The sequence below is a fragment of the Parus major genome, chromosome 1A, assembly GCF_001522545.3.
Source record: "Parus major isolate Abel chromosome 1A, Parus_major1.1, whole genome shotgun sequence".
Classification (NCBI taxonomy): domain Eukaryota; kingdom Metazoa; phylum Chordata; class Aves; order Passeriformes; family Paridae; genus Parus; species Parus major.
Window position 1 is genome coordinate 35,723,866 of NC_031773.1, and position 72,089 is coordinate 35,795,954.

Sequence of the window (72,089 nt, forward strand, 5' to 3'; positions counted from 1 at the left end):
TTCCCTTGTAACACTAATCTGCTATCAAGACAAGGAAAACATATAAAACAGATTTTACATTTAGGCAGGTAAGAGCTCCCCCAGCCTCTTGTTCTAGTGGGAAAGCCAGACATACTGGTGGGCCCAGGCAGATGCTCCAGGCTGGAGCACGTTTCCCTCTCGGTGCTGTGGGGTAGGGCTAGTGCCCAACAGCAGCTCTGCCACAGGATAGGGGCACATCCTGGCCTCCTGACCCACGAGGGGGTGAGCCTCCAGGGCAGCCAGGTTTCAGCATTCAGACATGTGAGGAGCAGCACAAAGAAGCCATTTATGCCTCTGCAATTGCAACATTAGATTTCAGTTTTATTCCCAAACATGAGCTGAGCTCTCAGTCATAGACGGGCTTTTAATCAGCCCTGGCAGAGATGAAAAGCCCAAGAAAGAGCAGCAGTGTCTGTGCAAGAACAGCTCATTTACATTAAATAATTATCCTGAAGAAGAGAAACAGCAAGGGAGTTAATTTTTTAAATTATAAAGAAATAACTGCAGTCTGGAGGAGCATATAGAGTCCCAGCTTTCCCTACAAGTTACCTATTTTCAGTAAAACCCAAACAATAGGTCCGAGAGATAAAAAATATCTGTTTGTTATTATTTTGAAAACAGGGTATTCTATAAGAAGAAAGACAGGGAAATACTTCTGCGTTCCCAAAAGGCTGCTGCTTTTATAATGTCTCCTCTGCACATTTGGATAGAAAATCGGTATCACAAACATAAATGCTAAAAATACAAGAGCTGACACAGAAACACATTCTGTAATCTGTTAGGAATGACTCTGTCAATGAATGTGTGTGTGTGATAGAGAGCAATACAGCGTTCCTGTACAGGGGTATCTCACTGCTGCACAAACTGCTTCTGCAACCTGTACGTGCTTCCTCTTCTTTGCTTATCTAGCAGCAAAGAGAAAGGATTCAACTCCAATATTTCCACATTAAAATTACTTTGGAGATGAGATTAATAATAATAATAATAATAATAATAATAATAATAATAATAGTACCAAGTCCCCGAATTAGGAACTTCTTTTTTAATTGCCAGGAATGTATGATAGAGGCTGCAATCTCTTCTGATCTTTTTGGATTACTTCCCTGGATGGAGCTGAAGTCCTGAGCCCCCTGGCACACAGCACAACAGCGCTGTTTTTTGGAACATGAGCATTCCACTGCAGGCTCTATTGCCTCCACCAAGGAAAGTGCCAAAATCTGTGAGATCCTGCCTGTTCCTCCTGCAGAATCAGGGCAGTGCTCAGCAATTCACTTCTGCTCCTCAGCACAGGGCAGTGAGCACACTTTACCTTTACACAGGGAGCTCATGGGCCAGCCTGGGAGACGACCAGCAGTACATCCAGTGACAACATGAAGGTGGCAGGAGAGAGGGAGCTCCTGTGCTCCCTGCTGACCTGAGCATCCCTGGCCATGCTGTGTCCCTCAGGGCCAGCAGTGGGGACCCACAGGCACCTTAACAATTAAAAACAGCAATCAGCAGCACCTCAGGGTGCCCTGCTCTCCCAAGCCTCTCTCCTCCCTGGGATGTAAAAGTTACAGATGTGCCATATTTCTGCTCTGAAGGGGTCTCCTCCTGCTTTTTATCCACTGCATCTTACTGTGCCTTCTCACCCTTGATCAAAGACCTGCTTGGTAAATGTATCTTTAGCAACGGTGACAGCTTAAAATTTGAAAAATATTATTTCACTTTGAAAAGTGAGAGAAGTGCAGTCATAGGGGAGGCCAGTAGAAGTGAGAGGCTGGACAGAACAGGCATGGCAATGGTCACTGGAGGGATAGGGCAAGGAAGGAGTCCCACAGCCAGGAAGACAGGCAAAGAAGCAAGGCTGGACTTCCCCAAGGGCACGTGAGAGCTGCTGCTTTGCACCTTAGCTCTGCCCTGTCACCAACACCAAGTGATGGCGTGGTTTATCAATTCACATAGCCTGACCTAATTTTTACAGTGGTAAAAAATCTGAAATATCAGTTTCTATCTGTAAGCAAAAGCAGGCTGTGAGCTGACAGTTAGATATCATCTTCCTGTGATGATCAAAATGATTGCCGCTGAGATCACAGCAAATGTAATTAATACACAGCTTTTGTGTTGCATACAATTGCAGAAATATATACAGAAAAATAACAATCTATACAATTATAGAATAAAATAAACTACATTAATTCCTTCATATGCCTATTCTAAAATTTTCTTGCTGTCTTAAATTCCCAGTAAATTTGTTTTTCAGGCCCTGAAATCTATGTCAGAAAACTTAAATGCTTACAATAACAGATATACAAATCAGACTGCAGTGTTCATCTATACAAATGTCACTGGAAAGTGACCATCAGGGACACTGATTTATGTTTACAGCTCTAGAAAACTGATTTGGAGTCATGAACTGTGTCAAGTACCCAAGACAGCATAGCAAAAGTTAATGTGCATAATACATTAAGCTAATGGGATTCAGTCAAGGGTGAATTTGGGCTAAGAAAGCATCAAGTCTGCTCACGTATTCTGAATGTTCTGTAGCCTGCTGAGTGCTTCTGCTATGGGCATGAATGTGAAACCAGAGCAGGAGAGGAAACGACGCAGGGTGTATCTGAGAGAACAGGGATGAAAAGATGGCAAGGAACACTAAAAAAGATGAATTCTCTTCAGGTGGGAAAAAAAATAAAAAAAATAAAGAAACAAACCCTAAAAGTTTCCTTCATATACCTATTTTGAACCTCAAAAGAATATGCTTAAAATGGCCTTGTGTAAGGTGAAGGGAATTAAAAACAGCAAACTTACTTTTGATAAACATGGGTGAAAAAACACTTCCTTCTACTCTTTAGACAGATAACTTCCTCCCACCTCTACCATGCCATGGAAGTTAATAGGGAAGTAAATTCAAAGAAAAGACTGAAAAATAAATCTGAAGAGTAAAGATAAATACCTTTGATTTAAAGGATTCTATTTTTACCTCTATTTGTACTATTTCCACAGATAAAGAGTAACACCACCACCACCACCACCTCCCCAACCCTTAGACAAGGCTCTTCCTTGGCTTTGTTCTCTTCCTAGAAGGAAGCAAGGAAGGAGGAATTTATGTATAGGCAGCAGGTGGGGCAGACACCTCTGGACACAGAGCAGTCCAGAGCACAGGTAAGAATTTCTCTTGCAAACTCTCTGCTTGCAAGGGCTGAATCGGCACTTGCCTTCAATCATCTACACATCAATTTTTAGGTCAGCACTAAAAACTAAAGCTTATCAGTTGTTCTATATGTTAATATAGAAATACATTTCCTCTATGGCTCGGCTCAAAACTTTTTTTTTATGGCAATGCATTTTATTTCAAGACTTCAGAATTGTCTATTATTCTCAAAGAAATCGAATTTGAAAAGCTGAGGAAATTCTTCTTCATAAGGTGTGAGATAAACCATGGGTAAAGCTCCCAGGAGAGAATATTAATTTAAGTATCAGTAGGCCCCTCTATATGTCTGTGTTTGTATGCAGGTGTCTAAGTTCTCTGTGCCTTCAGTTCCAGCTCCTTGCATTCAGGTTCTTCCTTCTGGGTATCTCCTGTTTGTCTTGTCCACGTCCCACCAGCCCACTCAGATGTGCCTCTGCTTTTCCCTCTTGGCTGCCAGTCTGCTCTCAGGCACTTGTCCCTCTCCTGTGCCATCCTGGAGATGGATGCTGCAGCCTTTCAGGAAAGGTTTTGTCACTCGGTGCCACCACAAAGACGTGTAGGGTACACAGGACAGGAGAGTACTCTCAGGCACGCCAGATTCATTTTTACATGAGACTCACAAACACTCAACACAATGAAAACTGTGCCATATTTTAGTGGGCAGTGTTTTCCTGAGTGCAAAAATGCCAGAATAAATTAAAATGTGATAATGACTCTAAGCTAAACACTAACTGGTCATTGGTCTGAAGTGTAGTTTTATATTTATATGCTTAAATATTGGTGTAAAATAGTTGTCAGAAAAGTGGTTTACTCTGGAAGATGTGACACACAATCAGTGACCTCTTCAAGAACTCAGGAAAAGCTTAAAAGATGATAGATCTAGCTTTGTGATCTAGCAGCCAAATTCTAGTCACATTTTAAGGGAAGATGGAGATATCAGAACTGAGACAAGCTATGAAATATTCAAAATACTTGGAGGATTTGAGCAGCAAAGGTCCCTTGTCAGCAGGAGATATTAAATCATAAAGGTCCAGATTATGCTGCACAGTCTTGCCCTGGAAGATAATCCACAGAAACAAATTAAAGGAAAGAAAAAGGACTATTCAAAGGCTTCTTTATTTTTCACCAGAAGTATGTCAAAATCAGGTTTTTAATAAAGCTGATTTCATCCCTTCCCCTTAATTCCTGAGATTATTTGAAAAACTATGATCAATCATAGAGGCCAGTATTTAATTAAAACCCCAGCACTGAGCTAATATGAATAATGGTCATGACCTGATTGGCATCAAAATCTGGAATAAGAGAAGAAATGAACTTTGGTGAATTAGACCATCCTCTAAACAAAACATGGGCAGAAATGTAACCCCCAGTGAAAGGAGTGCAGGAGAAAGCACCCAGGTGTGTTGGCAGGACAGGCTAAGTTCTTGCCACTGGACTTAGGTGAGCAGCTCTGCATTCAGAGGCAGGCTACCCATCAGCTTTGTTCAATCCCTGCCGAATCCCTGCATTAAATTCAATCCCTTTTACGGGTGGTCGTGCACAAATAAAACCCAGCTGAAAGACAGCAAGCAGCAGCAGATCTTCCCTGGAAGCAAACAACATCCTATTTTAGTGGACCATTGTTGAGACTGAAGCCCGATGCACAAGGAAACGAGCATGAGATAACATTTTCAAAATAGACCGTGACACTTTTGCCGCATGGGGTCCGTGGTATTCTGATGAGTAATGTCCGTCCTTATCGAGGAGGCGCCGTGTGATTCATGCCCAGGAGCCACGCAGGGCCCAAATGCCAGCCAGGGGAGCCTTGTCCTCCTCCAGAGGGCTGCATCCCCACAGCACTGCTACTGCTGGCACCAGCACAGAACCCTGGAGGGCTTTCTTGCGCTGATATAAACCCCTCTTCCTCTGGAGACACATCTTCCACATTGCCAGGATGGCCAAGCACGGAGTGTGAGTTGCTGCGGAGAGAAGTCACAGAGCAGAGGCCTGTGGAGAAGGGGAGCACAGCTGGAAGGGTGGAAGCCATATTCAGCAGGATTTTGTCATCCTCACACTGATAAACTGCCTGAAAGGTCTGGCACCAAACCCAGCTGGCCTCAGATGAAATGTGTCTTCATGGAAGGCAGAGTGATGCCAAAATACTTGTAGCAGCCCACATTCCGTGCCATGAGTGGAAAAAAAATAATTCAAGATACGAGAAAAATCATGCCATCTTCTGATTAGAAAGACATGATTCATGTTTACATGTTCTTATTGTCAAAATTTACAGTAGCAATAGCAAATTTTGGGGGGCAAAAAAATTAATAGCTTACATCAAAATCTCTCTGGATAGATAATACACACCAGGAAAAGATATCAACTTATTTTTTTGAAAAAAAAAATTTTTCTCACTCAATCCTAGCCTTTTCTTCTCCCATTTCCCTATCCTCACAATAAAAAAATAATGCAGAAAGTAAGGAAAATCAGATATTGTATCTAAATAGATGGAGAACTGCTCAGACCCTTTCACAGTCCAGTCAGGATTTTGGAGTAGGGTGGAGGGGGATGGAAGAAGCTCAGTCCAGGTTACTTGTGTCACATTGTTATTATTATTTATTATTTGAAAACAGTTACTAGGTAAGAGGAATTTCAGGGTATACCCAGAGCTTTTACAACCATATACTGTTCTTCGTGAATCATTTCCTCTGAAGTTAGGGGGATGAGGTACACAATCGTATCATTGCACACGCTTGTATAAAAGGTACAAAAGGCCTTTTCTTTTAAAGTTAATAGCAGGAGAATGAAATAATCTCTTCTTTTTTTACAAGAGAATAGTTTCATTGTTCTACCCACATACTTTATTTGTTGATCTGACATCTGTAATAGTGAAGTGGAAGAGGAAAGGGAAGCGGATGAGAGAAATAAGTGAATTAAAATATTTGGGATAAGCTTTTGGAGAACACTATACAACTATGCTTGAGTAAACTTGACGTGATCTAAGTAATAGGACAAATAATGAAACACTGAAGGAAAAAGTCCACTCTGATCTGGTTTCAAAAATTGACCTCTCTCATACCATCATCCGTCCTACAGTGTTATTCTAATTTGCTTCGAAGGCTGTTCCCTGAAGACCTCATTCTCCCTTGTGCGTAGACAAAATTTCCACTGCCTCCTCTGAGAGCTGTTTTTTACTACAATGTGTTTGTTTCTGACAGCAGCTCCTTGGGCTGAGTTAACTCTTTCAACTTAAATTTGGTTCCTCGGTTTTAGGTGCCCCATGGGGTTCACACCATACTGCTGTGAACAGTGTTGAAAATACCAACTCCTTGTCAGGGCTAGGGAATCTTGTCCTTACCTCCAACCCAGAGCCCAGGTGAGGGGCAGCTCCATGGCCTTGCAAGGTATGAACCAAAATGTGGGTGGATGGAGCCTTTACATCTCCCTTTTGCCAATGCTGCCATCTCCAAGCCACCACAGCCAGGGGTTGGGCACCCTCCTGCAGGGGAATAACTCACACAGAATGGGGCTGTCGGGAGGGCTAGCAGCCACATGACTTGGTGGCCCTACTCCTGTCACCAGGCAGTGGAATTTGTGCTGGAGAAGAGCAGGAGGAGGAGACTGAACTGCATGGAAAAGAAACATACCCCAAGATTTGCAAAGTTCTGCTGGTGAAGACAACAGTCCTTGCATTCCTTCCTTGTTCCAGGGACTTGCTGCCGAACCAACAACACTTTGGACCTTGAGCAGCAAGTTAGAAGAATTTGGCACCATGCAAGGAAGTCCCTCAAATTTTGCCAGTATTCCTCAGCAATGTCTCTGCTTGTTAAATATTTTCTGGGTGTGATGCAAGGGATAGGTTAATTACCACGTACATTTTTATGTGGACCAGCTGTCTGCTCTGTCTGCTGTCAGAAATGAAAAGTCCTCTGGGAATCCCTCTGAGAAAACACATTTTGTCTTCTAGGAATAGAATGGTTTTCTTTTAATATCCCCTTCAACTGTAACTCATTTAGCTTATAAATCTTGACAACAGATTCTGGCCACTGATGTACTGTTTTCTTACCCTAAGCCTTTTTTTTTCTCTCCTTCCTCGTTGGATACCTTATACTCTGTGTTTAATGTGAGACACAGCTGTCTCTGCCAGCAGGAGTTCATATTCTAAAAATCACCAAGCTTTATGCAACAGGTGTTCTACCAACCCACTGTGATAACATTTTCTTCATGCAATGAAACAATATACTGGGCTGGGATAAAAAATAAATCAAAATAAAAGAAGAAAAGATTTACTGGCTGGAAATAAGACTTGGCACAACTACAGCTTAAGAGCTGAGTTTTTCTTTTTTGTCTCACAGGAAACCTAAACAGCTTCTATATAAGTAGGTGGGTGAAAATAGGTAGGTATAATATAAGTAAAGGATTGACAACCATGGGAAAAGGCTTAGTAGCAGGGGGATAACTGGGAATAATCTTTTTTTAAATATATGCATCAGTTGCCCCAGTGCCACTTAATTGAATAGTCTGGGGACACTTACCAAGCAACAGAAACAAGGCCACAGACCAATGCATTTCAACCTCTTGCACTTTCAGTCCCGTAATATTTTTCCAGTCCATGATATGTAGAACCCTGAGAAGAAGCTTTTAAGTCTACTGCCTTTTTCTTTTTCTTGTAGTCCCATTTTTCAGATCCTTCAGTTACCCACAGAGTTTTAAATGATTGCTTGAGTCAAACAAGCCTTGTGGCTGATAGAAGCTCCTCACATCCCCAAAAAGCTGAAAACAGTTACTAATAGTTTTAAAAAATATGCTGCATGTGTACAATATATGTATATATAATGTAGAATGTCATTATATTTAGACTTTTGATACAAAATATTATATAAAAAATGCCCCTGCTGCCAGGTGGTTGCAGAGAGAGGGGAACTTTAATTGTTTTATTCAGTGCTGTAAAGAAGCATTCAGCATTTCATTCAGTGTGTATGTAAGAGACAGAATGACACTTGGTACTGAAGCTTTGGAATGGATCAGATTAAGTGTCCCTCAGGAGACAGAGTTCTGAGCTCAGGAAATGCTTCAGCACTTATCTGCGTGCTTTCTTTTGACAATGCATTGGGAGGCAGAAAGTGGGGACAGCAAGAAAATTCCACAGGGGAAATACACAGTACAGAAAATGGCACTCAAGACCAGGGAGTGGGATTCTGCTCTTCACACCTAAAAGAAAGACAGATTTGATAGCTCAAAACCCTTTGCAAAGAGGAGTTTCACTCTGGGCACCTCTACCCATCTCCTGCCTCTCTCTAAGGCCAGTTCCAAGTGATTGAATGGCCTTAATTCACACTCAGGAGTAAGACCACACACACCTGAGAGCTCTGTAGCCTTAAAGACAGGTAGAGCCTTCTCTAAATAGGTTTATAATGAGAAACTTCAAGCAAACAAAGAAGATAAGACAAAAAAGAAAGGTGAAAAAAGCCTCTATCATTGGCTTACACACATGGCTGATCCAAACAGTGATGATACAGAATAGATAAGACAATGCTGACCATATATGTGTTTCCTCAATGCTAGTAACATACCTGAAGTACAAAGTCTTGAATATTTTCTTTACATCAGAGGATTCAAGGTATGTAAAGAAAAATGTGCCAAACAGCTGTGACTAGGGCAAAAATGGAGGAAGGATTTTTGAAGTCCAGACACTTCACGTTACTTTCTTGTGGATACCCAATAAAAGACTGTAGTGCCAAGACACTGAGCACAGTCCAACCTGGAAAAATACTGTGCAACTTCAAAATTATCCCATATCCCTTCCTCAATTACAGCTGATCAGTCAGTAAGACAAACCTGCTGCCTTTCAGTAGGCACAAAGGAAGCAAAAACCTTCAAGGGTTACTGTGTACCTGAACAACAGTATCAATAAGCTCCTGAGGGAAATAAAAAGAGCCAGCCAAATGTTGACTGTGAGGATTTAAAACTGTGCTGAAACATGTGTTTCACATTCAGGCTTTTCCTGTGAATTAGCTAGCTGTTCTGAGAGTACTGAAGATACATGAGAAAGATTTCAAGTCCTAAACTGAATGGAGGGATTATATTTGTTAATACTCTTCCAGAGTGCCCTGAATCCCTGAGGATGAACAATACCTGCCTGCATATGTGACAATTACTGTTGCAATTTGGGATTGACAATGGACAATTACTGTGCCTCTTTGCTAATCATGGTGCAGCCATCAGCACCAAAAGCATTCAGCACTGCACGCTGCATTGTTAAGACAAACTTTATGTTCAGATGTGTGAAATGCTGAGACTTCATGCTGCCAGTGTCAGTCACAACCAGCATGGTGGCAGCAAGACCAGCTCAGCTACTCGAGCCACAGTGGCATGACTTGCAGGAGGCCACAGATGGGTACTTCATTCTGTGCTTTCTGTTCCTAAATACAGCCTCCTTTCCCACTGTGTGGTCAGACTCTCTGGAGGATGCCACAGGCAGGTTGCAGTGCTGACAGCCCATCACCTGGCCCAGACTAGAGACTGCCACGCTCCCCCTGTGGCCATGCTGTGTAGGTGGGCACTGTCCCTGCACAGGGATGTGCTGCAGATGTCCAGCCAAGCCCTGCTGCAGTGGGAAGGCCGTGATGCACAAGCACAAATGTTTCCTGGCAGCCTCCAGCATCACCAGCTGACAAAGCAGGTGGGATGCCCAAACAGGTTCAGCCCATGGCATCTCATCAGCAGCAGTGCAGACCCTCAGCTGCCAGAGTCCTCCCCCTGCCTGAGAGCCCTCAAGGTCACTGTAAGCAGAAGCCCTTTGCCAAAGGTAAGTTATTCCTGCAAGGAATGTATTCCTACGCAGTGCAAAGCCAGCCAGAGGTTTCCCTTACGCTCAGTGCAGCAAACACCATGCTTGGAAGCAGCTTGGCAGGAGGTCTGACCCTCCCAGCCCTTCCACACCTCAGACCAAGCTCTCCCTGGCCTGCCTTTTCTGCCTTTGGAGAGGGAGCACACCATGTGTTATCCCCTTGTAGCTCATCTCCCTTTTCATTGGATTTCCCATCTTCAGCTCACAGTTATTGCTGTAGGGCCACGGCCGTATGCAGTGCGAAAGGCAGAGCAGAAAGTCCCATGTGGCTCCAGGATGATGTGCAGAAGGATTCCCTGTCAGGGAAACAGCTGGGAATATTATTTGGAAGTGGCTCATCCAGGAACCACCACCAGCTGACATGCTCCCCTTCTACTCTTAGCCTCTCAAACCTCTGCCCTCTGGACCAGCTGGGAGATACTGACTCCAGCTTCTGCAGGAACACTCCCACCAGGGATGGACATGCTTCCCTCTCAGATGCCTGACAGCCAAGAGGGACAAGGCATCTGCAGAAGGGTCAGTTCTAGGACTGGCCAGGCTCTGTTCCACCAAATGCGTCTGGACCTTGATGAACACCAGAGAAAATTCAGCCCTGCTCTCTCCACCTGTCCTGGCACTGCCAGCCCCACCATGTGCCAAGACAAAAGGGCATGCTGGAAACCTCTAAAGGATCCAGGGAACAAGGAGCCTGACTCACCACTGCAGCTCCTTATAGTCCTAAATGGCAGCAATAGAGAGCATGGGGGAAACAGGGCAGCAAAAATAAATAGCTCTACTCTGGAGGAAGTTCTGAAATTTTAGAGTTTGCAGCTGTGCAGCTCTTCTGGAAAACATTTTAATACAGGGAACTAAATGTTTTCCCTGGAAGTCTGCACTAAAACTGGATCTCTTGAGTGAGAGGATGCATCCTTTGGGTTATAATTTGCTGATGCTGTTTAAAAAGTGTTGAGGTGGATCATGTACAACTTTTTTCAGCATCTCAGTCATTTAGTTTTTATGTTCTGCATTGTGGGGATGGGCTTGTTCCAAATTTTTGCAGCTCATAACACAGCAGTACTACACTGGCTTCCCAATGTTAATACAAAGACAATACCCTGCAGCAGAATCACTTCTGCACTAACATGGAAACTTCATTCCAAGGAGTAATCAATCCAGCCTAAACTACTCTATTTTATCAGGTCACTTCCCTTTGGGAAACCTCTCTTTCTCCATAACAAACAGGAATTTCAAACACAAGTCCATAACAGAGGAATGCATGATAGGCTTCGCTCTGTCTTTTTGACATGTAATAATTGATTAGCCATTGGGCAGTCACATATTTGAGTCCTTGCAATACTTCTGGAAGAAGCAAGATTTCTCACAGACATGGTAGATGATGCCTACATAGCCTACAGTTTTAGGTAACTAAAGATACTAGTGACTGGGGGTGTGAAATGATGATGGTAACTTGGCTGCAATGTTCAAGGGCCACTAAGGATCTGAAGGTCTTTTGCTCCAAGATCCTTGCCTCTCCAAGCTGCTCTTCCATGACTCACTCCGCAAACCAACCTCATTGCCACAGCCAGGAGGAAATGATTCATAAACACTGACCTTTCCCCTTGCCACCCCTGCAAAATGAGGTCTGTGTATAAGCACTCACAGAGCTGGAGCCATGGGAATTACGACTAGATAAACCATCCACTGACAGCAACATCACGCAACCACTTCCTTGCCTGTGCTAATGGTGGAGATGTTTGCTGTGAGCCAGGCACACTCATAGGAGAACATAACTAGGGCGAAACAGACAAATTAGGCAAGGAGAAGGTGACTCAGAATAGGGGAGGTTCAAAAGGAAGGGTCAGAGGTGGATGAAATCCCTTGGTCTCCTCCTTGCAGATATGTGCAGTCAATGTCTCATAGAAAAAATAGACATACTTAATAAAACTGGTATCCTCCATACCACACACAGTTTACAGGATTCAGTGTCAGGTCAGCAGTCATTAAAGAATAATATTACTTTGTTATTATTTGCAACTTCCTCAGGACACAGGATGCCCAGCCATGTGTTTGCAGCTTGTCGTCTACATGCTGCACAATCATGAGGTGATGAGGGGTCGGGACCCAAAGCACTCTAAGCCCGAGGTCCTGTCTCAGGAGTGGGTACAGCAGATGGGAGGCAAATGCAAGAGGGAAGGATAGATACCTCCTTGTCTCCTTTGTGAACAATCCTCATGACCTAGGAGGTCCTCCCCACTTCTAGGCAGACCGCTCATTGAAACTTCCCAGTTTAAGCATCCCAGAATTTATTTCAGCCCAAATACAAGGACAGCCAAAAGGACAGAGGATTTTAATTTCTTTATCACATCATTTTGGGCTTCAACTCTGTTCAGCAGAGCAGTATTCCCAGGTCTTGCAGCATGCCTCATACAGCTATCACCAGAAATGCCTAATTCAACTAGTAGGAATGTCACCAGGACCTGGCAAAAGAGACCTGCTCCTTAGTTTTCTGTCCATACTTGTGTGAGGAGTTGCCAGAGAGGAAGACAGGAATGGCAAACTTCACTCTCCTTCAGTGAGGGCTGCCTCTAATGATGTGGCATGTAGGTACAAGCTGCTTTTCATGTACCAGCTATAACAGCACCTCCACCTTTGGACACGGCGAGTGTGGACAGAGGGTATAACAGCCAGTGTGTACTCAGGAAAAGCTGCAGTCTTTAGAGGTGGGACTTTTCTTCAAGTTGAAGCATTAGGGTGGCCCCAGCTGCAGCACACAGCTGTGGCCAGCCTGCAGTGGGGTTGGCAGCCAGTCCCTGGTGTGGCAGGCTGCCATGGGCACTGCTGTGCCAGAGTTTGGGGCGGCAGCCCCAGCATTGCCCTGGCTTGCCCTAGGGCAGCCAGCTCCCTGAGCAGCCAGTCCTGCAGGTGACAGCATGAGGGCATGGATTTGCAGCCAGGGTAGGGCCTGTAGGACCACACAAAGGCAGATTAAGGACCTGCTCCTGCTCCCAGCAGCCTGTGATGAATTTGGACTTCCACGTTTTTCCCCCCAGCAGTGACAATGTTTTTGCAAAGGAGGCAGCAGCTGTGAATGCAGCCCACGTGTGGGGCGCACAAGGTGCTGGCTGCCCCCGGGAGCAGAGAGCTGCCTGGCAGAGCACCCTCAGGCAGCCATGCAGGTGGGATGGTGCCACCTCCTCCGTGGCAAGCACAGCTCTCCTCACAGGCTGTGTGGGACAGCGTGTCAGGGCTTGCAGGCACGCTCAGAGATAGCATAAATACAACTGTGGTTGTAAGGGCTGGCTCAGAAGCAGGGTGAGCAACAGAGGAGAAGACGGCTCAGTAATTATTTATGCTGCACAGAGAAAAGAATTATTAGGCAGCTGTTAGCAAGCAGGCAGAAGTACTGAGATAAGCCAGGCTTCATGGTTTAAGAGTTCTGGAGAACCAGTGACCCAGAGCAGCATTTCAGCCACTTGGTGCCATATAGACCCATCTCTGCCAGTATGACAGAGTTTACCTTCCCCTCTGATGTCCTCAAAGCACATTCTCAACTGCAGCATCCTGCAGAGAAATTTAAGTAAAGATAGTAAACTTTCATCATTACTGAACAATACCTCTTTTGTTGCCACTCATAAATTTTGAATTCCCAGAGACAACTGAGAAAGTGGAACTGTGTTGAAATGGCTGCTAAAGACTTGGACCCAGGCCAGTTGTCTCTTCAAGGATTCACAACTGACAACCCTGTGCTAATGAAGTTCTTTCTCCATTATCCAAACAAGCACTGGAGCTTCTTCTGGGACTAACAGGACTCATTTCTCAGAAACCATCCTATCAGAGTGTGAATAGCCAAATATCTGATACTTTTCCCTTTTTCATTTTTGTGCCTACATCTCCACCCAGAAACTGAGTTCCTAAAGCAAGCTATGACAAATGCAACTGGTTGGTTTTTTTAAGTCTTTTTCATATCAAATATAAATTGAATAGGATCCCAAGTTTCCCATTTTGATCACAGATTTCCTAAAGGGGCAAGTCCTTCAGTGAAGTCAGTGAAATTCTGTCACAGATTTCAGCAGTGCCATAATTACACCTCTAGAGCTTTATTCTTTAATTTCCTGAATGCCCCATTCACTTTAGCTGTTCTAAATTTTTGGAAAGGTTTAATCACCGCTGTTAGCATGACAAAGGTGGCTGCACTGGAAACATGTTCACCTGGGGTCGAAGGGATCTTGGTGCCTATTTGAGGAAAGGCAGGTCTGGTCTTCACTAAAGTTTCCACCAGCATGTTTTGAAGTCTCTTAGAAAGACCCCCTCAGAAATGAGCACTATCTGATTACAAGGCCAGGGAGGGGCAGGGAGAGGCCTTGGTGTCCCATATCCTCAAGACCTTTCACGGAGCTGCTGTGTTTGAAGTCACTGTTTCTTGAGCCATTTCACAAACCTGTCGCTCCCACCAGAGGACGGAGGCTCTCCCTGCTCCCCTGGGTAGTGCTTAGGCTGAAGGGCAAATGTTAAAGTATGGCGTGTCCTTCCCTCTGGGCCAGCCTGAGATCACATTGCCAAGCTGTAAGTGAGAGGAAGGGGGGTGAGTTATGCAGCTCTCCCCACCATCCACTTTCCATCAACATGCCAGCAACAAATCCATCCTCTGCAGAACGGCCCTGCAGGGATCCAGGGGACCAGAGAGGAGAAATCTCGATGTGTCTATCAGGGACTCACCTCCTTTGTGGCAGCTGGGCTCTGGCACCTGCCATGGAGCCCTCTGTGTCCCATCTCACCCATGAGGGACCCAGGGGTGCACACATTTCCACTCCTGTGCACGCCTCCATGCACACTGAAGTACAGGTGCTAATTTCTCCAGCAGACTAGACCCAAGAGCTTTGAAATCATCCAATATAAGAAATTCAAACACATCCTATGTCCTGAGCTGCAAGATGTAGATATATGACAGCTTGTCAAGGGTGACCAGTCACTGAACATCCCTGGCTGCTGAATAGATTCATTCTTCCTCATGCCCAGCACTGCACTTGCACGTGTTCTGTGAACATGAAGGAACTGAATACCCTGAGTAGGCTGTGTGCAAACCTGGGGGCTGAAGATCTCTCTGAAGCTGCTGACAAACTTAAGAGCAAGGTTTCTTGGAGAGGGGAGGTGAAGTGTACAGACTTAAGGTTTCTTGGAGAAGGGAGGTGAAGTATACAAAACTGAGCTTTCCTCTTCAAAAAGCTGGTAATGGATGTAAAGGGAGAAAAAGAGACAGAATTTATAAAAGCTGAGGATTTTAGGGGTTGAGAATGGGCAGCAATTAATATAGCTCACTGCAGTTCTGAGCTATTTAGCTCACTGACATTGTAACATCTATATCAATGCTGCTAAATAGACCAGCAATAGTAAATTTCAGATACAGCTTTCCAGTATCATGTAGTCAACATCTGGGAGCTGGAAACAGCTGTATGCTGGTATGCCTTTGTGCACAGGAATAGGGGTGGCCCTCATGAGTGGCCCTATATCTGGGCTAACCCTGCCAGCTCCAGAGAATGCTGTGCTATTAGGAGTTAGACACCTGCATAAGAATCATACTGAACAAGACCTGGCTCACATTGCATCACAAACAGGGAATTCTATGTTATAAAAGCATTTTTATTTTCCAAGTAGTACATACAAATCTTGCCACCCTGACCTCTCCCAGGCTACAGGTCAGGGAGACACTGGATTTTACAGCAGTTCTGTGAGGTCTAGGCTAAAGAAAGGCCACACACACAGTATTGGGAGACCTGTTAAGAGTATCACATAAATATCCTGTGCTTTTAGACCATTCCTGCCTTTCAATGCATCTTAACTCTTGGCTGCAGCAGAAGGGAAGCAGTGATGGTGGGGCAAAGGCAAACCAGCTTTCACCTTAATCAATCACATGTGGAAAGCAATGTTAGCAGCTGAGAGAGGGGGAGCAACATCCCATCTCCTTAATGTCTGTGAATGCCTTTCAGTGACTGCATCAAAGGTGTGGTAATAAAAGACCTTCCTGAAGGACACTGTGCAGCAGTGCTATTGTAGGGCTTTGCCTACCAAGTACCCCTGGGCCAGTTCAGTGCAGACTGTGACAGCTGAATTAAGAGCAAGCTCCAGCTAGGCTGGAATTTCATTCTGCAAGGGCAAATCTAATAGATTATGGCTGCATACAGACTGAGCAGAGGATGTGGCTGTGGCTGCTCCAGGGCCACCATACCTTTAGGAGACACACAGAGTGGGTGGGGGAGCAGCTGCTGTCATCGCAGGTCCCACTAAATGCTGCGTGCTCAACTCAGAGATGAGGAAAAGGAAAAAGGGGGCAGAAGAAAGACAAAGCAGAGCCAGAGCTCAGCAAAAGCAAATTACTTCTCCCAAATTCAGCTTGATTTAAGGTTTCAACTTTGAGTGAAAAAAATCCTTATTTTTTTCGAATATTCTGAAAATTAACCATTAAATCTGCTTCATTTATTCAGTTATATTAAAACACTAAGAAATCAAAGGCAGCAAAATGTTCTTTGTAGCCATGACAGATTTTCAAATATATATAATCTTTATTTTTATGCAAGCTTTGCATTATGTTAAATCTCTGCCACTGCCCAGGACAAAAATGAAATATTACATTAAGGTTACCTGCATGAGCATTCACTCTTTTGCACTGTGTTTCACCAGCAAAAGAGATTGCTGAGGATTTTCTACCATCAGGAAAATTGACCAAGTTATTTAGAATTACCCTTTGAGAAGAAAGTACCCTTTGGCAGATGGCTCTATGGCTGAGACCAGCAGAATTATAGAAAAAATAGGAAGACCTCAACTCTGCAAGTGGAGGTGCCACAAAGCATGGATGCTACAGTCCCAGCCCTGGGATGAATAGCCCCAGCCCCCTGGGCTAGGAGAGGTATGTCCTCAAGGTATGTTTACCTCACATCTTCAGCTCAGAGCACCAATTTCCCCCAGCCCAATTCAAGACACGCCACTGGAGCTGTTTCTGAGCTTATTATCAGCAGAACTGCAGGGTTAAAGGTGTTCTGTGAAGCTTTCAGACCTCATTCAGCTGCTCATTGCAGTGTTAGAGCTCACAGAACCCTGGTGAGGCATGGCAGCACTGGTGGAGCTGCCAGCAAGGCAGTGGCATGACATAGCCCAGGGGGGCTAGCAAGTGCCTTCAATGTCCTTTATGACAAAGCTTGTTTCTACTGCTTGGGGCAGAAGCCTTTGGAGTGAGTGTGGCCCAGGATGATTCCTCTGGCCAGATGTAGCTGGCAGAAGGACAGAGGTGAGCCCTGGGCCCAGGCACCTGGCTGCCCCGAGTCGCTCTGGGGGGCAGCTCCTGTCTGGGGAGCCTCTCCCCGATGACTAAGGGTGACGGTGAGGGTGGCAGGCAGCTGATTGCCCCATGGCTGCAATTTCACAACTCTAGCCAGCTGTGGGCCAGGACTGCAAGCTTCTTAAGCCCTCAGGAAAACACATAGGAACACTTTCCAAATCGCTTGGGAGTGATTGTAGCAGCTTCCCTGCGGCAGCAGAAGCAAAGTGCTCCTTTGCAGCTGCTCTCTCAACTTTCCGGGCTAAATCTTCAGCACGAGAACGGGCCCACCTGTCATCCTCTCGACTTACACAAGCTATGCTTTTCTCTTAATGAGGAGGGGAGGTGGAAGGGGGAAATGGCAAATTGTTCATAATTATCACTGTGTTATGATGTCTTAGTGCCATCTCAGCCATCAGATACCGCTCGCTCTCTCTTTGTGCCCAACAACTTGACTTGTACCTGCAGAATCGCGGTGTTTGCTTTGGGTTCTGCAGAGGTCCGACTCTCCCTCTGAGCAGAAAGAGGTCATCCAACCATCCCTCTCCATCTTCCTCCGTTCTGGAAGGACAGTCAGTTTATTTTAGAGGCCCAACCCCCACCCCCAAAACAGCAGCCTTTTCCCAGGCCAGCTGGGTGCCCTGGTGAGGAATGCTGACAATCTGCTGTCCTGGAGCAGAGCTGTCAGCGTTACTTCCCTACTGCTGAGCCTTCAGTCATCACTCACATAAAGGATAAGTATGCAGCCCACTGCCTTGTGACAAGAGCTGTGACTTTGTTTAGGAGCCAAGCACTAGGAAAGAGTACCAGGGAAATGTGGCTTAGTGGAACAGGAAATATTAACAATCTGTGATAAAAATGAAAAAAACAGCCAGTACACATTTAACTCAGCTGGAGGCACAGCTCTATGACTGGCTGCGAGTAGCAGCAGCCTCTGAAAAAAACAATAAAGAAAATTCTCCAGTTCAAAGCTGACTTTTAAATGAACAGTAATATTTCATGTGTTCATCTGTGTACAAGAAAAGCCCCTAAGCAAAGTCATCTGTATATGGCAGTAGGTGCTGGCACAGGAAAGGACGTGGAGTTTTCAGCTCCACAGATGTCTGAAGGAGCTGTTGTGAAAGCCCACAAAGATAGACACAGCCCCATCACGCTCCAGCAGCAAGTTAGGGTAAGTGGGTTGGCTACTACGGCTTTGTCCACCAGCCAGGTTTGGTTTTTTCTGCTAGAAAAACAAGATTGAGATAAGTCTCTCTGACTAAAAGGACTTCTCTGAAAGCTCCTTGTTTCAGAGTGAAATGGTTAAATGACAGCAGAATAGTAGAGAGCAGAAACTTATCATCCCCCCTTCCCTTTATTTTCCTTTGTGTGTTTTAGCCAAAGCAGGTATCAGGCTGGAAAAGCTGCGTTAACACTGGATTCATATCTACAGAGCCCTTTCAAGTTATTATGGGGCTGATAGCCTCTCTTTGTCCTTGTAATCCACAGTAAATAGAAGAGCTTAATCACTCAGGAAATAGGGAACAATTCACAGATCCCTTCATTCCTAGTATGCTGTTTGCACAATGCCTAGTGCTGGGAATAGCCAGAAGCTGATTTAATAATCTGAAGTCATCCAAGACACTGCTAAATCCCAAGTGAAGCCTAAGTGTTTCTGCCTTGCTCTTGTCTCCAAGAAGCAAGTAACTGCAACATGACAAATCTTGAAGGCTGGAACCTAAATGGCAAGGCAGTAACTCATTTTAGGTCTCCATCCAAGGAGCCCTGGCACTGGCAGGGGGATTGGACACTGCACGTGCAGGTGGCTGTAAGGAAGGTCTCCACCAGGCACAGAAAATGAATCAGGCTCTGCTGTAAGAGGCAGCACTTCTCCAACAGGGCCAGGGACCCTGGCTATGGATGGAACGCTGCTCTCTGGCTCCCAAGGCATGACCTTGGGCAGGCAGCATGGGCTCTCCGGTCCCGAGTTTCCTCTCCTCCAAAACAGAGATATGATATGCAAGTGGGCTGAGAGCCTTGCAGAGAGGTGCTATCGCTGGTACAGGGAATTATCATCCCAGGCCCAGGTCCAAAGCACACAGCAACATGGAGAGCATTTCCCTCAAAGGACCTTGGCTCTGGCATCCAACCCAAGAACAGGCTGCATGTGTTCTCTGAGCTGCAGGTTCACTGCTATGCTTTTACCTTTGTAAATGGCGGTAGGTGCAAAAGATCCTAAAGGCTGAGCCTCAAAACCCAACCAAAAATACCAAAAATGAACTAATCTCCTCCTAGATGGAATATGGCCCAGCTCTTGAGCCTCCTGCAAGTTACAATCGAAGCCATATGTACAGTCATAAATATCAGAAATATTTACAAAACACAGACAAGATCTTAAAAACAAAAGCAGTGATTTCTTCATCTCACTGGAAGTCTTACAAAACATGGGGAAAATTAAAATATTCTGCTGACCACAGAGGGCTGTATGCTTCATTGTAATGGTTAGTCATTCTATACATATTTACTGGTTCAGTTAATCTACTACGGCTGTTCACAACCATTGCAGGGCAAAGATTAGGAATCAGGGTCATTAGAAATTTTGTTTATGTGAAATCCACTGTGGTCATAACACAGTACAACACAAAAAGTAAATCAAAACCCCATTTGAACAATCATTTCCCCTGCACTGGTGGTTGGCATAGCCAGAGACATCTAGGAGAAGACAAGGAAAGGCTTTAAAAGTCGCTAATTTAAAGTTCTCAAGATGAGCCTGTACTGGGATACGTATCTCTGCGTTGATGTTTTTCTAAAAGCCCAAACAAAACCAAAAAAAACCCAAACACACAGAAACCTCACCTTTGGCTTTTTCTACAAGTCCCCTAAGGAAAACTTGTAGGTGCTGCAACCCAACCAGGCTGTTGAGGCAGAGCAGAAGCCTCATGCAGATGCCAGCTGGCAGTACAGCCTCTCTTCCCAGTGCTTCATGCAGGAGCTGATGTGTCCCTTTCCTCATAAATGCAGTGTGTACCATTAGGACAAGACTCCACAAGTAATTGAGCCCCATGCTGAGGTCCCAAGCAGCTCCCAGGTCCTTTGGGTACCAGGACACCTTGAGGGTGTTCAGCACTTAGCAGGCCCAAAGCTCTGCTCATCTTCAGCACAGAAGGCACAGAGCAACACTGTGTGAAAGTGTGTGCCAGGGTCCTTACCTTACACATCAAAAACCCCACGCTGGAAAGACAGAAAAAAACATAAGCACTCATGGTACTGTTTATAACTTTTTTTTTTTTTTCTTTAAAGCTTATTTTAAATTTATAAAAGAATTAAGTTGAAAGTCTTTACAATGGTTGATTTTATTAGAAAAAAAAAATACGGATAGGTGTGGAAAGTAATTTGGCACTTCCTAAAAAGGACTGAGATGTTCCTGCTAGAAACAAACAGTCAGAGGAGTAAAGACTTTAATTTAATTCTGCTTTGGGTTCAACCACAAAGAAGATAGTTCAGTTTCAGCTGTGTTGTGAATTCAGTGAAATTTCATTCTGGTCTAGATTTCATTTGTGGGAAGGGAGACACACACACACATTTAGAGTGGTCTTCTTTCGTTTTGCTCAAAAAGCAAATAGGAATTATTTCATCTTCCTCTCCCCGTCATTTAATTGGGAAATATGAAAGGCCAGAATGTCAGTGTTATCCTAATCACACACCATCAATACTGACACAGATCACAGGCAAAGGTCTTGCTTCAGGGGTTTCATTCCTGGGTTTTCTAAATCAAAAGAGAAGCAGCAACCTTTTGTGAAAAAGGTCAACATCTGTCCCACTCTGGAAAAATTCTGGTTGATCTCAATGAACTTTGATTTTCTCTCTGTACCCCACATCATACTTCAGATGAGAGAAAACTTAAGAGAAAACACTAGTAAGACAATATTCCCCATTAGGAAAATATGAAAATATTGGTCCTATTTCTAGAACCATTTCATATGTACCATAAATAATGTAAGCAGTCTTATTTCACATCCTCTTACTCAAAAGTTAAAGCAGAGAAGCATGAATTGATGCACTTTTGTAAAGGTATCACCATTGATGCTGGAGCAGAAACAACCACAAATTATAAAACTCCTGTTCTACTATATTTATGTCCTTACAGAGACACTTATGAATGTTATTAAAAGCTTACAAGGGGTACCTCTAACAGCTGTAAGCAACAGTGGGTCCTTGAATAGACAATAAATTTAGAGATGCATAACTGACTTTTCAAGGCTGCTGAGAGATAAGATCTTTAAGCAATAATTTGTATATCAATATTAATTTGAAATGCCTGTATTTGGGGTGTTTACTATTGAAAAGAGAACTTGTATTTGTTACAGCAAAAGCCTTCTTCTGGAAGAGATTACTGACACCTCCCCAGTGAAGGCAAACAGCACCAACATGTCTAGGTCAATGCACATCGTGTCACTGAAAGTAATACACCCTCAGGAGATGCTTGAAAATGAGGACCTGCTGCAATAAAAAATACGTATCAGGGGAGTTTGAGACATCTGAGCAGATGCAGCTCTATGGAGAGCCCAAAGCAGCACATTTTTCTTGTCATACCTCATTTCTTTATGAAGCTAGAAAAGAACAGGTCTGAGTTTATGCCAGTGTTATGGAAGTGGTTTTTCCTGGATTAATTTCAGGTTACTTGAAATTCAATCATAGTGTTCAAGATATATGAAAAAGAGAAACAAGGCATATGAAATTCTTCGGCTTAGATTCCTAATGTCTAATAACCCGCATAATTGTGCTATATATTTAAAGATTAATTGGAGCATCTGAGTGGGTCTGCAGAGAGTACGTAGCCAGGTTCAAAGTGTTTCTCTTAGGCACTTAGACTGAGCTTAAGACCTTGAAAAAGCTTAGACCAGGCTTTAATCATCACAAATAGCTCACCAAACAACCATTCTTCCAACATATTGAGAGCTCTTTCAATAGATACCTCTTTATTTGAAATGGAATGTATCTTGAAAAATATGAAAAATAAATCACATCTCTCAGAAATCATTTATGAGTCATATTTACACACAAATTTTTTTTGACGACACCGGTATTTCTGCTCACAAGAGGATATGCTAGAAAACATTTCATACATCACTGCAGCTATAATTAAGAAGCTGGCATTTGAATATCATGAACCTTAAAAAAGAGGAATTACTTCAGGATGTCACAGAAACAACATCCACTTGATCTTCCTTTTCCCCCCAGTTCTTAAATTGCCTTGGTCACCACAGCTTCGATTTTCTTGCTGAATCTTCCCCTTGATTACTTTTTTTTTTTTTTTTAAATTAAAACAAGTAATTTTGACCTGTTTATGGACAGACTGACCCCACTTTCTCTATCTATACCAAGCATTTGCCGTGTGTGTTTTTTGTTTAATGAGCTTATTTCAGCCATGTGCTGTAAGATTTCTTTTTCTTTTTTTTTTGGAAGAGGAAGGACAACTGGATTTATTTACTTGCAAAGCTCCAATAAGATGGAGCACAATGTGCTGAACCTATTTTCATAGCCATTGCTTACAAGGCAGTAACAGACAGTATTAAATCCAGACATTCAAACAAAGACTATGCAGTCATAGAGGGGCAAAATGAAAAAAAAACCCAGAAGTACCTTTTATAACATCGAATGATTTCTTGGTCCAAAATTACTATCAGTCAAGGGAAAAAAAAAACAACAAAAACCCAAACAAACCCAAAACTCGAAAAACACCACACGCTGTGGAATTCAGAGCGTGAGAAAGCTGTCAGACTGTCCCCATCAGACAATTTAGCTTTATTTATACTGACAGGGCATGAGCACCACAGTCCGACTGTCCCCAGGGGACCCCAGCCAATTTGTTCCCATTCATTTTCCAGGAGACAGTTCAGAGACACAAGGAGAAAGTTTGATCCTTACACTCATCCCACTCACTCAGGCTGGAGGTGTCAAGGTGTATTTTGTGATGTGATCACCTCTCACACAAGGAGGCTGGCTGACACCAAAATTTTTAAACAGGTAACACAGTAGGCAATGACAAGCAACAAAAGTTTGTTGAACTACATCAGTCCAAAAGATTTCCAGATCATCCTTCGGACCAACTTAAAGCAAGAAACATGAAAGTGGGGTATTGACCTTGAATCAGTGAAAAGAAACAGCAAATTTAAAAAGAAAGTAATTTCTTCATACCTTCAAGTCAATTTTCTCACTAAAATTATTATCTTTAGCTTTCAATGTAAAAGTACTTACAGAAGAACAGTAAAATTTCAGCTTTAGACTACATCCATAGACTTGTAGCTTTCAGAGGCTTGCATCCACTGAGGTCAAGAATAACTGCCTCTTTCAGGGAAATGTGTCTCTGATCAAATAGGAATTAATTCTCATCAGTCACATTTATCCTTGACTAGGCTAAAATGCGTTTTAGTAGGTGAGATCAGCAATACGTCTGTATACCTGAAAATGTGGATTAGTTTCTCAGTAAACTGTAATTAATCACTCCAAATAGTGGATCCAAATTACAAATTACAGTCTATTTTGTGAGTCTTTGACTAGCTCATTAGAGCATCCCCTTGCAGCTCTAACATCCAAGTGTTAGCAGAATGATAATGGCAGATGTACAGAGACATGGAAACTGAGTACTAAGATTGCCAAGCCAGCGAACCTAATCCTAGAAGATGCGGGGCACCTTGGATTTCAATTAATCGCAAAATAATGACTTTGTTAGGACAGCTGTAATCTACCACCCCAAATTCATCACACAGCCTTGTCAAGGGCCAGGTCGAGAAGCAGCGCTCAGGAGTAACTACACAGGATCGTCAGGGCTTTGATTCCACACCATGACATGGATTTTGCTCATCTAGGTATGTGACCCTGACACCTGGGGGAAGGAACAAAAGCCAAGGGCTAACACACACCTCAGCTTACTCCTTACAGGACTGAGCTTAATCTTGGAGTGCAGAGGAAGAGACCAACACCGTTCACAGTAGTGAATATTAAAATCTTCCTTTGAGTAACACACCAGCTTTTTGCTTTAAACACTTACAGAAATAAGCTTGCACCGAGAATGTAAGGCTCTTGATGTCACGCTACCTCATTTACACTGAAAGAAAAGCCTTGAATGTGTAGCTTTAAAAGATTTTGTCTATATTAATGTAAATTGCAAAGGGACCAAAAGCCATTTTCCTCACCACACTAGCTACAATAAATATCTCCATGGCTTTGACATTTTTAGCTTGGACCAGAGATTATGGGCCACATTGCTCTATCCCACTTGCAGCCTCCCCATTTCATTTAAACCAGAGAACCTGGGCAGTAGCAGCACCCATTGTCAGAAGGGCCCTGTCCTAGAAAGCTCACCGCCCACGCCCGACTCTGTCCTCTGCGCTGGGCGAGGAGCTCCGACCCGCTCCCGCCAGCATCGGCAGCCAAACTCCCACTGACTTTTAAGAGGCACAGAAACACACACCAGCTGTGCAATTAGCCCTTTGTTTTCCAACTTCATGGCTTCATCAACGTTTTTAGAGGCAAGATGGCACGCCTCTCTCAACATCTGACAGTGCTAAACACCAAAATTAATCTAGTTCATCTCAGCTAGAGAGCAACTTTCAGCTTATGAAAACTGTGACCAAAATAATCCATTTGCACACTAAGACATACATAAAATGGATTTTTAAACTACGAACTACTTTAATGCAAGACATTAAAAAATGCCATGAAAATGCAACACAAGTTGAGAGTTCAGATCACTTAAAAACTGAGCGTGCAGAGGGAGCCCTGATCCTGAACGCTAAGAAACATTCATGAACACTTCCCAGCTCTGGCCCACCAGCCTAGGAGCAAGCACACCACAAAGACAGCTGGAATCCAACTCAGATTCCTGTACCACAAAAGAAGTTGGTCAGATTCCTTCCGCTCATACACTAAACAGATTGGTTTTAATCTCAGAACGACAAGCGGCATTACCTTTTTGAATAGCCAAGCATGAATCACTTCTTATCATCCTCCACCACATTTAATATTATTAAAAAAAAAAAAAAAAAATAATTTAAGCCCCAGACTCTAATTGTTGCTCTCATTAGAGAAAATAGGTTTCATATGCAGTATGGGTTTCAGCCAAATTTTGAAACACACATCACATTTTCCATTCTGGTGGAATACAGTGTATTTTGGGTAAAAATGAAAAACTTTTTTGTCAAATTGCACACAGTCAAAATACCCAGAACTTTTCTGTACTTTTAGGGAGCTAACATGCATATTGTTTTTACCTTTACTTTTTTGATATGGCCTACATTCAGAAATGTCTTGCAAATAAGCCTTGAAAAAAATAAAGAGGAAAACAAAACCAAAAGAAAACAAACCTAATAAATAAAATAAAATACATTAAAATAAAGTTACAGTACATCATGTCTCCTAGAAGTCCCATCGCACCAAAGGATCCTTTCCAAGGTTCATAAATAATGGATTTGAAATGCTTCTCGGCACCGAGGGCGGCAAAGCAGCAGCAGCAGCTGGCTGAGGTTCAGGCTATTGAGCCGCTTCTCTCCGCTCTACCTGCACCTCCGGCGTTTGCCCAGTTTCTGAGCCCCAGGAGCAGGTCCGCCACGAACGCGCTCTGTCCCTCTTCTCCGAAGCGCTCCGTGAACGCAACCTGCAGTGAGACAGAGAGCACAGAGGGCAGGCAGCCCGTCAGGGGCAGCGGCGGCGGCCGGGGCCGGCAGCCCCGCGGGTGCCGGTGCTGCGGGCGCGGTGCCGGCTCCGTACCTGCGCTAGGCGGAGTTGGAGGCGCCGCGGAGGCGCGGCCCGTGGGGAGCCGCCAGGTGCTGCTGCTTCTGCCGGGTGGAGCGCACGGCCAGGATGGCCTGGCGGTTCTTGTACTGCACCATCTGCAGCGTGATCGCCGCGTTCCAGCCCTGCTCCTGGGCGCACCGAAAGTCGATCTCTTTCCCCTCGGCCATCACCACCGTGAAGTACACGTACTTGCCCTTCCGCTCCACGCAGTCCACCGTCTTCATGTTGGAGAAGTGAAGCTCCTTGATCTTGGCCGTCGGCTCGGCCGGCGGAGCCGGCTGCTGCTGCTGCTGCTGCTGCGGGGGGTGCTTGGGGGGGATGAGGAGCAGCCCCTCCTCGGTGAGGATACAGCGCTTCTTCTTCCAGAGCTGCAGCAGCCCGTCGCTCCTCTTCTCCAGCATGCCCTCCTTCACCGCCTTGCAGCCGCTCTCCAGCATCCTTCTGGCAGGGTTAGACGGCCTCCGCCCGCAGGGGCTGTGCTCGGGGCGCAGGCGGCACCAGCCGAGCACTCTCCGCCGGGCTCCGGCTCCGAGGCGGAGGGCCGGGAGCGCCCCGGCCCGCAGGAAGCGGAGCGGCTGCCGCCCGTACCGCGGCGTGGCGAGCGGCGGGCGCTGCCGGTGCGGGCGGCCCGGGTTGTCGGCGGGCTTTTCCCTCCCCTCCGCTTTTGAACGCGCCTCTCCCAGCCCAGAGTGACACCCAGCGGAAACAGCGGCTCCTCCCGCCCGCGGGCCGCGGGGAAGCCCAGCGCCGAGAGCAGCGGAGCCGGGAGGCGCGGCGGGGCCGGCAGCCGGGCGGGGCGGGGGCTGCGCTCCCCGGCGGCAGCGGGCCCGGCCCGGCTCCCCGCCCCTCGCCCAGGGCTGCGGAGGGAAGAGCTCCCCGCTGGAGTTACCCGGCGCTAGGCTGTTAACGGAGATATTACCAGGACACGGCAAATGCCCGACAGCGCTCCTTTGCCTTCCTCGGGGTGTTCCCCCACTATTTAGTCGAAATGTATTTCCTCAGCCTGCCTCCTTGGGCAAGAGCGGTAAGGGGCTGTCTTCTGCGTGTTTTTGATTCATGCCCAGTAAAACGGTGCCGGTTTTCAAAGGAAACCTGATATTTAAGAGATCATCGCTCCATTAAACAAAAGAAAGCTTGAAAGAACCTGTTACAAGAGCTTGATCCCTACGCTGGCCTGCGGAGAAGCAACTTCGACTGTATATATAAAATAAACCTTTACTTTCTGCAGCAGTTTGAGTAATGTCTAAAGAAAGACATCTGTACCACTCCCCTAAGGAAACAGTAGAACCTTAGTACATGGAAATTGCAAAAGCAGATTAGGGAAAAGAAAGAAAAAAAAAAAACAGAAAAAACCAAACAAAACCAAACTGGCAAGCAGCTAAGAGCGTTTTTATCATTCTGCTTTGCTGCCACACATTTGCTTATTGTTTGGATTCTCCCCCGAGGTTAGCTTTTGAATACATTTGAGTAGAGAAGTGACCTAAGCTAATATGAAACTATTTAATTCTTAATCCCCTGGTGTATTACATGTAAATCAAAATCCCACACAGCTGAATTTAGCCAACAAGGCCAATGTAAACTGAATGCTAGAAGTTTCATGCTACATCTGAGAGCACTGTTTTAAACATACGTTTATCATGGCCTCCTCACATCAATCTTGGCAGCTAGAACGCAGATCATGCTGCAGCATGTGCTGTGTTGTAACAGATTAGAGGAAAAAAAATCAACAGTAATGATAGCTTCAATGCAGTTTATCTGATAACATTTTAAAAAGGATTTCCTTTTATAATATTTTCCTTTTGAGGTTCAAAGTTAATTTTGATAAATTGTTGAGGGTTAAACTATTTAAGGCAATAAAAGCAATTAAAATTTAGCTGGTTTACCCTTCCTGAGGTAATTGGAAAACACCCAGTAAACAAAGGCAACTTGACTAGCTATAAATTAGATGAAAAAGAAAATCAATTCTTAAAACATCCATTTCTATAAAGAATAGTCCCTCTCCTTAGAGCTGAATAGATATGCTGTAAGATGCAGGTCATTCTCACAATGATCTTATGCCTATTTTAACAGAGGCACACACTAATTTTCAAAAGATCTGAACACCATTCACAAATTGCCTCCACCAGCAGTTCACTGCCACTTGAACCTAAATTTCCTCATAGAATTATCTTCATCTCCAGCTGATTGTGCAAATACAAGATGTCTCAAAACCAGCTTGAGCAATATAAGAGAATTCCATCCTTTTCACCTGTGTTTTGCACTTATTTCTTTGCTCCTGGTAAGGTCTCTGCTCATGTGACACAATTCTTTCCTACTAAAGCAAACTGGTTAAACCTATACGTGGCAGCTTAATAAAATACTGAGTTTATGTAGGGCATAGGACACTAGACTAAACCTACAGAAGACCAATTTCTAGCAATTCACCTGTTCAGTTTTGGTTGCTGCTCCACGACTGTAAGCAAAGAGCCATTTGATTCCAGGTAAATGCACTCAGTAGTGTGGAAACTCACATTAGGTTTGAGTGTGCCGTGTTGCACTTAACAGCATTCAAAAACTCTCACCTCACCCCACAACACAGCACTGTAACACTTAAGGACATTAACATAAAACTTGTATCTATATAATTTAATGAGAACTTCTTCTCTTGTTCTCAGTACTGACAGTAAACTGCAATTAATCAAATGAAAAAATGGAGACTAGTGTGGAAGGCCAAATATTTTCATCAAACATACAGGAGAGAGACTAAATTTATTCTACCTCACCCTTCCATGACAAAGCATTGAGTATCAGATTTTTAATCCAACTCCAAACACTGATGGACATACTCTGCTAATATACAGACTCACAGCACTCTTTATTCCTGGTGAAATTCACCTAAGCATGTGGTCAGAAGCAAACATGCAAAACATCCACTTAAATTGTAGTCTATAAGCCAACAAATATTAACAGCCATTTTAAAACATTGTTTGATCAAAAAACAGATCAGTCAAAAGCTACAAGACTAGTGCAAGATGAAATACTGACAGTTTCATAAATAAAAGAATAAGATAAAAGAACAAAATATTGTGCAGAATTTTCCAGTAAAGGATAACAAACTTTGTTTTCCCAGATGCAAGTCAAAACTGAACTTCTGTAAATGTTGCTTACATTACTATTTTGAAAAAACACATTCAACAGTTAGGCATCCTACAATATCCCACTGAGATTTTACTTTACTTTTCTTGAAATATATATTTAAACCATTTATATTAAATCCTTCACATCTGCTGCCGTTATTGAAGTTTCAGGAAGTACTTAGGCAGCTTCTGCAGCCTTTCCTCCAGAAATAAGCTGATGTGAAGATGCCTCCTACTGTCAAACCTGAAATACTACAGTCTGAAAATGTGACCTCGGGTCACATGGACCTTTCAGGAGCTCCATCTCACAGATACATGTATATATCCCTCAGTGAATGAAGCACAAATGAAACATTTACCGTAAATAACAACCACACTGCCCCAGGCCTCAGCACTCCCTAAAACCCGTGGCAGTACCAAATAAAGAAACTGTGGGCAATTAACCAGCTATTGTTCTAGCAGCTTCTCCAGCCTGGCTTTTTCCAAAAGGTAGTTTGCACTTCCAAGGCAGTAGTTTTCCAAAAGTATTCCAACTGAAGCACACATGTAGAGAAAAACTAGGCTGTAAAAGAGCTTTTAAGCTCCTCAGACTTGACACTGCAGTAAAACATGAGTTCAGAACAGTTTTTCCACTAGAGGGAAAATGTGGATCTGAGCAATTACTTGCCAACACTTGAGCATACAGAAGCAAAGCTCAGAACAGCAAGTTCAGGACTCAAGCCCCTCCTGCAGCTGCAGAGCCACTTGTGCTGTCGATTCAATTCAGCCTTTAGTCAGACACCTGTGAACACGAGAGCCCCTCTGCCACGGCCCCTCAAGCCTTGTGTGCCCATCCCTGGTATACACCAGGCACATACAAACATGGCATAGCTTATCAGTGCTTGGTGCACCCTGTCTTGTCTGCTTTACTCACTGATTTTCCTACAAAAGCTGAGACACAGGCCACACGTGGAAGACTACCAGGCCTGAGCAAAGGTCTGACAAGAGGATTTTAAGAACAAAGAGAAAAATGCCATGTGGAGAAATTTCTAGCTCCTCTTGCTAGTATAGAAGACTTTATTATTTTCAGTAGATAATCTATGCTCAATTTAGCCCAAGCATTAGCAATTAAACCTAAATTACTTCAACATCCTCTTGAAGTTTTGTGGGGAACTTCAAACAGGTTACTGAGTAGCTGTTGAGAAATTAAAAGTGGAGATGTGGTTGCAACAACTTATCTGACCTGTACAAGTCTTGGATTAGAGAAGACCACATCTGTACAGGAAAAAAAGGAGAAAGCACTGTAGAGGTGAGTCTACCTACTCCAACATCCATGTGGCTCTAGACCCAACCTAGCAGACCATCAAGGCTGTTCATGTTCTCATTATCAGGCTGTCCCTTTTGTACACAGTGGCGTAGCATTTTGCTTCCTTAAGCTGCTGAGAATGTCACAGCAAAATCCTCTCTGCCCAACAGAAGGCATTTGATAAACTGCTGCATAGACACCTTTGGAAATAGGAAACCTTTAGCAGCAAGTTTAATCATTCATCTGCACGTTAAGTTTCCTATCAATTTCCAAATCTGACTGACAAAAATAGGTGCTGAAACACAGGGAAAGTTTTGAGTACCAGCTTGAAGACAAAGATGAACACATTAATTTTCTGCATCTTTCTATATTCTGCTGCCAGACATGTCAGAATTACTGTATCTTCTATTAGTTTCAGAAATATCAATTTCAAGAACCCAGAACAGAATCTAAGCTTATGAAGCTAAGAGACGCTGGTAAGCAGTGTTGCTGTGTTTAGTGTTTAAATAATCCAAGGTAATACTTCTAACTGCCCCTGACATCACTCTTCTCCAAAAAGTAAAATTTTAGAATGCTAAGCTAAAATGTGGGCTCTCCTTCGTTCCAGGATGCTGTCATTTATATATATATATATATATATATATTATATATATATATTTTAACATGAACAAAGTTATATCAAACAGGCAAACCCTTCAGTGTTAAACTAATCTAGATTGCTAAAAGCAATTATGAAAGAATTGCAAAGAAGCCTCCCTCTCAATCAAGCATAAGCCCTGAACACCCTTCCCTGTCATCCAAAGTCTCATTTAATGCTTCTGTTTTCTCACCAACCTCCCACTTTTCCCCCCAAAATAATTCTCCCTTCAATACGGAAACAAAACTGGACAGAAGACACCTTTTACACAGGTGTTAAATAATAGTGCATTTCTGCAACTGCTGCCAAAGACAGCAAGTTTCAGTGACATTTTCCCAGCCTGCTAACAAGGTAGGTTACCCTCCTCAAATACTAAATGAGATTCTCTACACCTGGTATAAATGAAAAGTGAAAAGAATGAGTCACAACACTCCAATCAATGTTTAAAGTTTAATGTTCCTGCTACATACTGCCTTTCAAAACTGCTAAACAAGAGTGTCATTAATAACAAAACTACAGTAAGCACCAGAACAGTTTTAATTTAACCAATGCCATAAGAACTGGCACCTCGTTTATATTCTTCTTTTTGCTGCAGTCTGGAGAGCACAAGAACTGCTGATTTAGAACTAGCATATCAATCTGGAAAGAAGCTTACCAAAATCTGTCAATACTATGTATTCATGACCCTGGATCTTGCAGGCTGCAGGTGTGCTTTAACATCTAACAACTCCACTTTTCAAATATTGTATCTAATTTTATGTTGTGAAAGTGTTAAACAAGAAAGTAATCAAAGAGCAAGCCAAATTTGTTAAGTAGTGAGTTTCAAAACTTACAACTTTTTAACAGTTCATTTTCTTTTTAAAACACCATTACCAGATGCTGTTAGCAAAAATGGGCTAGATCTAAGTAAGGACTTCAGAGACTTCCCATGTCCAGAAGTATGAACCCCAAAGCCCCATCTTAATGACTTCTCAAGCTCAGAACATACCATCACAGTTTGGTCTCTGTACGTCCTCAAGTTTAAGCTTAATCCTGGGAGATGTTTAGAGAAGAGACCATGTGAGACTCAAAACACCTGACAGGGTCAGTGCCTCAAAGGATAAGCATATTTTGATACTACAAAAACACAACCACATCTACTTTAACACACAGCGCACATCTACTTTAAACTAGTTAACACTAGTGGTTGTCAACCTTTTGTGACTGCTTTTTCTATGCTATGATCTGTGTTACCTAAAAACCACACACAATCACAGCTTCAATGGTCCTGCTTTATATACAGCTATAGATAACGAGCTCAGTCTCCCAGATTCACAGGTACCTGGAGAGGAGATAGATGAAGCCTTACATGGATTCTGAAATGAAACAGTGTGGTATTTTTTAAGTCTTCAAGAAATTGAAAAGAAAAATCAATAACAAAACTAAAACAGGTTAGTCAGAGGACACTAGACCCACATCTTCTTGAGGGGGGCTGAGGATTTAAAAGGGCACTTGGGATAAGCTTCATTCTGTATTACTTACCCTCCAGGCAAGAGACATGCTACAGAAACTCTTCCACAGCCCTATCCTCATGTGGTCATTGCCTTCTGCTTGCCCTGCTCTTTTCTAACCTTTATGGCTAAGTGTGTAAGTGGCACAAAAAAAAAGTAGCTACTGCAGAAATAGATCCATGGTTAGCTGGACATTTTTTTCCAACACTACAAGGACCCTTTCATCCCTGAAAAAAGCTATCTACTTGCTTAGAAGATCAGAATGAATATATATATATATATATAGTTATGTGAAGGACAAGACAGCACAAAGTAAAGTAGCATGCTACTGACTGGAAAAACTCAGAATACATCAGTTCACAGCCTCTTTTCAGCTCAGTATGGATAAATCCACATCTCATCAAGCACCTCCACTGGTAGGCTAGAAGCAAGGTCAGAACAAGACGAGAAAGACCTTCTAAGCCCATGACTAGTTTTTCAACTGACAAAAATATCCAATATGGACAAAGTATGAACCAGAATGTGCAAACACAAGCACAGTGAACAGAACATTAGGTGAAGAAAGCAGAATTTCTTTGGGTTTGTTTCCTCGTAGATGCTTGATACAATGAGGACAAGCTAGAATAGAGCCATGTGTTTCCAGCATCCCCTTCAGCTGCAGGGCATGTTTTGTTCAGGACCACCTAGCTCCATCTACACAGACTGAAAATCCAAGGCACTTTGCTCCAGATTTCATACTAATAGGCAATGCCTTAGAGTCAGGCACAGCAATACCGAAGTCCTTTATCAGATCTAGCCCCACTTCTAAGAACTTGTCTTCTCTAAAATGGCAGTGTGGACCAATCACTGAAACATTGAGCTCAGATTCACAAGTATCACACTGCAAGTGCAAAGTATGGATCAAACTTTCCAAACTATTGTGTTTGTGTTTTTCAAATCCTATATAATTTACTTTTCAGTAATTATCAGTTTTTGTTTCTAGTAAAACATGAACTGCAGCATGTAAGATATGCATTACCAGTTTACACATGCAGATACACAAGTAATAAAACAAGACTAGCTTCTGAAAATACTAGGTTTTATTCACACCCCTGTGGTAAACAATAACCTTAATATGATGACTAGGTTTCTTTTGTAGATCACTATGTCACATAAAATACAAAACCCATAGCATAAACAAGCTGACAGTTATGAATGTTTAATGTGGTCTCGTTGGGAAATTAAACAAGTTATACTAGTCTTCTCAGGTAGTCAAATTCAAAATGCATCATCTCCTAGTTAGTACAAGTCACTGCCATTTCTATAACAAAGTAATGAAGGCACAGCTAGTGCAAGCAGACTTAAACCCGTTCAGACTACTGGGCTGAAAAAATACTTTGGTTGGTTCTTCAGGAGAGAGTTTTCTCAAAACAAATATTGGTCTCAGTTAACAGTTCTGATCATCTTCACAGCTGCAGTCTAATAGCTACATGACAAAGACTTCACAAGAACCAAACTATGTAGCAATGAATTAACATTCATGCTTTAGGGCATTTACTGCATTCTACATATTGGCAGAAAATTATACTGTTAAAATGCTAGGTAGATTGAACCTACATTTTAAACTGGTTCTTTAAGTGTTTGATTTCTTTTTTTAACAAATTGGTTACTTAATTCTACCAAGATACAAAACATAAGGCTGTAAGTAACTAATAGTTGTGTTTAGGCTATTACAGTGCAGGTAATCCTCAAGGCCACAGACACACTGCTTCACTGCTGCTTGCATTCTGCTGGGTTTTGATCCTTCTGTTGAGAAAAAAGGAAATACCGGTTTACAGAAATCAGTATTTTGAAAGAACTATCAATATTGCTAAGCATGCTTTCTCAAGCTGCAATATCCAAGTTCTTCTCCCTTGCAATAATTGTCTAGCGTTAGTAACACTACTGTCTTTGGACGCAGCAAAATCCACACTATGTTTACTTTGGCTTTGTTAGCACATCAGGATACAATCCAGAACAAAAACCTGTTCAGAACTATGTGTGGTGAAGTACTCTAAAAGACACTGTAACTGGAAAAAGGAGAATAGTGATGTGCAGTAGCAAACAGCTCAGAAGAAGCATGCAGACCTTCTTCACAGTTTGAGACAAAAGAAACTTACTACGAACAGTTACAAGAGCATGGCCTTAGGCCGGAAGACACTGCAGAGCAAAGCAATGAAATGCCAAATCACAGTTCCTAATGCTCTGGAAGCATCTTTTGCAATAAATTCCAGTTGTTAAAACATTTTAACATGGGAAATTTCTTCTGTTCTTGAAACAGAGAGCCAGTAGTATGTCACAGTAATATGGGAATTCAAGGAAGTTTTTGAGGGGGCAGAGTTCAGTTGCAGGCTTTACTCCACTGTCTTCCTTGGTCTGGACAGCTATTCTAGGACCACAGTGCTTTAATACACTCAGCTGACATACAGCCTGAGATCAGCTTCCAACACTATAGTACCACTATTATCACTAGCTTTTGAGCAGCTCTCTGAAACTGAGCAGAGTCTTGCCCCTTTGCAGTTCTGTTTCGCTGAGAAAAGCTATCTGAAATGGTGGAAGTAAGTCCAGCTTGCAGCTGTTTCATCTGGATTCCAAAACTTTCTTGGCTAGGAAGCAATTTGAATAAAATATAGCAGATCAAACATCACCAAGACTGTACATTTTGACTACAAGTTTGTAGCCAGCCTATGTACTATGCTAAGATTATGTAATTTTCTTAACAGTTATTTTGATAGTAGCTCAAACCATTCGTACTGAAAAACACTCATTTGAAATTACAAGCCCTTTTAACAGCAGGCATTTTGAAGCACTTCACAGACTTCATGACTGCAACTTTCACCTACCACATCAAATGCTTTCAGGTGGCCAGATGTACCTTTCCCTCAGCTATTAAAAAACTATTGAGTGGCTCACAATTGTTTTTCCAGCCTGATTAGTGATTTTCACTTCCCATGGAATAAGAAAGCTCCATGTTGCTCTTGGCTGTTCATATTTTAGGACTTGGCTGTAGATGCATTCCTGAACCTTGACTTCTGCTACCTCCAACAATGAAAGACTTGCCATTTACCTAGCATGAAAGAACCTGTTTTGTATTCTGCTGTGCCAGAGCCAGCTTGTAGCAGGTTCCCAAAAACTGAAGCTGGATGACACAGTTCTCTCCATGTCCTTACAACCATTCTGCAATTTTCATCATTAGGCAGCAATTTGGTGCAAGACAAGTTTATAGAAAACCAAACCTGACTAACCTCAGTGCTCAAAGCCAAGAGTTACTTCTACAAAATGAATCCTGGAGAAAGAATTTTGTTCAAGTTTCTCTACCAATTCTAGTCAGAATTAGGCCTGAAACAGCCTCAAAACAAAACATGCTCACCCATAGGAACTATTGGCTTAATACTTAAACTAAAATCAAGATTCAACATACATAAAACTTTAAATGTCTGTACACATACACAAACTTTAAACATTTATTTTAATTCCTTACTTTTGGGTCATAATCAGGATCATTTTCTTCATCTGCTTCTTCTTCTCCCTCCTGAAAGAAAACACTTAATATTTCTCTAGCTTATCCACATTCAGCTTCCTGAGCCATCTTCAGGAAAATTAAGATTAAATTGTACTCAGAAATACATTAATTACCACTTTATGTTATACATATTGTACTAGTTTATCCTCCATAAAGCATATCTTTTGACATCAATGGCAGCTTAATTTTTAAGATACCTTAAGGGTTGTCTTAGCTTGGTTTGGGTTTTTTGTTGTTGTCTTGCTGGTTGTTTGTTTTGTTAATTATTCACCTGAGATCCACAAAACAATGTTCAATCTTATTTCTGCAGTAATTCTTAAACTTAGTGTCCAGAGCACTCATAAACTGAAAGAACTCTTATTCCAGATAAACTACAATAGGGAAACTATTTGAATCACGGGCATCTGTCATCTTACCTCATCATCTGCCTCTTCACCTTCTTCATCATACTAGAAGAGAAAATAAATAAATAAATAAACAAACAAATCTAGCCATTTATAAGTTAAATAGATATCAGAGACTACACCGTATTGCCATCTTAAGAGAATCATAGTATGGGTTTGGGCTGGAATGGCCCTTGAGGGTCATCTAACTCCAACCACCCTGCCATGGGCAGGGAAACCTTCCACTAGACCAGGTTGCTCAGACTCTCCTACCTGGCCTTGATCATCTTCCGGGATGGGACATCCACAACCTGTGTCAGTGTCTAACAACCCTTACAGTAAGGAAATTCTTCCTAATACCTAATATAAACCTACTCTCTTTCAATTTGAACCCAGAAGCTCCTGTGTCTGTCAGATTTAAAGAGTTTTTGCATCAGCACAAGCAATGTTCAACTCCCCCTGGTGAGCTGTGGCAGAGTAGACGGTGCCTGTTCCACACAGCCCCCGTGGGACGAGCTGATTACACTGTGGTACCACTTGGGCACGGCAGGGGACAGTGGAGCCCAAGGCAACCTGTCCTGTCAGTACCTCCCTTCTCCACAGCCCCAGCCAAGCCTTTGCAACAAGGGCCAACAGTTTAGATTCTAAAAATCCTTTTTAAGACAGGATGTATCTAAGCCATCTTAACAGTCAAACAGTCCTTGTTTGAGTGGAGGCAGCAAAAGAAAAATGTTTTACACTTGTATAAAGTTCTGAGGCTTCATGGTTTGTCAATTTCAAGCTTAGCCATTTTAAAACACGTAAGCTTCTGCAGAACTTCCTTTAATTATTTTGGCATGCTTTGAATGTGCTTATCTAGCTTTTTTAGTAAGAGAGTACTCTTGAAAGCATGTAGCTTGAATCGCCTAAAACTTCACAGCCCAATATCACCCTAAGCACAAAGAACAGGCTAAGCAGATAGATAAACAGTCTTATTTGTTCTCTGGCAGTTCACTACAGTTCCACAAAGTATTGGGTATACTTCTCTAGGAATGCCTTATACACAAAATGCTACTATGGCATCCTCTAGATGATCAGCTTCTACCACTGCTTTTGCCACTAAACTCTGAAGTCACTACTTCAAGTAAGATTTTTATGTTGCTCTTTCCTGAACAATCTAGAAAGCTCTGTTGCAACTAATGTTGGTACATCCCATTCTAAAGATAACAATTTAAGAAATTACCCAAGGTCTTTAAACAGCATTATTTCAAGGCTTTTAGTGCTCCGAAAAAACATTTTACTTACGTCATCATCATCATCTTCAATAGCTTCTCCAGTGAAGTACAATACTGACCGGGGGACTATACGTTCACGCAAGAAATGACCTATTTCAAAGTCTGCAGCAAGGATTGCCTCAGAATCATCATCCTGCATAAAACAATATTATTTCCTAAACTGTAAGGTGGTAACTACTTTTGGCATATACACACAAGCTACATGGATTTTGATGTAGCCAGATTTACACTGATCCCATTATTGATTTTCTTTATTCCAGGAGCTGCTTTACAGAACTGAAACTGAGGGGCCAACTTTGACAATTTCAACAGCCCACCTACATTATACAGTGAGGAGCTGCTGCTTCAGTAAACCTAATTATATACAATTCTGGAATTTCTTCTGTTCCAAGTTTAAAGATTATTTAATATATCCCACAGACTTTCAGTTCATATGCACAATACTCTTAAAGAACTGAACAATAGCCAGGTAAGCCTATCACATGAAAGATTTTACAAACTACTTCTGATTACAGCATGCTTCCGGAAACTTTAGTTTCATAATTCTCACTCAAACTGCATAATATATTCCCTACTGTAAAGTATTTTTGGTAGTTTTTCTCCTTAGAAAAACATGGCTTATTATCAGTGACCCCACAAAGAAAAGCAGGCTCTTGTAGTTTTCTATTCTTGTTTCATTACAAGAGTTATGAAGAAGAGAGTTAGCTTGAGAAATTTTTAAGAGAATAAATCACAAACTGGATATACTCAGCCAGTAGATAAAAAAATTCCAAGAAAGGTAAAATCACTTCAAGAAAGAAAGATTCTCCTGAAGGGAGGGACTTAGACTAATAGTGTAGATCACTACATTTCTACAACTGTTAAGAATTCACAAGGTAGCTTTCAGGAAGCATAAACTGTTAAAACTGACTATACTAAATGCTACCATCCAACTCAAACACTCCTAAAAAAGAAAACTAATACACACTAGTCTTCATAAGTATTCTCAGTTAATGACAGGAGCAGTCAAAGCTGAGGCTATTTAAAAAACTAAAATTCCATAAAAACTCAATTTTTAAAATAAGCCAACTTACCAGGTCTCCACTTTCAGGAACTGTAGAAAAAAGAACAGAAGAAACAAGTGAGTGAGATATATTTTATATTGAAAATTAATACAATTAAACTAGTGCCCAGCTTACCTTCAGGAGGACTAAAGAAGTTGAAGAATGAGTCATTGGAAACAGTTTTCGTCACAGTCCTGACTGTTCCACGGCCCTTATGTTTTTGCTTCTTCTTAATGGTTTTCAAAGTAACATTCTTTCCTTTTTTCCAGTCTATTTGGCAACTAAAGAGTCAACAATAAACAAATAACACTAAAAAAACCTACAACCACCTGTACCTTAAAAACCATTCCCCTTGTTACAAGTATCTACTGAAACTATCACAACTGCAAGAGACACAGGGAAGAAAGACACTATTTATTCAGTGCTATCTTTTCATTAGTTTATCAGTTGAGAACAAGAGTAACAGGTTCATTTTCAGGTTATTTCCATCCAGAAGTTTTTCCTTCTCAACTCAATCTCTAAAATGCTAATTTTCATTAGCTACCAAGTACTGCCTAGTTTTCTACCAACAGCTAGTATTGCACCATTTTTTGAGCCACCCATCCATTATAAAGTAATGTCGTATTTGGGCATATTAATAATATGCCAAAGTTCACCACATCTATCATAACCAGTTAGTCCTTAAAACAATGCATCAAGCAAGGATATCATTTTTGGCTGATTTTGAGTTTGGAGGGTTTTGTCTTCTTGTGTTACATTTGTTTTTTTGGGTTTTTTTAACTCTATCCTGCTTACAGAGCAGGATCATGCCTACAGCTTCTCTAACAGTCAAATATTCTAGCGCCACATAAATGAACAAGTCCCATCAGCGAAACTAACTGCATTTGTACAAGTTTCTGATTAGATTCTATTACAGACTCAAAGAAATGGAATGAGTTGCTTTGGGACAAGAGGGGGCTGTCTTAGCTAGAAGAGAAAATAAGGATTAGGAGTTAAATCATTTTTACAGGAGCAGTGGCACCTCAACCAAACTTTGCCAAGATTCATGATTTTCAAATCAGTCCAAACTGGGGAAGACAAAACAGTTTAATCAAAGGTACCCAAGCACTTAAAACTAAATGTTCCAGGATTTTGCAAAATACACTAAGTGACTGGACAATAAGGAAAAAAACTGTTATATTGCCTTAAAGCTATCTATTATCACTTACCCTGTACAACCCATGATTTCTGGTCCATCAAAGGAAAAGGGATCAGAATCATCTGGCTCTGACCTCATTCTATACGTCTTTGTCAACACTTCATTTGTGAAGTAGTCATTTGGTTCGAAATGAAATTCTAATGTGAAACTCTTAAAAAGAATTGCAGAACAGTAATTTTAGTTATTCACAAACATCTTTCACTTATTAACACCTAAATCCCAACAATACACATGCAACAGAATACATCTTTCTCAAATACATCCATAACTTACTCTAGAATTTGCTACCCAGGTTGTACAATAAATCTTCAAATCTTTTCATTTACCTGATCTTGCACTTTCTAGTTATTATACTGCTTGCAACAATGACATATCTCCCAGCACACAGCTTTCCTGGTACTAATGTATAGGGAGAATTTCTACATTTAGAAATATGAGAACTTAGAAAACTGTCTGATTTCTGCCAGGGAAATATCTGAAATTACAGCAGTAACACAAAGGGTATCCAAAGATATCAAAATGCAATGGTGAGACTTAACTGATCAGATATTAAGGCAAATCTCATCAGAAATTGAAGGTTAAATTTAGTAAACATTCATTCACAGGGTGGTGCAAGACTAGCACTAGGCCTTGTACTGCTTTTTCAGAAGCAGCAGCTGTGTCTTTTCTCATGATTTCCACAAGAAAACTGGCTATCACAAACCACATTGCTAAAACTCAAATAATTCTTAAGATAACACAACAGTAATCTTATTAATAAATAAGTCAAACTAACCATAGGCTGTCCAACTTCTGAAAATGTCACTTTTATATCTTTTAAGTATTTCAGAATAGGTTCATCATGTTCCTGCAGAGAAAACACAATGTATTTAATTTTCATAACATTCAATTATACACAGATTTAAGGCCTCACAGAGATAAAAAGTCATGTTTAGAACAAGTTTTCCTTAGAGAAAAACCCTGTTACAACACTGAAATATTTCCATGAACATGACCAGCAGATGGCAACAATGGCTGTGTACAGAGCCCCCAATACAGTACACCAAAACCCACACGAACACCACATTCAGCTCTTAGTAATGTCTAATACACTTTCCACACACACTTTATAAGTGTGTCAAATTTACTAATATTGTAGAAGAGGTTCAGAAAATACAGCAGCCGGGAGGTATTTCAGTGCTCTCTACTCTCACTTGAAAAGTTACCAGACAACATCCAAGTAACAGTTCCATTATTGCTCCCCAACAGACATATCAAGCATTGTAGTGTTTCCACTGCTTTCTCAAAGACACTTGGATTAATTATCAATGCAACTTTAAACAAGGCTAGACCACCACCCACCTGAACCATATCACTGAGCAAGTCCACATTCTTGAATACTGTCAGCCAAAACTCAGGGATTCCTTTAGGGTCTTCTTTTTCTTCGTCTTTTTTTTCTTCCTCGAGCTTAGCTTTCTCTTTCATCTCCTCCTTGAGAAAATAAAAATATTTGGGTTCCTTAATTTTAAGAGTGCCCAGAAGGTTCATCAGTTCTTTGCTGATACCAGTATGATTAAGTGTCATGTAGATGCTTTAAGCAATCATTAATAATTAGCATCATTATTAACAGTAATTACAAACCTTTTTTTTTTTAAAACTTCAGCTTATTGAATCTTGTTTCATGCTAAACAAGCTTGTGATATTGAAGAGAACCAATTAAGATACTTACTGAAATTTCTTCATCAGCATCTGCTTTCCATTCACATTCTTCCTCTGTGGGTTCATAAATGGCATTGATGATTTCACTTCTCTGGAAGATTAAACCAAAAATATTTTCAAATTTCCTAGTCATTGCAATCAGCAATGCCCTAAACAATAAATTCCTAACCCTAAATTACACAACTAGTAATACATTAACTACTTATCAAAACCTTTTCTTCTGGCTCTAGAGCATAGATTCAGCAGTTCATTCAGAGGTTTTCAACACACTAAAATAAACACCAAAGTCCCAAAAAAGTTACAGTATCACCTGACATCTGCTCAATTAAAATGAGGTCTGATATACTGAAGGCATTTTGGTAACTACAGAACAGACTCAACTTTTCGCTGTCAATCTCAGTTGACATTCACTTGGATGGCAAAATTGTATCAATCGAATTGAAGGGGCACACATAAGACCAAAGTAATTCAGAGCATGAGTAAGTTTTCTGGATTTTATATTCCCTTGTATTTTAGATGAAGCTTTAAGGTACAAATCAGAGTAGCATTACCTTGTCAAATAAGGGCTGATAGAGAGCAGCATACTTTCTTTCCAGCTCATGCACTTCCTCATAGAACTTTGCTTCTATCTGTGCACACTGAACTTGAAGGTTCTTGAGAGCATTCACACGTCTTTTAACAACTTTAGGCAAGCTGAAAAATTCAGTGACAGAACTGTTACTAACACTGCATTTTAAACACATATTGATCTCTCCTTAAACAGACCCTTTGCAAGTTAACCAACTTGTACTGCAACACATTTTACACTCTATTTTAAGCTTCAGAAAGTTTAAATAAAAGCTGCAACCAACTTCACCAACAAGATTGAAATCCTTAGCACAATCTCTCAAACTGAGGCTCAACCACAGTTAGAACTAGAGTATTCCAAACACCTGGGTAAATCATGAGAGAAAGATGTGCAATAAATCTTCATCCTAAAAACAAGCTCTGCATTATCAATGAATAACAAAGTAAAATCACTGAATACAATTAAGAGCGATCTCACCATTAGTTTGCTTGGTTTTATGAAGAAGTTCAAGACAATTGAGTTATTCTTTGTTAAGAAGTTTAATCTTCAAAATTTGCTGCTTTGTTTCACTGAGCACAGCAGCTGGTAGCACTTTCAAACACACTGCCTGACCCCAAGTGAGCCAGAACTGGTTTGCTAAATGAGCCACTGTACTACAAATGTGTAAAAGGAAAGCGATTACCACATGCCTCATAAATGAAGATCAGCTAAGGAAAATTTTGGCAAGAATCTATAGCAAGTTTTGATACATGAAAAAACCACATGAAGTACTGCTGCAAACAGAATAAAGAGACTGTATTAGAGGCATCAGGCCTTCAAGTAGCTGGCTATAGTTTAAATAACTGATGTTTCATGACAAGGCAAAGCTACAAAAGAGACTCCAAGGAGCAGAAAAGTGTCCTACGAAGTGTGCCATACTGTAACTGCAGAGGAAAACATCAACCACTGTAAACATTGGTATTCTTTTCTTCATGAAACCTAAACAACATCTCTTCCTTTTTGAGAAGCACTACAGACAGACTATATTAGTTTTTCTGCTATCTGAGCAGCACAGTGGTTTATGACCACTAATACCATAGACAACACCATTCAGAAAGCAAAAGAACCATTTTAACACTGCTAAAGCTAAACAAATGCTGTACCTTTCTATATATCCTGCAGATGTTCCTACCAGACCATCAAGTCTTTCCTGAAGGGCTGCAAGGATCTGAGGATTCTGCATCATCTGCACAGTCAACTGCCGAGCTAAATTAATAAAGAAAGTTATGTAAGCATAAAGTGCATCTTTTGGACCAATCTTGTAAGAAAGAATTGTGCACAAAAGAATTAGATAAGCAAGAATGACAGATGAAGAAGAACTGTTTAAAACTGTGTCAAGTTTCCCTACTACCAAAATTTGTTTCTGAGGTATAAAATCCAATTTCCCTCCGGGATTCCTACAGTATAATTTCCCCTCTCATTCTCACCTATAATAGCTGGAAAATGACTGAAAATACAAATTATTCATCTCTATGTTCTTGTGGGACACTTAAATACATACCATTTAGTTACTGCATGCCATTTAATTACTTCAGCTAATGAATGTGCTCCCCAAAACTCTGCAATCCAGTTTTGAAAATACTTCTTCCAACAGATTAGCAAAGCATAACATCTTGAGCAAAATGTTCTATTTTACTGTAATTCTTCTGTTCAAGAAAACATGTAATGTAGCACTATTAGCAGTCCAAGTAATTTTATTGCAGAGATTATTAGTTATTTCTATTTTTGCTAATTGCTCTTTGGATTCCATCTGTGCCCCACACTTGAAATAAAAAGCGTGAGTAAGACCATTCAGCACTGACAAAACAAGTATTTTGATATGTACTTGTGTTTTTTGTGGAGGGGGGAATAAAAAAGGATTTATTAACTTCAAGAGTGGTAAGACTAAGCATGATTTGTTGTGTCAGTTGATCAGCAAATTACTAAACAACTAGTTAAGAAGAGATACACACACATGTATATGCACAATAATTTTTATACCCAAAGCTTTACATTTGTCAAGTTTTTAACTGTTTCCAGTTTTGAAATAGTCCAGTCATATATCCACAATAATCCTGTCTTTTCCAATTATACAAGTGATCAGCACTGCCTGAACCTGGCATTAACCATACCTAAAATGAGTAAGTACAGACAACTAATAAAAATTACACTATATGAAAAAAAAGTCCTTGCTTCAGAACTTAAATACAATTGTACATCTTAAATTGTTTTCTCATTTCCTATTATTTTTTGCAGTAAAATATTTTTAACACACTAAATAGAAAGTACATATGCTTAGAGGTTTAGAAACTCTTGGTTTCAACATTACCTTTGCTGTTGGCATCTTCACCAGTTTCTTCTTCTTCTACTTCTTCAACATCTTCCATATCCTGCTGATCAAGTTCAGACTGTTCTTTGCTATTAGAAATATTCAATAACAGCATAAATAGGTTAATTTTATAAGATACGAGCTTAGCTCAAGCTAGAGATTATGTTGCATCTTTTGATCTGTGACAAACAAGTCTTAAAAGCCAAACAAAGCCAAATTTGTCATCACAGAAGTTTCACTTTTGACAATCCCAGAACAGTTTAAAGAATTAGAAAACTCACAGAATTACAAAGTTTCCTTTTGTAAAAAGAATTTCTTTATCTCCTGTTCTTATCAACCAGTCAAAGCCTCCTTCTGCCCCACATATCTTCCTTAAGATGTGCAGGCCTTGAGAACTGTGGGAAGGATCACCTAAACTATACTTCAAATGCTGCAAAATAAGAGCACTCAAAGTATAGAAAAAACCCTACAGTGAAAACAATAGGAATGGGCAGTATCATCTGTTTTTCCCCTCCAGAATTCCAACTAACATAGGAAGTTGACTTGTGCCTTCTTCCACTTTTATATTTACTTATAATCAAGATCACAAACCCATTTATCATGAACAACATAAGTTTTTCTTCCACATGCTATAAACCTCAGGCCTTGCCACAGTGCTCAAGGTCAGTATTTAGACCCAGCCTATCCAGTAACTGAAGAGCCCAGCCATGTCAAGTACAGCACAGGACACACTTAAGAGCCTCATTAAGGTACAGATGTTACTTACTTGTCTATGTCTGCCATTCTGCTAGATTTCAAACACTAGAGGGAAAAAAAAAACAAACAAAACAACACATAAGAAATGCAGCACTAGATTTCAGTTAAATACTTTATGGTCACATGCCATAGTACTAAAAGAAACGCAAACCATGTCAACTTTATGAAACATGATAAATATATATTACAGTCTGAAGAGTGGCACATCTCCCTTGAACATTTTGAGCTCTCAGTCTAAAACATACAGAAATACTGAAAAACTTTGTTCTTGTTGAGAACCTCTAGATCTACTCACATAAATTAAAAGTACCAAGTACCAGCAAAATGCCATGTTGAGTTTCAGATTTTAGGACTGTACCAATATCACTGACTGAAAATTAGTCCTAAATATAAAATTGGAATATAACCTGAGAAAAACTGAAGCAAAAAGGGTGCTGGTAACTGCTTATTCATTTCCAGCATATGACTGCAGACAGAGCATACTTACAGCTAAATCAGTTTAAGAATGAAGAGGCCTTTTTGTGGCTTTACTTTCAATCCCAACTTTGCAAAACCAGTCCAAGTAGTTCCTCAGAATATCCACAGTATTACAACATTTTACAAAATCATTGGTTCCAGGCCATTTAACATGAATAATTCTCATGTCCTGAATGGTCATAAATTTCTTAAATCTCTCAGTATAATCATAAACATATTTTATACACAGTAACTAGAAACATTTAATATTGGGACTACTGCAAATCTTGCATACCATGGAGAATCTATGTTCTCAAACATATTATAAAATTAGTAATATTTTCTACCAGCAAAACAGTACTTGGGAGTCTAGTCTCAAAAAAGATGTTTTAGAAAACTTAGAGTCTAAGACAATACCATGCACAAGAAAACACTGTCCTGTTACTACCATCTGCCAGTAATTCAGCAAGCTCCAACTACCAGGAATAATCTGTTGGCCAAGTAAGCAAGGAAATCAATGCTTTAGAGTCTCCATTTTACCTGCTGTCCTGTAAGCTAAACAAATTCAAGTTTCTATCAGGAATTTCAACTCCTTACAATGCAATGCCTTCAACAGTAATTTTAGCAAAGTGTTGGATGAATGTCTTCCAGAAGAAGTGAAAATTGCATTTGATCTGTCCAAAGTGTAGCACAAAAACACAATCCTAGTAAGATCAGGATATTAACAGTCAATATGAAGAAACATATTAGAATCTAAACTTCAAAACTAAACACCTATATTTTATGTCAATATAATCAAAATATATTTTTTCTGGTATCATAACTACTTCCCAACAATTACATGGAAAGGAAGTATCTGATGTCCTCACTTAGGACCACAATTTTATGGTGCTAAATAAAGATCTAGAATATAATCAAAAAGATTCAATTCCCTAATACGTAGAAAAACCTGAGAACCAAGTACTTGTCCATCTGTTTCAGAAAAATAATACAGTATTTGCTAGTAACTGGAAGACAGCAGTGCTATAAAACCAAAGAACATTTAACAATTCAGTAAGAAGAATTGCAGCAATATCCTTAACTCATTCAGATTATATTTGCATGTCTCGTAATTTCAGTTTTACACGTGTAACAATTCCCTATAACAATTCCAAAGACTCTCCTTTGAATACCATTCTCAAAGATAGCATGGACTGAAGACCTACAGAAACTGAAAGCATGCTACAATTACAACTCTCAGAGGTCCCTGTTTTACTTGAGCAATGTAACAGCATTATTTTTGATGTACACAACACTGTATCCATGTAAAATAGGTAACTTTCCTTACACACTTCCTCTTAACTTTTTTTTAATGCAGGACCATTTCAAGGAGACTGATAGCATTGCTGTACAAAAGAACACAAGATGCACAGCTCACCTGCCTTTCATAATTTTTCTGCATATGCAGCACAGTGATGCTTCTTTTAGAGACCAGCATTTCCTTTCTCTGTTCTCCCTATCAAAAAAGCTTCAATTTCCATAAAACAAAAGGTAGTTCTTTCAACAAAGTGTGACCAGTGACAGCACAAACCCTGTGGTCTCTCCAAGTCAGTGGGCTAGATGAAACAGCAGCTGAAACACCTTAGAGGTTTTCTGAAAGAGACCAACCTCCACAGCTCATTTAAACACTTTTATCCTAAATTAAGATAAGATTGGCTATAAACAAATTATGCCTAAAAACTTTTAAGAAGCATCCAGCCCATCTCCAACATTTCCAATGCCTCGGAAAAAAAGCAATGATACAGTAAGAATTCCCTCAAACACTTCTGGCTTTCTATTACATTCAGAAAAAACACTGGTTCAGAAGTGCAGATATTTGACAATATCATAACAATTTTTTATTTCAGAAGCTAGTCCTCGTTTTCCCCAAAACCATGCAGGCAAGCCGACGGTATCACTCAAGCTTCTGAGATGCAATATTCAGCTCAGAGATCAGATCTAAGATTTTTCTACACGATGCAACTGTGTAGCAGAAGTTTCACAGCAGTCTTGTGCTACTGAATTCCTCACTGGGCCCTTGTTTTCACCTCTGAATAACTACTTGTCATCTTGAACTTTCATCCATTCTTTCGCTGTTCATCCTCTTTCCAAGATCACTTCTGACCATGCTAAAGGCATTCATCTTACTGCAGCACCCCGTGGGACTCCAGGGTCTGCCTCTCTCTCCTCACTGCAATGGGCAGTTATCTCCCTCTGTTTTCTGGCTCTTAAACAATCCATGCAAGCACTGTACGTTTTCAAATTATGGCCCAGTTTACTCAAAGACTTTGAATAACATTCTTCAAAGATTTTTTTCTGAAATTAAAATAGAATATATAAAGCAGCTGTCAAGTTCAGAGCATCCCTCTAGTGTATTTCTCTCCCTCATCCAATTTTTCCTATTCTCCTTGCAGCAGCCTTTTTCATGTCCCATCCTTTAATCTTCCCTCCACCTTTTTACACAACTCAGTATCAGAATATACACAGTTATAAGAGTTCTCCTGCAAACTGAGAAGATACTAGTGTCTGTCATGACAATTATCTGCCAGCTCTAGACAACTGTTCTTGAGTAAGAAGACTACAAGGCACTGCCAAGAAAACTACGCTGGCAGACATTTAAGCTAATCTGTGCAACCCACTAGCATGAAAAAGATGTAGTTGCATCACATTTTGTTTACTGTCATTTACTTAAATAACCATAAGCTTCTCTGCAAACACAGCTCTACTGGCAAAAAAAAAAAAAAAAAAACCCAAACAGAAACAAAAACACTGCAGAAAAGCACTGAGAAAATGCATTACTTAAGGGCAAACAACCTCCACTATCTCTGCTCAATGCCCAGCTCAAGGTCCTGGTCTAGTCTTCAGAGTTTCAAATACACTATATACTACAATCAATAAATACCATTAGAATACATCACTGCAGTATCTCCCCAACACTAAATATTCAAATATAGAACTCATATCACTCCACCTTCCATAAGACACAGCTGTCCTTCCCAGTTCTCACTCATAGGTGCATTTAGGTTCATCAACAGCAGCTGCATCTTGGCATGTGAGCAACAAAATCACTAGCGTCACTCCCTGAAGTAATGCCAGGGAGATACCAGTTCACCAGTTATCAATGCAGGATTATAACAAACGTGGATACATCTGGTGTATTACTTCAGGCCTCACTGTCTAGGTGATTGTTTTGGACTAACATACTGCTTGGAATCTGGACCTCCTGACTGCATGAAGAGGCTTATGAGAACAAATAAAGGGTAGTCAACATCCCTGTATAAAGCTAGCATGCAAAAAACCTTACTAGTAAAATATTTTTTTCCCTATTACTTGAACTGCTACAGCCACTAACTTTTTGAATGCAGTAGACTGCATTATGGTCAAATACAGGTGACCATAGCTGTAGGTGCCCACAGGCTTCACTTAAAATGTTTTGCTGCTCATTGTAAAAATATGCAGAAGAAAAGCAACAGTTATCTTTTCAAGGCTTGAAAGAGAATGTGTAGGAAGTTCCTGCTACAAAAAAAAGGAAAAATACAGAAAAGCAAGCTATACTGCAAGTTTCCTAAAGGTTCAAATTTAAAACCTCTTTCATACAGGTACCTTAAGCCTGCCTGCCATCACAAGAAAGCATGTTCTCTATCAAAATGGAAAGGTTAGAAGACTTAATCCAGCACCAGCTTACCCTCAGTTTTGAATCCTGCAGAATTACTAAAAATTAGCAAAAATCCACTAAAATTTAAAACTTATCAAAGCCGTGACATTTTGCTATTTTCATTAGGCTTAAAGGACACTTGGTCTTGTTAAACTGTCATGTTTCCCAAGAAATAGAGTTTGATACATGCAGAACACTCATGTGTTCATCCTCAAGTTAGTCATTAGTGAGCTTTCAGTTTTCAAGGGTTATCATTCCCTCACTAAGTGATTTTGCATAAGTGAAGATAGAAACACACTCTTAAATGTTCAGCACTTCCTGATCTTTCCTTTATCCACCCAGAAACTAATCTGAATTTGCACAGAGGAACCAGCCATGTTACAGTTAGGATGCAGGCTTTGGGGAGAAGCCTTTTCTTTTTCAGATCAGCTTTACATGTCCCAAGTAAGCACACCGCTATTAGATTACCCGGACATCCGCTCACCCTCAGGAAGACAGGTCACAGTGAGGTGAACTACAAGACAGCTGAGCCAGCAAAACATTCCTGAGACACAGTTCCTCCAGCAAAACAACAGCATTTCTGCACAAGCCCCAAGGCTGGCAAGCTGACAATACATCTCACATGTTCAGCATCTCCGAGCATACCATGCCACAAAGAGTACCCATACCCTCCCCTTCAGGAAACACCTCTTCTCTAGACAAATTGCTCACACAATTACCTCTACAAATTAAAAGAAAATTTTCAAGTTGTTTAGGAGTCACAAATGGTTTTTTTAAGTCTATCAGACCCAAACTACAGCCAAGCCTTATTATGTCGCATTTTTAAAAGAAACTATTCTTTTGTCCAAACTGATTTCCTCAGAAGTCAGTAATTGAGACCACTACAAATACAAGTCAACTTGTCCACAGAATAGCATATCAGCCTCTTCCTATCCCTGGCAAGCCTTGAGCAACTGAAAGCAATACATTAACAGAAAATACTTAAAACAAATGAGCCCTATGTGGGACTCAGAAGCTACAACATAAGGTAACAAACTAAGTGGTGGACTAAGTCAGATGTCAGTGAAGGAAAGACAGGTCTGCCTGGCAGACAGCTAGTTGTATTTAAAACATCATCAGGATTAAGTCTGGTAAACTATTTGCAATGTGTGCAGAAACCAAAGGTGTCAGACAAATGACATCATACAAGTTCAACTCTCACTAAAGACTGGGAAACTCAAGAGCGATACATTCACTGCAATGTTCTTGCCTAGAATTTAAGAACAACTTAAGTAAGATTTCTCCTTACATAATCATCATTAAATACAGAAAACAAAAATTAAAATAGTGTAGAGATCCATTAGAAAACACTCTTTGACTGCAGATGTTCCAAGTAATTGTCTGAGGTAGTTTGCTCAAAACCTCTTAACAGAAGTTTGTAACTTTAAAGAGCTCAGATGCTCTGCATAGTGATCTTAAAGGTCTTTTCCAACCTGAACAATTCTGTGAGAACTGAGTGAACTGTTTAAAAAGTGCATGGTACATGGTATATAGTTTCACACTTCAAATGCCTTGGTACTACAACCCAAAAAATGCATCACTCATTCCAAATGTGTTAGCAGAAGCTATGGTAGCAATCACTGGGTAGGAAAATTGTTATGAGAGAAAAGATCATACAGTTCTGTAGGAATTAGGAGAACATTTAGCTCTTCTTCAAAAAGAAGCAATTGAATAATGTATTGGTTAAAATATCATTTTAAAAGGGGAAAAAAGCAGAAGACAAAGTGTTTTCTTTTTACTTGTGAGACCAAATTCATGCATCCATTACCACTAGCATGAAAACTGGTCATCAAACAAGGGGATATTGTATCTGTTATCATCCTGAGGGGAGACCTCATCACTCCCTACCACAACCCAAAAAGAGACTTTAGTTGGGTGGGGAGTGGTCTCTTCTCCCAGGTTAACAAGCGTCACGATGAGAGGAAATGGCCTCAAGTTATGCCAGAGCATGTTCAGATTGGGTATCAGGAAAACTTTCTTCACTGAAAAGGTTTGCAAGCATTGAAACAAGTAGCCTAGGGAAGTGCTGCAATCACCACCCCTGGAAGAACTCAAAAGATGTGTTGATGTGGCACTTGGGGACCCCGTTAAGCAGCGAACACAGCAGTGCTGAGCTAACAGCTGGACTCAATCTTAGAGGAGGCCTTTTCAACCTAAACAATTCTATGTTTCCATGATTAACACAACAGATAAACATGTTAAACAGACTGTATCACTCATCTTAGGGGAAAAAAATAGGCCTTCTTAGCAAAGCTGAAGGTCCAAAAAACAAAACCTCCATCTCAATCAAATGAGCAGAGTCGTGCAGTACTAGAACATCAAGATACCACATCTATGTGATGAAAGACATTATCACCACTGAACTCTCCAGAGAAAATTCCTTTATTAGTGCCTCAAAGCTATTCTGTTAACAAAAGATTTCTAACTGTTAATGTAGGAACAAAAATTGACAACATTTATTTAAATTTTCAAATCTAGAATAATTAAAATTGTCTGCCCAAATACATGCACAGAAAACATGAGTATGATATAATAAAGAACACAATACTAATATAAAAGCTATTAAGTTATGCATAAAAAGATTAAGGAGCTAATGGTCAGTGGAAGCAAGGAATCCGGGTGTCTCAATACAGTAACAGAAAAGTGACACTGGACCCTTGCAGTAACTCAAATCCCTTCATTTTGACACAACTTACTTTGCTAGCACTAACTCATCCATCTCGGGCAAAAGACATGCACAGTTAACAGCAGAAATGCTAACTGGCATGGCAATATATGGGAATCTTTAGCAGAAGCTGAAGTAAGGTGAACTGACAAAGCAGAAAAGGACAAGAAATTCAGACAAGAAGCAGTGTTTCACAAAACACACTCAGAACTTCTAGCTACATACATGAGCTTATATATCTAAGATGGGAAGCATTCATATCACCACGTGAGATACATTCCTTTCATAAAGGGAACACCCAGTTTCTCTTCTGAATGATCTTCAAATCAGAAAAAGTAAACCCTGCTGGAAAAGCTTATTGTAGTTCTTCCTTAGCTATGCATAACCTCATACCCCTTTCCTTTCATCAACGTCTAAATGACAGCAAAGTTAAAAAATGTTCAAAGCATTTCTTTGTACAGTGTTAAATCTTCAGTTACAATAGTAGCAGCAGGGTCAAGAGACAGCCTGTCACAGGCTAGTACCTTTCAGAACAGCTCGGGAAAAGGGTAAAGCAAGTTTGAAGTTACTGTGAAACTGTACTGCTACATCTTGCTTACAGTAATACAGCAAAATTCAGAATCTGGCTGCAGAGAACAAAAGAACACTAAAACATGATAATGCTGAACACCAAGTAACACAATACAATTGAAACTGCTCTCTCCCCTTCAAGTGGTATTTTTTGCATTCCCTAATAACTCCTGAGGTAAAAGCATCAACTTCAGCCATTTGCCAATGCAACTATTTCACTTGCTTGCAGAGTGCTTGCAGACCTCTGAACAATACAAGTATACATGTTACAGCATGAAAACATTTTCCACATTTCAACTTAAAAGTGCTCTACATTTGTATGAGAATGCCAGTTGATGGGGAAAAGTCTAATTCTGCAAAACAAATCAGAGGGATAATATATATAAGTAATATTATTACTCAGCTATTAGTAACTGCAGTATTTGTTTTCATTCATGTGGAAACCCATTCTAAGCTTTCCTCGACTAATTTTTCAATCAGGAAATGAGTATTCAATCAACAAATATTGAACTCTTCTCTTTGTAGTATTTTTATTCCATTTTGGATAGTCTCTGTTTACTCTTTCAGCAGAAAAAAGCCTCCATACCAAGGAGATCAACTACAAAATCACAAATTAAAATCATGACAAAATTATATCTGCATGCTTGTCTATGCTACTGACCTGAGCTCCCTGATCATGTTCTAAAAATAGAGTAATTAGCACGCAATGTTGCTTTTGTTCTGAATGCCAAGATTCTGTATCAGAAAACCTAACAACTACTACACAGAACAATCTTTCATTATTAGAAAAGTAACAAGTTTAAATCCAAACCTAGAAAAAAATAACAAGGATTTTTTTTATTTTTTTTTTTTTAAACAAGTTGAGTATAGCTTTTTATGCTTTTACTTTCCATCATGGATAACGGGAAGAACAGCAGCCATCCTAGAGGGCTGAAATCTAAGTCTTTATGTATAAAGAAACTGAATTTAAATTTCCCAAAGACAGTCTTTCTCAATGCAGTTCATGTTGGTACAAGTACTGAGTTTGTTAAAAAGTGGCAAAGTAATAAAAAAATAATTGTGTTTTAACAAAGTTCTCCAGGTAGCAGGATACACTCGTAACAGCTTAAAAAAATCCAAAAAACAACTTGTGCATGCCACAACATCAAACAATGGGAAAGAGCAATAACTGGCTGCCAAGATCACCACATAATTAAACACAACCGTATTGGCAATTACATTGCTATCTGCAAAACTCACAGGCTGAAGCATTCAAGTTTTTATCCAATTTGACTTCAAAAACTTCTAAGCATCCTTACGTGAAAAGAAAGTTTAAAAACACTGAAAAATATGTACAGGTTTCAGAAGTGCGCTTTTTGCTAGAACATCTGGAATGCAATTTTAAATTCATTTACTAACCAAGAAGCCACTGAAATTCCTAAAATGTATTTAGCAACTTCTTTGTTAGCTTCTGATCAGTATTTTTTCCATGGAAACCAGGCCACTACTAAACTACCAACTTTAAAACACCCAGTTTTCAACTAAAAAGTTAGAGTGCGCTACAAAAACAGAATACAACCACAACTTTAACACATTTTGGAGGCTGTTGGGATGAGATGCTACAACTGCCACTAAAGACCCAACAGAAAAATGCCCATGGTTATGGTTTCAGCCAGTCACCTTCAAATGAATACAGGTGCCATTTAAAAAGCAATTGCAAACATGTAGTAGTGCTACAGAGAACTTGAACCATCGAACTTGAGCACTGTTTACAAAGTTGTCTTCAGAAATACTCTAGTGTAAATTTCACTCCTGGTTGCCTTTGGCACCAGTAGTGATATCGCCAAAACCCTGAAGATGGTGGTAAAAGAATTGAGAGGCTGTGTCATGAAGATCTCACCAGGTACAACATAGCAAGCATGTTTCAAAAAAGCCACCTTGCACACACAATAAACAGCATAAAGCACCATACCAGCTTACACTTAAACATTCAAAGATGAGTCATTTCCAAAATGGTAGTATCACAAATTAACAACTCCATAAAAGGCTGACTGACCCAAGTGAGGTAAAATAAATAGTATTTAATTCTAAAGTAACAAATAAAAAGATGCAATTCCAACTACTTTAGAATTCAAAGGGTCGAAAACCTGCTATGTAAAGACATATATAATGGCATGCAGCCCACTGAAGACTTCTACTCAACATGCACAAGTGGCAAGATCTAAAATGGTGGCTAAAACACACAATACAAAACATGATCATGTGCACTTCAGCAATGTATCCTTAATGAAAATACTGTATTCACTGCTCAACACTGAAAAGAGGAACTAGCTCAGCTAAGGACCCAGCAACATGAATACCTGAACAGAAGCAGTTCACATTTTATATTAATAATATTTGAGAGGAGAGCAACAAGAAATGACAAAAAATACATACATTAAAAGAACTGATTCAAACTTGGTTTCAATAGGAACTGTTTTTTTTTTTCATGTACCCTCCCTGTGTTCCTCAACTCGACTTTTCAAAATGTCAGGTTTTTAATTAGGGCCTGAACTAAACCAAAACTTTCCCTCATGGGCAAGTCATCCGACAATAAATCTGAAAGAACTGCTTCTGCTTACTTTGAAACACTGCACAATAAACAATACCTAAATAAACTAGTGGATTGAACCAACCATAGTGCAGATGGTCAGAAAAGATAACAAGCACTTATGTTTCAAACCTGGGTCTTAGAAGTCTAGGGGTTTGTTCATTCCAGATTTCAGGCACCTTCTTAGTTAAGTATCTTAACAAGAATCTCCAATACTTGTCTTATTCTAGTATCTCTCGTGTTTCGGGTAAAGGTTTCTTCATTGTTTGATATTTGGGTGGTGGTAGTGATAGTTTTTTTAAAGAATAAATGCAAAACTGTCATTACATTCAAAGCTACAGGTATATCCAAAACCACACAATTTTTGTATCTTAAATTTCCTTCCACCTTTTGAACATAAAAACCTACCAAGAAGAAACTGGTAGTACTTTGTTCTATAGTCCTCAAAGACCAGGTGAAACAGTTGATGACCAAACTGTCTATTCATTATGGTAAGTTAAGATTTAAATTGAGATATCACCATTGCAAATCACGTCTGTGCAGATGTACATTTAAGCACACAGCCCCCAGATGCATCTCTATATTCCTGTACTAAAATCTAAACAGCTTTCCATCTAGGAAAGATGTGCAGTTTAACCTTTGACAAGTAGTTCATTTAAAAGATTAATCTTTTATTAGAAAATACAAGTTCCTTCATATGTTACATTATTTATATCTTTAAGCAATTCCAGAGTATCAAAGGTAAATTAGCAAACTTTTTTTTTTTTTTTAATGCAACTTTAGTTTTAATCTGCAATATATGGTCCTGGCAAACTTAAGGTCAAAATTATGACTAAATACACAAGGCCACATCACTAATTAGGATTTTTCTGCCTGCATTTACTTTGCTGATTCAGAAAATAACAGAATCATTTAGTGTAGGAAGCCCTCAAAGCCCTCACACATTGCCTCTAAATAGCTTAATTTTTCAGAAGGTCATCAAATGAATCCCCAAGCAACTTCTGTGATGCCTTCTGGGCATGTCTGGTTTTCTAAACAAATACATTATGACACCAGACCTGCTCTCCAGATTAACAACGTTGAGTGATGAGAAAATGCACTAACCTCTCAGCTGAGTGAGAAACAGATTGAATTAGCTTTAATTATAATCACTTTTGAACACTACATTATTTACAAATGAAAACTGACCTATAAGCATTAAACCCATCATCACAACCCTTCCTTAGATTAAACACATACTTATGAAGTTCCACTCCATCATTTAGTACCCACTTCTCTAAGGAGAAGCTCGATGGAATGCAGTTTCCCAGACCAGTAGAGAAGGCCCTTCCTTCAACTGTACTAAAATAAAACCAGGATTAAAAGTCTTGTTTCTGTCTGCAAAGTTCTGTCTTCTGTGTAAATGGCTATTAGTACCCCACAAATACAAAAGCACTCCAGCTCATGGAAAATCACAGAGCTGAAGTTCCACTGAATGTATATACAGATGCAGAAAAATAAACAGACATTGAAAGAACACCTGCATCTCCATCCTCTGTAACCTATCCAATTCCTGCAGTTTCCTTTAGAGTCAGACCCTTAGTTAGAGATATGCCATGTTTGCAGGTGTTGCACAACAACCTGAAGATGAACTGCATTACAACTACATTCACAAAATGGTGAAGATACCAGAGACATGTTCATTATACCTGTTGTTCTACTGGAATAAACTGGCTTTCACCAAAGGATTGAACCAAAATTCAAAACAGAATATTCTTGATTTATTCCCCCCTAAGATTTTTCACTATTGAAATTAATATCCTCAAGCTATTTTACTCCCTGAAGAAGTACAATTTCTGCCATGATGAGTCAAGCTCTTTGTGTTACAAGAGCTTTAACTTTTAGGAGTCTAGTGAATAAACAGGTTTCTATCAAATGTACAGGGTAAGCCAAAGTTTCCACACAGATGTAGAGTTCTGTATTAGAGGTCATGGCCTCAGCCTGGAAGATCCAGGTCTCAGGGTTGTGAAAACTCTGTTAACAAAGGTTCATAACACCATACCCACAGCGCCTTGGTTTCAGTTTCGCTTGTGCACACATGCTCAAAGCTAAGCAAAAAACCACACCACCCCTTTCCAGATGTTCAGTAAGCATGTCACCATAACAAGTCCCCCACCTGCTTCCAGGACTAGTTTCTGAGTGAAGCAGGGGCTAGATGATGCACAATGATGGTGGGAGCATTACTGTGTATATGTAAACAGACAGCGCTGCACCAGACCTGGCACTTTCGGCACTTCTTGCAACACCGGGCTGGCAGCACAGATGCAGCACGGTACTTCTGCATGCTTCCAACACTCACCTCCTAGTCTTGTCAAAGTCAGAGAAAGACCAGGACTCTGAAAAACACCAATCTACCATCTGTGCACAGGACCAACACTCTACAATACTCTGTCCTCAGAAACCAAGAGTTCATTATATCCAAGATTTGTCACAAAGCACAGAAAAAGTGGAGGGCAGTAAGACTGCTAATATGTATCACTCTCACAGGACTAAGTGGGACACACACACACAAGCTCAGGTGTCAGTGGTCTGTTCTAAGCACTTAATCAATGTGTCAGGTACCCATAGCCTGAGAGGCCTCAACTTTTGTCTGGTACAGAAGCATGCAAGTCACTTAAATTTACATGTATGTATATTTTAAATGCTATCGTCCCCTTAGGGATTAATATAATTTCTGGAAACCACTCAGCCTGCTTCAAAGTATAGTGCCTCTCTCATTCTTTAAAGAGTACCATTGTAAAATGGGCACAGCAGGAAGGCTGCTAAAATGCTACTAACGTTTTTGTCAAAAACCACCTTCACCAGTTCACAGCCTTAGGCCTTAAGTATTCTCTCAAGTTTCATGTTATGACTGTAATTAAAATTATCAGGCACTATCTCCTGCCTGATTAATGTAGCATCTACCAGCAGATGTTAAAATCCCAAGAGGGGCTGAGCAGAGAAGAGTATTCGTCATATCTTGCAGACACCGTGCCCACTTCTCTTACCCTCCACAAATGAGTTACAAAATGAAATGTTAAGTGTATCTCAACAGGGCATCAAACACATACCTAACTGCAATGAGCTTGGAGATAAACTGTGGAAGGTGCTGCTGTAGCATTACTATACCAGTTGCTTGAAAAAAGGTTTGCGTTTTTTTCTGAAAGCAAATGAGGTAGGTTTTTTATTCAGTATTGAAAGCCTCACAAGTATTGGCAGTATAAGACCCCTAAACATTCAATACGGAACAGAGTATGCTTTACACGTACACAGATCTAGATAAATGCTGAACACAAGGTAATACTTCCACTTGTAGTTACAAAATCTTCCAGGTAGTTTCTCAGCCTTCCTTGGGGCCACTAATTTGGGTGATACCAGCTAACAGGCACCCAGAGAAGCGACATGTTGAACTCCCGGACACCACTTTAGCCTAAGGCAGGGCGCGGGAGCTGCCCGTCTCCTGCCCGAATCTCTGGGTCCCCCTGCCAGCAGCACAGCACAACACACCCGCGCCGCGGCTCCGCACGGGAGCGGGAACAAGGCGCGGGAGGCGGCACAAGGCCACGGCGCGCTGCCATCCGCCGCTCCCCATGTGCGCACACACCGCGCGGGCCCCCGCGCCGGACCGGCACCGAGCCCCTCCCGCGCCCGGCCGGACACTCACCCGCTCCTCCCCGCGCCGCTTTCCGGCCCCGCCGCCCTCCCGCTCCCCGTTCGCGCCGGGCGCGGCCCCGCTCGGGCGCCCACGTGTTGCGGGGCCCACCCGCCTCCCCCCAGCGCCGGCCACGCCACGGGCCCCGGCCTAGCGCGGCCCGGGCGCTCCGCGGGGCGCAGCGGAGGGACGCTCGGGAGGCGGCGAGCAGCGCTGCCCGCTGCGGGCCCGGGGGCGAGCAGCGGCGCCGCCGCCCCACGGGCCGCGCGGGGGTGGGGGTACTCGGTGTGGCACGGGCACCGCCGGCCCCCCGCGTCCCGCCAGCCGCGGGGCCCCGCTAGGCCGGGCCGGCATCCACCGCCTCCTCGCGAAGGAGCGGGGGCCCGGCGCCCCCCGCCCGCCCCCCGTGCCCCCCACACCCCCGGCCCGGGGCGGCGGCGGCTGCGGCCGCGCTCCGGCTGTACCTGCGCGGCCCGCGGGCGGCGGTGACTCAGGAGCAGCGAGGCGGAGGCGCCGCGCGGCCGGCGGTGAAAGGACCCGCGCTCCCGCCGCTCGCGCTCATATAGAATTAACGTCACCACGTAACCCCCCTCCCCCGCCGCCCGCGTCTCTTGGCAACGCGTGCGCGCGCCCTCGCGCCGCCCGCCCGCCCCGGGAGCGCGCGCCGGCCGTTGGCCGAGGGCGGTTGGGCCCGAGCGGAGGCGCGTGCGGGGCCGCCCCCGGTGCCGCCCCCGGGACTCGAGCCCGTGTCACCCCCCCGGGACTCATGCCCTTGTCACACCCCCGGGACGCCTGCCCGCTCCCGTACCCGCGCGCCCAGGGGAGCGTGCCCCTCGCCCCCTCAGCCCCAAGCCGCCGGGCGCTGCCCCGGCAGGAGGGCGCGAGGGCGGACCCGGCAGCCAGCCAGGGTGTGATGCTACCCCGACTGCTTCGGCGCTGCCTCAAGCCCGAACTCGGGGGTTTGTAAAGGCACCTGAGCGTTAACAGAAGTTACTCGGGCAGGTAAACTCCATTCACACGGGCCACAGGTACCACAAAACCACTGTCAGTACTAGCTTACCTTGAAAGACCAAGCTGAGCATCGTGGTGGTTCATCGCAGTTTCGACAATTTCTGCTTTGGCTGGGGTGAACAGCCAGAGGCAGCAACAGCTTCAACCCTCCTATTTTGGCTTGTATTTGCCTGCCAGAGACTTGGTTTCCTGCAAATGCCTGTCATGCCTGACTTAAAGCTTCAAACAAAGCCGTTCCTAAAACGGATTTCTTTCTAGGGTTTCTCTCCCATGCTCATGGTCTTGAGCAATAGCATGGAGCACGCTTGGAGAAGACATCTGTGATCTACACTAAACTTAAGGAAATTTAAATGTCTTCAAGACTTCTAGCTCCCCTTGGCTGGAATGAGCCAATGATCCCAAATATAATTAGGTGGGATGGTCAGACACATGGTGTGATGGCACAAGAGATGTTTGCTCAGGCTATATTGCCAAATACTTAATGTGTATTCTTTGGAATTTACCAAATTCTTCCATCTACTTGTCTAAGCAATCTGCAGCCTAAATGTATCTATTTAAATAATGGAAATGACAACAGAAAGCAAAAGAAGAAGAAAACGTGGTGGATCTGCCAAGTATCTGCAACACATTCTATATTAAGAACAAGGAAACTATAAAGGATTCTATTCTGTATGGTGCCACACCAGCTTTGTTCCAGTATGTCTTGATTTGAAAGGACAAGTGTCTGCTAAGGAAGACAGGAGCCTCCCTTGAAATGAAAAATGTAAACCCCCTCCCTCCAAATCATTATAATTTTGAAATTAAAGGGCTCTCAGGCAAAGATATGGGAGCAGGGATAGCAGTTCTTTACTAGTATGTGTAAATAAAAACCTACAACTTAATAAGAAAATTAAAATAAAGTGCAGTAGTACAAAAAAACAGTGACAGAGTCAGAATACAACCTGACACTCTGCTGGTCAGGGTGTTGGTATCATTCTGATTAAATGGTGGCTGAAACCCTCCTGGAGTGACAGACGTGGTTCTCTTGGAACAGTAGTCCTGTAGAAGGGTGTAATTTTCCTCTGAAGGTCCAGTAGTGATGTAGAATGGTTTGGTTTTCCTCTGGGAATCCAATGGAAAAAGGCTAGCTGCGGTGTTCCAAGTCTCAGATTCTATCCAGGTAGGAATACTTGGCTCCTCCCCAGAGTAGAGCATCTCCCAGTGAGATGATGTAATTTTATCAGTCATGCTGTGAGACTCAATGGCCCATGAACAGAAGAGATCCTCCTGGAGGGAGGATGGGCTGTGAAAGAGATAAAGAACACTGCCACACCTGGTTTTAACAGATGGTAATAGAATACATGTTTTTACATCTTGCATTGCAACCTAAGACACAATGTTTGGCAGTAAAACCTTGGCCCGTAAAAGCAATGTCTTTGTGGCAAATAAACCCCATCTGCAAGACAGAAGTTTATGGAGAGAACTTAAGGATTCCCTCCCATTATGCAGCACACTGAATTTTTGAAAGTGGGCTTCTTTATATCATGCCATTTTAAATAGTTTGAAACCACAAAGCTGTAAGGGGGAAAAAGAAGGATCCAGGACAAGGGTTGCACAGCATAGTCCAAGTGATAGGAATTAGGGAGAAACAGAGATGGAGATGCATGCCACATGATTCTAAAATTCAAATACCCGTACCCCTACTTGCAACCCTTTTAAAATTGTACTGGATACGAATGTCTTATTTATTTGAGGTGTCTGGTGCTTGGGAATATGAAGAGGGCAGAGAGGTACAGAAGGCATTTGGTAAAAATGAGCAGTCGATTGCTATTATTGCAACAACAATTACATGCCATTGCAGGCGTTCCCTTTATTCAATCAGCTAAAGTGGCAATCGACTGTAAACAAGTGATTCACAAGGCAGTGGCTCGCCTTGCTTGTCTTTCTGACATCTACCACCTTGTGACATGCCACCTCACCCTGAGGTGACACCCAGTGACCCCTGCGAAGGGGTAGAGAAGAAATGAGACAGTGCAGAGTAGAGAGCACAAGGTAGTCAACAGCCACAGTTAAAGACTGGGCACAGGTCTAAGCATGTCTAAGCTGGAATCGTACCTCCGGGTTGGAGGGAAATGCCTTTTCAACCAGAATTCAGAAATGTCTTTTGGGGGTTTGAATTAGTCAAATAAGTCAGGCCCTTCTCATAAAACAGAATAAAACCAAAATCCTTAACCAACAGCTTTTTAACAGTTTTTGAAGAACAGTTATGGAAACATTTTTCAATAAGGAGCAGTTTCTGTGAACAGCTAGAAAGGGACAAGTGACAGGATATAAAGACACAGCTCCCTCCTTCCACATGGCACCTGCCATCACAGATGTGTGGAAACAGGAAAAGACAAACTTCTTACCTGAATTGTATACACATGCAAACTTTATAGTTTGAGTTGTTTTGCTGTCAATTGGTTCAGCTTATCCTGACATTTGAACAGTCATGAAAATTATATAGAGAAACTTTAGTTAAACCTGAGTTTTAATGGCTGATCTATTTTTCCTTGCTTTTTGTGTGTTTCCCATGAGCATGGTCTGTAAATTGTAGTTTCATTCTGTCTGGATAGTTGAAGCACTGCCTTGGAATTGCACAGAATGTCAAACTAACACCATTTTTTGAATAATGGGAATGAAATCACCTGAGAATACCTTAGATATTGACATAGGTATATTTTCCTTGTAAACATGTTATTTTAATTTTTTTTTAATATTATATATTGAAGCTTTTTTTAAAAGACTCAGAACATGTGTAAGAAACACATGTTGGGGTGTGGACACTGAGTGCACAGGGACAAACCCATTTCTCCCACCTGGCACAAAGAACCTTGATAAGAGACACAAGGAGAACTTCCCTATGGCATAGAAGTTGGGATATGTCTTCTGGGGACAGTGACTTGAGGTTGAATTGCTGCTCCAAATCAGCAGAACAGTTTGAATCAGGTCCCTCACATGCTAGTTGAGCGTCTTACACATGGGGCTATGTAATACCAGGGAATCTGACCTCTCCCTCAGTGCCTAGCACTTATCAGGAATGCTCCCTTTTGCATCCTGCCCCCAGAGCTTGCATCACTGACTCACTTGTTGCCTGTGGAGGGGGGCTCAAGCAGAGGCTGTCTCCAGAAGCCTGGAGGGCACTGGTTGGAGCACAGTTCTGGGTTTGTATGTGGAGGACCCTGAAGAAGGTCAAGCGTTGGTGCTGTTGCAGGAGGCTAAACCAGTATTTCTGTAACAACCTGTTGCAACAGAGGAGTTTGGCACTGAGCTCCAGGCTCAGTCTTGCTACGCACAGCATCCAGCGCTCTTGTGCTGAATTCAGGATACAGCCAAGCTAAAGCAGCAGTGCATTACTATATGTTGGTCATGAAGCTTAGTATTCTTACTTTGGATCAGGAACTCCACTGTGGCAGGTGATTCATTGAACATTAAAGCTGCTTTAATTCTCTTTTGTGCTACTAGAGGAATGCAGAAGGTCCTTAGTATGAACCTGGATGTGATTACCTGAACACCTAGACACCCCTTCTGACTACTAGGCACAGGTTTGGCACCTAAGGAAGGCTCAGTTTCACAGGATTTGTGTTTTGCTCAGCACTGCAAACCTGCAATGTATGAACAGCTCTGATTACACATTCTCTTCTGATCATGGCTGATTTCAGAACAGCTTGCCCTGATTGTTTTCCAAAGGACCAACTGCCCAAGGTTGCCCTCTCCTGAAATCTGTTGGCAGATGTGAACACTGAGTTACAGCAATGGGTGATATGAGCACTCCTTGTCTACTTGTGTCTCTGGTAGCTGGCTGAGCTACAATCACCATGGAAGTTATCATCAGTCACTAGAAATAAGAACACTCACTGAACTATTTACAGAGCAAAAACTCCAAGTGTCACAAAGAGATGCCTTTTCCTCAGTACAATTTCAAACAACATTGAAACTCTGTGCAGGACTATGAGGCTTATCAGTACACAGTGAAAACAGAGAATACAGCATATTCTTTTAAAAAGACTAGATTGCTTACTTGTGGCTAAAAGCAATTCTTTCAACTCATACGGGATGATTATTCCAAATTACATAGCTAGACAATGAATGACACAGCACAGGTTAGTTTTTCCATGTATTATTTACTTTTTGAGGAGCTACTTATTTTATAAAGGAAAACACATCATCCCAGTAAGCAAGTCATAGTCTAGAAAAATGCCACAGGCAGCATAGAAAGTTCTGCTGAACTAACACATGGCAAATCATGCAAATCCCCCTGCAGAGCTGAGTGAACAGCTCTCATAGGTTTCTGGTTTGCACTTCTGCTCTTGTGAAATGAGTGCAAATTTTCCCTCGGGGGAACATAGGAGTAGCAGCAAATTTAAAAAATACAGCGTGTGTAACCTTTGACATACTGTAATAAAAGACAAAGAAAAATTCATTTGAAAAAAAGTGAAATGCTGAAATAAGACCATATACTTTTTTGATATTTACTCATACTCTTTGTATTTGATGCAGCAAACTTTAAATATCTTTAATTTTTCAATATATTTTATTGGCCAGGGACTAAATCATGACTCTTCCTTACATTAGAGGGATTGCTCATAGATACAGAAGGTATAAATGAAAACTAACAGAAAAAAAAAAAAAGAAAAAAACCCAAGACCTAGAGGAGAGATAGAGAAAACAGAGATATAGTGTGTAGTTATGAGCTGGGGCAAAAAAAGTAAATTAATCAGGTGTATTGAAAACAATGAAAAAAATCTATGTACCATTACTTCAGAGGTAGTACAGAAGTTAAAATCTCATTTATGGCACACCTGGCATTTTTAGGGTCATTGCTAGGGGCTAGCACTCACTGCAGGTTTGTTTATTTTTAAATACTGTACTTACTGTGAATAATTTTATTGGAAAAAGAAAATCAACAGACATAACTGAAACATCAGTATAGAACAGACTTTTTAAAGAAGCTGTATGTGTAAACTGATGAATTATTATATCATTACATTAGAAAAAAACTTTTTGTAATGTATGTAAATTAGTTAAGCAATAAGAGGGAAAGAAGCTGCATCTCTTGTAGTGCTAGTGTATCTGACACTAAGACAGTATCTAATACTACTGTATCTAACACTAACAGTAAAACTATGTCTGGAGGGGTTCTTGTTTCTAGTATTATTGGTCACTTCACCTGATAAAATGAATTCCATGAAAATGGATAGTTATACTCAAGGGGTTTGCTTTGGTCTCATAAAGATGGAAGTAATATATTGCTTAAAGGGTGTCCAATACCTCACATATAAAAGGAGGAAGCCCACTCTCTTAAACTGCTCTGGTTCTTTGACCTTCCCAGGTTTAACAGTTTGAAGCTGGGTTTGATTGGTTTGGTTTTTTCATGGCAAGAGAGTATACTAGCCATGCCAGAACTCTCTGTTGTTGTTAAAGTGCCCACAGTAGCACCCCTGGATATGTACTCGGCCCCACAGTGAGGCAAGAAATGGTTTGGAGCCACATGAAAAAAAAATATAGTATCCCAAATCAAGGGGAAAAAAACAATAACATGTTCTTGTGGGCAGAATTCTCTCCCTGCTTTATTCCCTCTAAAAAATTCACAGATGGAGCAATTAGAAATATTCCATTCAGATCAGCTTCAATTGGTTAGCTTTATTATTACTATTTCACTATCTCTTTATTAGCCTTAAGTCCAACGCTTGCAATTAAAAATCATAATAAAGCCAAATCTTACACTTTATAATTTAAAAACAGCAAAATAAAACTTTGACAATTTTAGCATTTTTGTCCCGTACACACCTCAAGTTGAAATATTTCTTTGGATAAGCAAATTATTTTCAATGAATTGACACTTACAAATTTAATCTATGACCTTGACCTTTAAAATAAAAATTCTCAGCAGCTCTAGTCAGAGTATGACCTGGCACAGGAAAGCTACTTCCTTCCCCTCTTGCAGCTGATTTCTCAGAAGATGATGAATCTTCAATGCATACAGACACTGCTTGCTTTTCTCAGTGCATTTTTCTAAATCGTTGTTTTCTTCAGCAACATGAACAAACCTTTATTTTTTTTTCATTATTTTTCTGCAGGCAGGTGCCTTAGCACCCCTTGCAGTACAGAATACAAGTGGAAAGAACTGCACCTACTCTAGTCAACAAAAAAAAATTAAGGGATGCCTCAAAATTACAGTTCAGAACACAGCAGATGCCATTCAAAGGCTGATCCGCTGCATGACAAAGCTGCCTGAAGCATGTCAACGTAGGGATATGAACAAGCTTTATTGAGTAAATTTGTAAGAAATGGTGCATATTTAAAACTTCTGTGTAAGGCTCGTTTTCTCTCTTTGCTCCTGTGCTGCGTCCTCTGTAGCTTTGACATGGGGCTAGGGCTGAGAGGAGTCAAAATGAAAGGTGAGGATATTCCACCCAAGATCTTTGGGTCAATGGCTGCAGTATCTGGTATACAGATTCTCAGGACAATCTGTCGGGGGTTGACAGCAGTTCTGTCCCAGAGGGTGTCTGGAAGGGTTTGTACCAATTGGGTTCTCAGATGCTTAAATCCTCTTTACTGCAATAGCCAAAGCACACTTTTGATTGGAAGATAGTGCTGGATATTGATATTGCTCAAGGCCCCCATTTACCCACCTGAACAGGTTTGTTGGGAGGTTTGCTGCTGGCTAGGGGCTTAATCTGGGATGGTGTACAGACACTAATGTGCCTTCCCTTGCCCTCAGAATATTGACCCCAGCTGCACTTCCAGGTGGACACCAAAGCTGCTACCAGGGAAGACATGAAGTGTATGGAGCGTGTCTGCATGACTATGGGTGAGAGCAGAGGCCAAATGGGTTTGTTCTTGATCCTGCTGGTGAGGGGGAAAGGCTTGACATGGAGTGAATGAATCCTTTGGATCAACAAGTGGTTGTGCAGCTCGTGTCAATGACAGGGATTTTTTTTTAATGAGTCTGGGTCCTCTGTGAGGATCATCATTGGGGAAGAGATGGGATCCCCCCATAGCCAGACCAAAACCATTTTTGCCAACAGGCTGGCCAACATGGTAAAAACATTTTAAAAATGTTTTTTTAATTTAATTTTTTTAATTTAAGATGGGAGAGGGAAAGGACAACCATAATCAAGTGAGGAAGGGAGGGGCTTGGCTGGCAAGTAAAAGATGCAGGGTAAACAAGAGAGACCTTGAAACCAGCAGTGCAGAACAGAAGGGGACCTCGAGCATATACACCCAAATAAGAAAGTGCTAAGATAACAACATTATGAGGGAAGCTCTCACACCTTGTGTGCCAAAAGGCCTGCTCAGTGACCTACTTAGATGAATCCCATAGGACATAGGTCTGCAGAGAAGAGATTTCCAGGTGAGGTTACTAATTTTTCAATGACCCCCTTCTCGAAGCTTGAGAGCAGTCCACCCTGATTTGCAGAAAGACAAACAAAGGTGGCAGGAAGTCTTCATGGACAATGAGCTCCTGAAAAAACACTGTCATATAAAGGAAGCATCACATGAGGTGGGAGCAGGGATAGGTTACCTGTGAGGAATATAGAGATGCTGTCTGAACATGCAAGACTAGCATTAGAAAAGCCTACCAGGACTTGAATCAATTAAGAGACATGAAAGGCCACCAGAAGGGCTTCTACAAGTGTCTCAGCAGGAAGGACCCTGCATTGAACAGGACAAACAAATGTCACAAAAATGGCCAAGATGCAAATGCCACCTTTGCCTCAACTTGCACAGATAAGATTTGCCTTCAGATCTTCCAGGTCCCTGAAGACAGGGTGAAAGTTTGGAACCAATATCCTCCTGGGTTTCATCAGGTCTAGGAGGGTGTTCCTTCCCCTCTGGCCTGCCCTGGTGAGATGTATCTGTAGTGCTGAGTCCCGCCCTGGGCTCTTCAGTAAGACATACATCTAGATACTTGCTCTGGAAAAGAGCTGTCCTGATTAGGAGACTGGGCCAGCTCTCCTCTGAGAAAAGGCTGAGAGAGCTGAGGCAGTTTAGTCTTGAGAAGGGAAGGCTAAGGGCAATTTTATCAATATTTATGAATAGTTGCCTGGGGGTAATAAAGAAGACAGAGCCAGACTCTTTTCAGTGGTGTGCAGTGAAAAGACAATGTGCAATGGACACAAATTGAAATATGGTAAATTTCATTTAAACATATGAGAAAATGTATTCACTCTGTACAGGACACCAGTTTGAATCCTTGGAGATACTCAAACCCCAGCTGAGTACAGCCCTCAGAAACCTGCTCTAGCTGTTCCTGCTTTGAGCAGCAGTTTAGACTAGATGACTATTCTGTGATTCTATGATATTTACATAAAAACCTTGTTGACATTTGACACAATGTTCAAGGATGTGAGATGGAAAAGCTGCAGAAAATCTCTCAGCTAGTTTACATTATGAAAAATGCAATGTAATACCATTAGTTTAAAACCACCAGAACGGTAGCACAGCATGCCTAACATACACAGTGCTCACATGTCATCTGATTAATTCCAAAATGTCCATGAAGAAGACAAATCAAAATTGTTCACTATGGCTTGCATGACAGATTTGCATGGGGAAAGAGAGCATTCATACTTGGGGAAGTGGAAGTTGGCTATATTATCTGTTATTTATTGGGTTTCTTTCTAGAAAGCCACACTGAGTCCCAGTTATAAATAGCATTTTAGTGTTCTGCAGGAGAGCAGACTGCTTCTGCATCATTTGGCCTTATAATCTCTATGCATTTCCAATCATAGCCTAATTTAGGCTGTTTTCTTATAAAATATATCAGTATTTAAAAGCTGATGGTACTTCTAAAACTGCTCTGACTTTTTTGCTTGTCATTCTGTTTGGTTGCTTTATTTTGATGCTTTTGCTTTTCATCTTTCTCTGTCTTCCACTGCAATAAGCAGACTTTGGGTTCTTAAGAACTCTGTGGTACTGCTACATCAGCTGAAAAAGGATGCAGGGCAGAAACTAGGCAGAAAAATAAAGGGTAGTTGCAAAATATGAGAGAAGAGCAAAGGAGGGGAATTTGGTGAGTGAAGTAACCAAAGCCTTTAAAAATAAGGTGGATTTAATTCCAGCTGACTTCAGGTGTTCTCAGCTTCAATATCCCCACTTTCCTGTGTTACATTAATAATGGAGAAAGATAAGCTTTTGTACAGTATAATTCACCTGGGCTGCTTTAATTGTTGAAAGGTAGGAGGATTTATGCTTTAGAAATGCCTCTTTCTATCTGTTGACAAAACAGGGTCTAGAGGATGATCTCAAATATAAGTGTGTGCATTTAATGGATACACATAAATTCTCTAGCACTATTTTCAACACCTAAAGTGAGGAACAGAAAGCTGAACATTAGAAGTAGTCTGGGAAGCTTGTACTGCCAAAGCTGAGTGCCCTAGAATGCCTGGAGCACAAATTTCCCAGGATATTTATTTTACAAGATAAGTATTGTTTTTCCCTTCTGTTTTCCACAGTGGTGTCTGGGTCTGAAATGCAGAGAGCGTACATACAGTCAGTAGGTTGTCTGGCTTGTGTTTGCATCTGTAAGCATAACATTTCTGCCCTGTTTCACCTGGCTCCCTGAGTGCCTTTTTCTCAGGTGCTCCAGAATTAGTCTACTTTATGATGGTTGCAAAATTCCAGGTGTGGCCAGATGTGCAAACATTATTTGATGTGTTTCTCCTTTGCATTAGCACAGCTTTATTGTTTTGTGGCAGATGTGGTGTTTGTCCTCAAGATACCTTTTCTAATTAATTTGCTGCTCCAGGAACCAACATATCTTAGTATTATTGCTGATGCCAGAAGGAGAAGAAAGGTGGTCAAGATTCCTGAAAGGTCTAGATGATAGCCTAGAACTGCTATGTGTATGTGTCCCTTGGGTGAGCAAATCTGCATTGAACTAGAAATTCCTGATTATGAAGCAGCATTTAAGCCTAGAGAATTCATCCAAACAAGATACCATACAGGTAAAGAGGCAATCTGATGTAACAGTGAAGCTATTCAGAGAGAAAAGACAGAAAGCAGACTTGTTAATCCAAAAGTGCATCTGTTACATAAACAACTTCTTTAAAAAACGTCACTGTGGAATAGTTGTTGGGGTTTTTTTTCAGCTCAAAAGGAATAATAAATAGTAGATAAAATAACAAGGAACTCAAAAACGTGGTGAAAAGAGTCTTTCTGCAAAATCCTTTAAGGCATTCTGAAAAAAAATGTTTCCCCATATGTCAAAGGCCAGATACAGTCATTAATTCACTGCTAATGCACAATGAAAAATAATATGATTCCAACCTAAATAATTTATAAGCATCAGCCATCACTGGATATAGACATAGTTAAAAAATATTCCCACTTTTTATTTAGAATGGAAAAGCATAATGACATTTGTTCTGTAAAAATCTGGCATCCTTTGTAAATTCAACAGTATACAATTAAATTTTATGACAAATCTTCAGTAAATTCCAGAATTCAGAAATTTGTAAGGAAGATCTGTCTGTTCACAGAGTAAATTGTACCTGGGAGCACTTGTGATTTCTCTACCAAACCAGTTTTACATTTTGGGTAATATATTGGATTTAAATTATCCATAGCTACCCAAGTAGTGGCATTTCACATATCAATATATTATGTCCCATTAAATACTAATATAAACATTTAGTACTATAAACTGCTGCATTTTATTATGCTGTCTATCAGTAAAGCATTTTTTAAAAATATTGTTTCCTAGTTGATATTCAGACATTAATATATTCATTAGAATGTCATGGTACTTAAAATACCTCACATGCTACATAGCATTTTATAACATTAAAGTAGAATTACTTGTATTAGAAGAATAGAAGTAGAATAATTAAATAATATGTAAATGGGATATAAATTCATAGGCAAGCAGGGCTCAAAATATTTATGAATGTCTAGCATGCTCAAAGCTCTAGTTTTTTTTAATGGTAAAATATGAGTTGATGAAACACTGCTCTGCAAATATATGCTCTTGACAGTCAATGAACTGGAGGACTCCTGCTTCATTAAATTGATTGCTTACTCCAAAAATATCTCCATCTACAGCTATTCCTCCCAAATCCCATGAGGCAGACAGCAGCAGCCAGCCACCTGAATGCTTTTCAGTCTCACAGGCTCTTGTTAGATGCTGAGTATTCCAGCCGTGCCTCTGTTCCTGCTGCCCTCCTTCCTGCAGCTGAACAATCAGTCTAATCACAGTCCTACTGGCTTCTTGTCCTGTGCCAAAATGGGCAGTATTGGGGTGCTGCCCTCTGAACTCAGCCTCTTGGTGTTATTCCTCATTCTGGTGTGTGTGGCCTGCAGGAGGAACCACCTCCCCTTGGGGCTGGACTGCAGCTCAGTGGAGTCTCCACCCCTGGCTCCAGTTTTAGCCTTCGGTTCCTGGAATCAATTACTGTGACTGATAATTGTTGTCTAAGGTCTCACTAGCATTCCACCTACTTGCTTCTATACTCCTTCCAAGCACTGAAAACATCTCCTAGGCGGTGGCTGGGAAAGCAGGTACAGCAAAATGCAGCTGAATGGACCTGAGGGTTCTGCAAGGAAAGATGTACAAGTTTTTCAAACCATGAAAACAATAACTATCTTCTGTTTGAATTTTGGCACCTTAATAAAAGGCACTTTTGACATAGCGAAAATGAAAGAACAGCTTCAAAGAAAATAAGAATGTGTGGCCTCCTGAATTTTAATTCATTTGCTTCAGCTAATTAACTACTTGCACTGACTATGTATATAAATATGCTCTCTACTCTCACTAGTTTACTTACCACTGTGAGTTTTGGGGTTTTTGTTTGTTGGTTTTGTTCTGGTTTTTATTGGGTTTTTTGCTGTCAGTGTTGAATTGAAGCAGTAGCAGTGATAGGTGATTGCAGGCCTATCATGCATTACTCAGCAACAAAAATAATCAAGTTGATTTACAGTCTGTAAAATGCTCACTTGTTGCTTTGGACTTGATGGATATTGTCAAGACTGATTGAAGTGTTTGGATAAGATTCTGTA

At 41.3% G+C, this 72,089-nt stretch overlaps 2 protein-coding genes across 5 annotated transcripts; both read right to left on the reverse strand.

Moving 5' to 3' along the window:
* Positions 1-22,235: 22,235 nt before the first annotated feature.
* Positions 22,236-26,606, reverse strand: PHLDA1 (pleckstrin homology like domain family A member 1). The gene is made up of 2 exons (XM_015629478.2): positions 26,053-26,606; positions 22,236-25,939 (listed from the first exon to the last, which is right to left on the reverse strand). The coding sequence occupies exon 1, from the start codon at positions 26,514-26,516 to the stop codon at positions 26,058-26,060; it is 459 nt and encodes a 152-aa protein (XP_015484964.1). The 5' UTR covers positions 26,517-26,606; the 3' UTR covers positions 22,236-25,939; positions 26,053-26,057.
* A 4,947-nt stretch (positions 26,607-31,553) lies between these two features.
* NAP1L1 (nucleosome assembly protein 1 like 1) lies at positions 31,554-59,635 on the reverse strand. 4 transcript variants are annotated; one of them, XM_015628607.1, is made up of 15 exons: positions 59,522-59,635; positions 45,426-45,460; positions 44,660-44,748; positions 43,455-43,557; positions 42,296-42,437; positions 41,755-41,835; positions 41,388-41,513; positions 40,822-40,893; positions 40,057-40,196; positions 38,984-39,129; positions 38,879-38,898; positions 37,816-37,938; positions 36,565-36,597; positions 36,107-36,157; positions 31,554-34,392 (listed from the first exon to the last, which is right to left on the reverse strand). In XM_015628607.1, exons 2-15 carry the CDS (start codon positions 45,440-45,442, stop codon positions 34,357-34,359), a joined length of 1,179 nt encoding a protein of 392 aa, XP_015484093.1. In that variant the 5' UTR covers positions 45,443-45,460; positions 59,522-59,635; the 3' UTR covers positions 31,554-34,356. The 4 variants fall into 4 exon arrangements, with proteins under 4 accessions (XP_015484093.1, XP_015484092.1, XP_015484095.1 ...); XM_015628606.1 differs by having other exon boundaries at positions 41,388-41,516; XM_015628609.1 differs by having other exon boundaries at positions 36,107-36,170; positions 41,388-41,516.
* Between the last annotated feature and the right edge of the window lie 12,454 nt (positions 59,636-72,089).

Excerpts from the sequence above, each read along its gene's own strand:
- PHLDA1 (XM_015629478.2), bottom strand. The coding sequence starts at position 26,516 with ATGCTGGAGAGCGGCTGCAAGGCGGTGAAGGAGGGCATGCTGGAGAAG.
- NAP1L1 (XM_015628606.1), bottom strand. Across the intron at positions 40,894-41,387 it reads TGCTCAGTGATATGGTTCAG|GAACATGATGAACCTATTCT; the intron begins GTGGGTGGTGGT and ends TTTTCTCTGCAG. Across the intron at positions 36,598-37,815 it reads TTGAAGATGATGATGATGAC|TATGATGAAGAAGGTGAAGA; the intron begins GTAAGTAAAATG and ends TTTCTCTTCTAG.